A 71,350-nucleotide genomic window follows, 5' to 3' on the forward strand; every position below is an offset into this window, starting at 1 on the left:
GGAGAGGAGGGGGGTCCGTTGTTAAGTCGAGGGGGAAGGCCAGGCTGCCAGGTTTTGGAGGGGGGTCTAGCCTCAATTGCCTCATGATCTTAACTATAAAATTACTAAATCTCCACAAAAACCCCCCCTTGTGATAGTTATTTTTAATCTGAAAGATCAATTTGCACATCTGAAACAATTTTTAAAATGAATCCAGCATGATGTCACATCTAAGAAGTATTTCTAGTTTTCAACCACTTGTAAAGCTAAAGCAATTGTTGCACTTTTGAGGAATAGCAGTCTCAGATGATACTGGTCTCAACTACTCATGAAAAATCCTTTTAAGACAACCAAATATGAATATGTATGTACGTATATGGCCCTCAGGAGATGATGTGCTACTTTTTTACAGATCCGATTATTTGGTATTGATAAATTAATTATCATTATGTATGTAAACATAGATGAAAACCTAGTGAGTACAATAATAAGTAATATTTTTCTATTTCATTCATATACTTGTTGGAAAGATTTGAAAACTTTATGCTCCATAAAAATAATTTTCCGTTTTTAGTAACGTGTTCTTTTGGCTACATTTCATTTAGCGGATTGATCTAACGTCTAAACCAGATTCATTTTCGTGTTGGTTGTTTGAATCATCTCATAGATGTTTAAGATTGTAATTGATCATTCTCATATTGGCATATGTGTATCCTGTGCGGATTGTCTCAATATTGCCTTCACCCACTAGTACTATGAGTAGAAATGATGGTGGCTAGTAGTGGAATCCAGGACGTGGGTTTCATTCCATATGGGGCTCATCAGCTAGATGTACCTGAATCCCAGAGATGATGATTACTCCGTGACTCGAATCTAGTACCATTCACTTTGAACGACATCTCATCGTCCATTTAGCTATCCACTGTCTATTTGAACTCAGTAGCTAAGTATAACGAAACTCGCATCCTGGATTTCATAAATGTTTCTAAACTCATAAATCAATTGATAATTTCTTGTATAACACACATATGCTAAAGTAATTAACTTATATGGGTTAAATATTCTCTACCATACTATTTTGGCCCTCAAATGCCCTGGTACGGCCGAGATTAGGGAGAGTCCGCTCTCTCTCTCTCGAAATTCTCTCACATGGACACGCATATATAGCCTCTGCCACGGAAATCATACTCACTGCCTTCTCGTAGCATTACTGTTGTTTACGAAATTGAGAGGACGAAAAGCGTATGTCCAGCGCTTTAACCGGGTCGGTGGACACGGAAAGTCCACCTAGGGGAATTGGAACACCTTCATTCCAAACCAATGGTGCACATGAGCTCCAGTATCCTGGAGGAACAAATGGCGTATGAATCAATTGTTGGTCACCGACTACCATGGGATTGCATCTCCTTCCGATGCTCCACTGCCTTGTGGATCAGATCTTTAGGTCAAAGGCTCGAGGTGTGGCCCTCTTAGAAAACCATCTGTTTCAGTTTGGTCACCTGGGCAGTACCACATCTCTCACACAAATCAAATGAGATTTATGTGTCGCATATATATCTGGTAGCCTTTTGAAACCAATATTCATGTGTTTAAATAAATAGATCATTTACTATTTTGATATATAATACCATATTCTCAATCATAATTATTTTTACAGTATTCATTTAATATTTACAAAATAAACTACAATTAACTATTATTCAAATTTACCTCAATTTTTTTGTAGAAAAACAAAACAAAAAAACACTTTTCTTGTTTAACTATTCATTTGTGTAAAATGAATGAAAGAACAAAAAAACCATCGTCATTAAAATAAGAATAAGTTAAAAACAAAATCTATTTCAGTAAAATTTATATGCTTGATTCATTTTGTATGTTTTTACCTTATAACATCAAAAAAAAACTGTTATGAACAAAAAACACGGAAGTTGTTGTTCTTGATTACTTGTTTTTCTAAAACAATTCACTAATTTACTTTCTTTTAAATGAATACTTTTGAAATAAATGACATAAGAATTAGATTGATGCCTAAAAACTTATTCAAACTTGCATCGCTGAATACTAATAACAATATTAATAATTTAATAGTTGAATTCATGATTCAATTGAAGATAAAACACCATGGAAAACATGAAAGCAATGGACGGCTGTTTCGTTTTCATCAATGCGCATCCACAATCCCGCATCGCGAGATTCGAACCCAGAACTTATTAGTCTCGCGCTCGAACGCTTAACCTTTAGACCACTGAACCGTTATCCAATGGTGTTAATGTATAACTTCAACTAATCCACGAAGTTGCGCCACCGTTCAATGTACTAGGACAAAACGGTCGTTCAGTACTTCCAGGTTTTCCATGGTTGTCTAGCTTCGATTGACTCATGAATTCAACTATGAAATTACTAAAATCTCCACAAAACCCCCTTTTAATAATAATAATAATAATAATATTATTGTTGAAAGAATGATAATTATAAATTTATAGATCGACGTGGTATAAAAGTTATGAATAAAAGTTGATTTCTTATCTTATTAAGATATGAAATTAACGATGAAGTGATCATTGAGCAGGGACCAATGTCATATTTTTATAGTCCTCTAGTGATGATTTAGTGCTGTCATTTAAGCCGTAATGTGTCCACTAGTCTAACTGACTCGATATCACGTGCACTATGTTGAGATGTTGGATGATTGGATATTGTTGGAAGTAAACTCTGCGTTTATATTTCATGACAGTAGACACTATCTAGCAAAGCGTATCTACAATCCTGAGAAAACTGATCACCTTTCTGGAACTCAAACCCTGCTTCAGAGAATGAGACATTACCATTGAGCTATTTGGATTGCCACTGACCTTCTGCTAGTCTAAAATGAATAGTGGTCATTGTCACGTTTGTTTAGTCCTTTACCAAAAATGTAAATGCCTCTACTCTTTATTTAGAGTCAGCGTTATACCACATCACAAATTGTAATTAAATTCGTTCAACAGACACTATATCAGCTAGGATTAGTGATAATGACACTCAGTATTAAAATGTACGTCGTTTATTTACTAATTATTCGTGAAATATTCAGGATAACATTCATTACACTGAAAATTTTTATTTGCTATCTGAAGTAATAGTTGTGAGAAATCAGTGTTTCATATAATTCGCTCAGTGCATAATTGGGAACAAAATGTAAGCAACAGTTAAGTACGAGTTATCTAGATTCACTTTACCTATGAGATTATTAACTATGGCCAATTCGAAGTAGGTTCAATGTCATAGTACTAGTATATAAGTTTACACCTTATTGGAATAATAGTATGGGAAAAACTGTATGCAGTATAATATAACAGTATATTGAAACGGTAGGAGAATGTTCGTATTAGTTTTTAGGTAATAAAGTTCATTTAAATTGGTCATATCAACAAGCTTGGGTGTCTTAACATTTTCTATTAATTCTGAAGTAGACAATATCTTACTCACAGCCATTCAGAAAACTGATACATTCTATGCATATTTTACATATTAAGGCTCCAAATATTGCTAACCTGAGATATGAAAACTTAAAGGCAATAAACATGATACTGATTACCTTCATAATTTTGGTTAAAAGACATAACAGACATTTTGTGCCGTCTAGTTTTAAAGGACGTATTATCAATATTCGGCTAGGAGTTATGTAAAACGGCTCTGGAATATACTACGCATGTACGTATTCTTCAGTACACAAAAACATTGAGTAATTCTTTCTTCATTCAAGCATTTAGATGTCTTCTAGATTGCAAAGTTGTTATGATCTATCATCTTAGAGTTGTAATCTTTTACCATTCAGATAAATGTATCAAGGTGACATCAGAGAGGCTTGAAGTAACCAAATAAAAATGACGATCTTTTGATTAAGTTATCATTATGTTTTGAATAAAGATAATTTCCACCTTAGTAACTTCTGTCTCTTAGCTTACTTCTAATCTATTTTACATTTACATTTATTTTTAACCTTTGGTCAGCCATTACCGATTTCCAAATGACTGAATTTAGAAGTGTGAACTACCACATCTTGACTCAATGGTCTAAAAATATAATGTTAAACACGAGGCTTCAGAGTTGAGAGTTTTCACTACTTAGAAGTCATGAACTAAGATAAAACAGCTGTCATTAGTCCTCTTGCTAATATCATCCCATAACTAAAAGTCATTTCTATATTATTCATTGTTTACATAATAATAGTAATAGCGTTTGTAGTGTTGGGCCGACTAAACATTTTATAAACGTTTAAATCAACTTAAGTGTATGCTAATAAACTTCAGTAATTTACAATGCAATCCGCATATTGATCATTGCTGACTAACATAATCAAAAGTATCTTTATAAAAATTGTACCAGCTGCCTAAACACAGTTGTCGTGTATTACCATAAAACAGTTAACTAATATTAATTTAAATAGGTCAACTTAGAAATAAAGATAAATTGGAAAATAGAAATTTGTGTCTGTCTGATGTGTTATAAAAATAAAATTAGATTTTCACATGATGACTATTTTTGATTGCATTCTCTTTATTGCTTCAATATTGTGTAATACATCCACATTTGATTTGTTCATATGGTGTGTTGTGGATGGTAAAATGATTTTTGAATATTTTTTTCTCAAGCCTAGTTACATTCATCATTTTTAGAGAAGCATAAATAGTTGATGGAACTGAATGTTATAATTTCTGTATCAAACAGAAGAAAATATGTTAATTTGTTTCATCAGTATACAAACTTGACTTATTCAAGAAAATTTACAACTCTGACTGAGTAGAAAACTATTTATGATACGATGTTCGTTGTGACTCGATACTCCGTTATATATAATTCAAAATAGTGTTAACTTCTTCATTACTAATCTGTTTAGTAAGGAGGTTCTTTCCGATTAAAATAATTGATCAAATTTCAATATCAATAGTTTTACTACATTTACCTTTACCTCATGATGTAATCTGAATTCATATATATATATATATATATATATATATATAACTGTTGAAGCGATGTTAGCCTGTGATGAAAACTAAGTTCAAACTGAGGATTTATCATTGAAACTTCTTGTATTTTTAACGTTTTTCACTCAGACTGTATCTAAATTGATTCACATCTATTGAGTTAAAGAATGGCGGATTGTGACATAAAATTTTTCAAATGTTTTTTCGCCATTTTATTAGTAAATAAACTGCGTTAGTTACATTTTCAGTAACGTCATTACTAATCTCGTGTGAAAACATTATTTGAAAAACTATTTGATGCTCTTCATTTACCTACAGAATGGACGGAAGCTATCGGATCTATTATAAAATCACAGTCGGACAATCACAACTGTATTTAGTGATAGATTCATTGGTTTACAAGTATCTTAAATTCTACACTTATATTTTATTTCATTGATGGTATTTGAAACAATTTTCAGGTCTAAGTGAAATAAACATTCAGGTAAGTTGAACAAACCGCAATAGGTTTTTGGGATGTTTTATTAAGAGCATTATTGACAATGTATGATATACCATATTTTATGAACGTTTGTCATAGGTATTATAATGTAAACTAAATTTCTTAAGTCATTAAAACTTTCTCGTTTCTCAGGGAAACTGAAATAAACATGAACATTTGAACATGTTTTCAAGTCTGAAAGAAAGGATGAATTGTTTGTTTAAGTATCCTCATTAACTCAGTGAGCAAGAATGACATCCACAACTATGGAATTTTCGACCACAATAGTAATAATTTTTTATTCACAAAAGACGTCGTATAAAACCATCATATTCAGGGAAAACGATACGGAAACACGAAAAATTTGTTGAAAGTCGGTAGCTCATCAGACCACTTCGCATCCATGAAGGATTAACACATTGCCCTAATATTTCAGAAAATTAGGACTTTTAAATAAATCTTCTTGAATAATTATGGACAATAATGAAAATTCAATAAATAAAATAAGCATAGTTAACAAAGTTTTTCGTCGCACTTCATTAGATTAACTGAATTACATCACAGTTCACTACATTTTCAGAATTCAGTAGAAACCAATGAGCAATTATGAACTTAATTCCCATTTTTCTACTAACTTTTTAATAGTCTATGGATGTCAATTTTTTTTGCTTCAACGCTTTTTAAAGTTATTATCTGTACTACTTAGTTATTAAAAAGTAGCCAGATTCTGTAAAATTCATCTTTCTAGTGGGTTGTTGTGAATAATTAAACGTTTAATATCAGAAGGGGGTTTTGTGGATATTATTGTAATTTAATAGTTGATATCATGAGTTGATTGAAGCTAGACCACCATGGAGAACCTGGAAGCAGTGGACGGCCGTTTCATTTTATTGTGGGACTCCTTAGCAGCGCTGAAGACAATGGTGGATGTGTAGCTCAATTTTGTTGATTAGTTGAAGTTAGATATTAACACCGTTTGATACCGGATTAGTTGTCTAGAGGTTAAGCATTCGTGTACGAGACCGATAGGTTCTGGGTCTGAATCTCACGAGACGGGATCGTGGATGCGCACTGTTGAAGAGTCACACAATATGACGAAGCGGCTATCCATTACTTCCAGGTTTTCCATGGTGGTCTACCTTCAATCAACTCAAAATCTCAACTAATAAAATCAAATGTTTGCCAGAATTAAAAACGATCTATTGAATGTAATCTGTCTTTATCAGTCTAATTAAATTTTGTGAACATATGGTGTATATCAAAAGCCTGATATTCACTCCTATTGTGATCACAATTACTCTCCGTTTATCTTTCTGATCTCTTCTATTCAAACTTCTGTTGGCAGGCATTCCACATCCGATATCTTCTACATGCTAGCTATATCTGTCAGCATGTGTGATGTACACAACACATTTAGACTGTTCTTGTTTCTTCTTATTTGACTTTGAAAAAATATTTTAATTCTAAATGAAAATTTATTACATCTATTGGTTTGAATATCACCAAACGTATCTATCTCAAATATTCTTTATGGAACAGTAAAACATTAAATGGTTCTATGGCACTGATTAACGATTTTTAGAAACTGATATACTCAGAGAACTCCTCACAATTGGGTAGGCACTGTCTCTGGCATATTCGCTCAGAAGTTATTATTGCAAAGAATCAAACAAAGTATTGAAAGCAAAATACAAAGTTACAGAATATGGATTTTATAAAAAAAGGAGTACATTATTTTGAGTAAATAATCAATGTACATATGTAGTAGTTATAAACCATATGGCACAAAATCCAACTTGTACAATCAGTCAAAATGAACAAACAAAACATTAGTTGACAAAAGTAGTTAACAATATAACAATCTATGACACAAACGGATCATTAGAATGAAAAAGGATGAAGTTTGTTCTGTTCACCGCTTTTTACAGTTTACAAGAACATTTTATTCGAAATTTTAGCTCTTGTACTACAGTCGACTGTCTATAAAAATTATTGGATAGGATAGAGACGATACTTCCTTTAGTCGAAGGAGCAACTACGGTATAGCTTTAAATCAGTGTCATCAGATAAATCACAGCACAGTTATTTCTATCTTTTTACCACAATATAATTGCTCCATCATAAAACTAAAGTGTGGGATTAGAAGGGATCTACGTTCAGATGATATGACTCAATATTCGGGCCGATAGAAAGATATTTATTGTAGGTGTATTTGTAATAATGGACGGAAAAAAATTTAATGACCCACAACCAAGAATGACCTCAAGATATAGATTAATTTAGTGACCGTATAATCTCAGTTGTAAAGTGTAAACTAACTTTTGGAAGACATAAGCCTTTTGATTCGACACAAATGAACTAATGATCATTTACCATTGAACAGAATAGATCACAAAGCCACAAGCACACCAAGGGAGGTAAAGCAGAAATGGTAATGAAAGTGAACGAGCGAACACAGTGGCGAATTGAGAGTCGAATCAACTAATAAAATTCAAGCATATATATAAATATATAACAACGCCTGTAGCTCTTCTACGGCTACTGCTGGTCGCAAGCCCTGGTGAAGAAAGAGAGTAGGACGTGGTCTCGGCAACCGCATCCAGTTGAAAATAATCCTGCTAAAAAACACTAACCAGAATAAACAATTTGACCCATTTAAAATCTGCCCTAGAAGTTGAAGGAAGAATTATGACGCCTCATGTTGACAGCCGAGATTCTTCTGAAGCTACGGGGTTGATGCCCCTTCTAACAACCAGAGCAACTAGAGTCCACCTACGGGAGTTGGAAAACCCCGATTCCAAACCAATGGTACACATGGGTTCCAGTATCCTGGAGGAACAAATGGCGTATGAATCAATTGTTGGTCACCGGCTACCATGAGACTGCATCTCTTCACAATGCTCCACTGCCTTGTGGATCAGATCTTTAGGTCAAGGGCTCCGGGTGTGGCCCTCTAAGATAACCACCTGCTTCAGTTTGGGCACCTGAGTAGTATCACAGCCCTCACACAAATGAAATGAGATTTGTGTGGCGCATATATATCTGATGCCCTTTTGAACCAATATTTATGTGTTTAAATAAATAATAAATAAATAAACATTTAATGTTACTATTTATATCAATTAGATTATGCCTGTAGACTGGCATGAATTCTGTAATTTTTATTTTCAGAATACATTATATTATTATTACGATAATTGTATGCAGTTTTAATCAACGAAAAATTCTCATCATATTAAAACATATCTGAACAAAGAATATTCTTTTCAATAAGTTTTCTTCAGGCCCTACAATCATATGTCCGAATTAATAGTCCAAATATTAGCGAGATTAAAGGCGAATAAATCGTTTCAAATCATAGCATGTGAATTCAAGATTTTTCGTTATATAAAATAAATTTTTCGAAACCTTTGGAAGACTTATGATAATAATAACAATAATAATGGCATGTGAATAAGTTTAAGCTATGAAAACGCAAATAGGGCTGTATGAATATTTATAAAATTATGTCAGTATTTTATTAAAGTGTTTGTTTGCTAATTAGGCCAGAAGTTGGCCATTGTAGAAGAAGTAGCTGAACATATTTCCTCTGTATTTAAAACTTCAGCTTTCTGATCTGGACAGTTGTTGCTTCAGCCATCTGAAGGATTCATAGCCTGATGGTTTCAGGCAGATAACTTTTAACAAGATATGTTGTTGTAAATGATTGCTCCATATTGACTCTATGGCCTGTTTATATTAAATGTGATAGAATCGAGCTATTAGGGGTTTTAACCGTACCTCTTACTTAACCACTCTGAAACGTCCTCGCGAGCATGAAAATACAAATTCCCAGAACACCTGCCAATATAACCTGCTCTACACGAGGAATTTACTTAATTACAATATTCATAACCCAATCGACACAAAATCAATCAAAAAACTTATAAAATAGGAATTTTATTTAAAAATCTATGCGAAATAATTGTTTTGTACAAAATTCGTCGTGGTTTTGTTAAATTTTAAACAAAATCAATACTACTACAGTAATAATAATAGCAATAATAATAATGATCATTAAAAGACATAGAAAGTTATAAATTCAATAGCTGGTTGATTCGTCATTTCATAACTATAAGGATTAATTGATGCAAACCATTCCGAATTTTTTGTACGTACTGAGTAAACAGAGCTGTCTGAATAAATTGTCAACACAATGTTTCTTTCTGTAAACCCGATAAAGAAGATCAAATGAAATACATATAGTTTGTTGTGTATAATTTCCCTACTGCTATAAGCTAATTCAATTATGAGGTTAACAATCTCTAGTTAAACTAAATTTTCATTATTTTTTTTAAATTGGTAATAAACTAAATGACGATATACGGAAGAAGAATTTTTTTGTTATTAACCTAAACTGTTAAGAGTTCAAATCACTAGAATAACAGTGAATTCTATATGTTTTTCAGTTGGATTAGCGAATAATTTTTCAGCTGGTAAAATATTGCTAGTTTCAAGTAATACTACTTATAAGTAGCCCAATATATAGTGAAAATAATTTTATGACCTATCTCATCTACAAGTAGACAATGTCAACATCCAGATTTAGTAAACCAAGTTGTTTGAATAGAAATAAAAGAAAATGTTTAATCTCTAAAAAGTAAAAGTTTTCTAGTCAGTTTTATGATCTTTATCTTTTATAAATATAGTTATATAAGCTCATCATCCCGAATAAGATTTGTTCAAATTAAAGATTTATCATTGATGTCTTTTCATAGCCATGAACAGTTTTATCGAAAATGAATCATCGTCCGAAAAATCCGGACCCGCAAATTTGCTGGAGAGTCCTAGAGATAAAACTACGGAAGAAAAATTCTACTCGTCAATATTGATACAGAGGAATCATGAGTACAATTTCTCATATATTTTAGCATTTTCATATCACTACCTCATCAATTATAAGGCTTACTACTACTAAAGTGATTTCTTTGTAAGTTTATGATCAACAAAGTATACTCAAACAGGATCTGATTGGTTTACATTTTATGTAAGATTTATACATAAAGCATTGCAAACTTGATCCTTTTTACATTGTCATTTTTACAATATGATAATAAAAAGAATTTTTCTTAAGAATTTAAGGCGTTTCTAACACCATAAAAAATTATTTTTATATTTCATTTTATGTAATATAAAATAGTCACTCATTTTTGAATTTTATTCGATTCTGCTTCTGACTACTTTTTTCATTCACTTTACCTTTTTTGGTTAAATATCTTATAGTTAATATTTCACATTGCCCTGGTACGGCCGAGAGTGAGGAGATTCCGCTCATCCTTTCGAAATACTCCCACATGGCCACGCGTATATAGCCTCTGCCACGGAAGTCCTACTCACTGCATTCTCATGACATTACTGTTGTTTTCGAAATTGAGAGGACGAAAAGCGAATGTCTGGCGCTTTAACCATGTTGGTGGTTACGGAATTTCCACCTAGGAGAGTTGGAAAACCGTGATTCCAAACCAATGGTATACATGGGTTCCAGTATTCTGAGGAAACAAATGGTGTATAAATCAATCGTTGATCATCGGCTACCATGAGACTGCATCTCTTCACAATGCTCCACTGCCTTGTGGATCGGATCTTTAGGTCAAAGGCTCCGGGTGTGTTTCCCTAAGAAAACCGCCTGCTTCAGTTTGGGCACCTGAGCATTATCACAGCCTTCACACAAATGAAATGAGATTTGTGCGGTGCATATATATCTGGTGCCCTTTTGTACCAATATTTATGTGTTTAAATAAATAAAATAATAAAAAAGTAATTAATACATCAATCACTGATTATAACAGTCGAATAAATATACACAACTCATCTTTATTCATTAATAAATGGATCACTAATATTTATCATTATTTTCAAATCACAATATCAATGTTTACCGTTTAAAAAAGAATTTGCATTTAATAAATAAACTAAAAAAAGAAATGGGCGGAAAATTATACAAAAATTCTAGGCACCTATGAAATTTTTTTTACTAAAATAAACTTTAATAAATATCTATAATATTACTGTTGACGAATAATAAGTATGCTGAAGATTTATAAAAAGTAATTTTATTCAGCTTTAAATATTAACATTATGCCTGCTTTCTTTTTTTAATTGACATGCATATAAAATTAGGTAAGGTACGGTAATGTTAAATAAAAATGGAAGAGATGTGTTTTGTTTTGTCTTTTCAATTCTCATGTGAATTTTTAGAAATGAATACAGTCTAATTGATCGATATTGATTTTTATAAAAATAAAACAAAACAAGAATTATTTATTCTATGTGGATATTGTTTAACTGGTAATGAATAGATTTCATTTTCTCTGTAATCATATTTAAATTGACTGTTAGTAATTCAGTTCTGATTAAAAACTGTATTGATAATCATCTAATCAAAGATGAATGTAGTATCATCTTATTTATTTATTTATTTGAACACACAAATATTGGCACAAAGGGGCACCAGATATATATGCGTCACACAAATCTCATTTCATTTGTGCGAGGGGGGGGCCACACTCAGAGCCTTTGACCTAAAGATCTGATCCACAAGGCAGTGTAGCATCGTGAGGAGATGCAGTCTCATGGTAGCCGATGATCAACGATTGATTTATACACCATTTGTTTCCTCAGAATACTGGAACCCATGTATACCATTGGTTTGGAATCACGGTTTTCCAACTCTCCTAGGTGGAAATTCCGTAACCACCAACATGGTTAAAGCGCCAGACATTCGCTTTTCGTCCTCTCAATTTCGAAAACAACAGTAATGTCACGAGAATGCAGTGAGTAGGACTTCCGTGGCAGAGGCTATATACGCGTGGCCATGTGGGAGTATTTCGAAAGGATGAGCGGAATCTCCTCACTCTCGGCCGTACCAGGGCATTTGGGGGCAGTATCATCTAATAATTAGTAATTATTGTTTATAAGTCCTTTATATGGACGAACCCCCAGGAAATTATCACACGCATTTTGAATTAGTAGAAAAAGTTATAAGCATGGGTCATTATTTGTTAAGTATTGATAGTTATATAATGTGAATAAAAAAACGGTTTGAACCAGGAAATACTTTGTTATTATTTACAGTGAAATAATTTAACGACTAGCATTAATGTCCACTATGAATACTTCTAAATGGATAATAAAATTACGATATTAATTGATTCAGTGCAGTTTTTGTTTATCATGAAATAGAATCATTTTAAACCTAAATATAACCATATTCTAAAATGTTAAACAGAATTTTGTAAATATGTTTATAACATGACCTTCACTAACTAATTTACCTTAGGCAAACATCTTTTCTTTTCATGTAGTTCATTCTATAATGAGATATAACTCATCTTATAAAAATGACCTTAATATAAAGATAGTTTATCTTAAGATAGTGAAATGTAAGGTAACCAAAATGTGAAAAAACACCCTGTGGTAATTATCAGTCTACATACTCTATTAGGAATTCGGATGTTATGTTTTATTTAAAGTTTAAGATCGTTATTTGTTTCTTAATGAATAAATAAGCGGTAACTCTCAGGAATTATTTATAGACTATTATATATATATATATATATGTTACGGTTTGGTCTGCTTGTATATAAACCACGTATGTCTGAAATATATGATTCATATAATGGCGGCTGATATTTGTGTTTTAGACTGAACAGGCTGGGTCAGGCGAAAAGCTACTGTACAGAGGACCAATAAGGATTGACAGTTGGTTCAAAATTGCTCTCGCTAGTTAACGCATCATTGGTTTAGCATAGAGAAAAGTACATAGTTGGCGGTATTCTGGTTGGCGATTTTTTCACGCGATATTTGGCAGGCCAGATGACACAACAGAATTCTCATCATTTATCACCAAACGTATTTGATTTGAAGGTAATATGGTAAGATATTTATTGAGACTGTTGAGTTTTAAAATATAATCCATTTCTTAGTCATTTGGATTTTATTACAAACTCACATTGAAACAGAACCCAACAAATTAGACAGTAATGACCATTCAACTGAACGATAACTGTTAGGATGGTGGAGAGAAAATATGTTACAGAGAAACAGTTATAAGAATATAATTATTAAACTAATCAGCTAAGTACATAACCAAGGTAGATGGTTCACATTGATGATACATAAAAAATCAACATGTCTATGCACGAATTAAGTATTAGTGTCAAGTGTGGTTTTTAAAGTTGGAAAAATAAATAATATTTGGGGGTATTGTGTGTGAAGCATCTTTGAAAACTCAAGTTAAAAATGTGGAGTGGTTGTAGGAAATATTTCATACACTACAGAATTTGAATTATCACTGGTTAATTCATGACAACCATTCATTTTAAAAAATAATGAAAGGCTTACTTTAGCAGTGTCAAAAGTCGCTTATTGGTAATCTACGCTATACAGCACGTTATTTACGTTCATAAAAGTGGTTTCATGGAAAAGTTATATATATAGTCATAAATATTCAAGTCTACTTGAAATCGGAACTCCGCCTGTAGCTCCTCCAGGGGCTACTGCCGGTCCCGAGCCCGGGTAAAGGAGGAGGATTGGGCATGGGGTTAGCGACCTCATCCCGTAGAAAATCAACTCGCTAAAAAAACGCTAACTTGAAATCGGCTACTTATATGAGTTCTTTCCACTTTTTATCGAAATTCCGAATTATTTGGAAAAGCCTATCATTCCAAACATTTAAGGCAGAAAGAATGATTATTAATGAGTGAACTTCATAGTTTAGCATGGTTTGAAGCCACTCTGAGCTTTCCATAGTGAGCTACAAGGCTCAATTGCAATCCGTGTTTAGAATCCAGTTCAGTGTGATATTTAACTGACCTATGAGCAAGAGGTATGTATGTAATTAATGGAATCCCAACAAACTAACTGATCAAATACGTCATTTTAACTCAATGTAAATTGAGCTATCTGAATGGAAAGTGTAAGCAATTAATTATTAATTCAATATTATTATAGAATGATTTTTTGCACAAGGCTGTTGTCAAAAGTTGCCTAAACTAGAACCACTAATGTCCATATTAAAATGCTAAGTCATTTTTTATTTGATGTTAAACTTCAATTTATTTAGAAAAAACGAATTTCGTACCCAAACTAAAATAATCATACATCTTTGAAGTATATCACGTAATTTATATATGGAAAAAACCTATTGAAAGAACTATATGAATCCGCCCACTTACTATAACGACGACATTCTGTGTTATCTCTTATAAAATTAAAAAGCTAATACTATAGACAAAAAACATCTTAATTTTTTACGCATTTCATGAGTGTACTTCATTGAATCCATATGGCTAGGATAAAACGGAATGAAAAAAATTACCATTCTTGTCAACATAATCCGACTCCAAATAAAATGAATCTTTCAAATTCAAGTCAGTTTCATTTGACTTTTGTTTGGTGTTCATCATCATATGGTTAATAAGCATGTCAACCATATTGTATGGTTATATTATTTCTATGTCATAAAATGTAAAAATTAACAGTACGTATTTCATTGAGAATTTTTCTATCCCATAGATAGAATCACTTGAGAAAATATGTATCAGATTGTTTTTTAAGTGTTTAGGTTTTTAGTTTGCATCGATTAGGTAACAGTGAACTCTCAACCCTTGTGATACATTCGAAAGGATAGAATTTCTTAATAAATACTAATCAGCTAAATTTAAAAGAAATTATAAACCTATGTTTAATTTTGTGTTCATGATTAGAAACTTATCGTTCTAACTAACTAGATATTAAAACTGTACCTAGTTAAAATTGAATCTGGAATGAAGGAAAAATTGGTAACGTTTTAATGAGCGATGAATTGGTGCGGGAAATCGATAATCATATCTAAGCCTCTTCGTTGTGATTTACAGCTAATTCTATTTAAAGCTATTGACATACGTCAATTTCTCGACTACCCTCAAACACTTCTGAATAAATATCGATAGGAAAAAAATATAATTATTTGCATAATATTTACTGGTTAAAACAAATTGGTAAGAAGTTCTTAACTTGAATTTCATGCTTGTTTACACTCATCAGCACGACGTGTATCTATAATATTTTCGAATTTGTTACTATTCATAAAATTCAAACAATTATCACTAAGTATTACAGTCAAAGAAATTAACTCTGAGGTATTCAGGTTATAGATGATCTCCAACAAATATGTTTCATATATTGTGTGCTATATTGAATGATTTGTTTAATCACTGATTACTATTTGTAAAAAAATAGATTAAAGTTGATTCAAATCAAATAAGACAGTAGAAAAAAAAAGAAGATAAAACTTTAAAGTGCATAAATAGATGGACTTTTATATAGAAACAATAAAGTACTTCTAGGTATCATTACCAAATTTTGATTTGATAATTTTGAGTAGAAAAAAAAAATTAGATTCTCTGACATTTCGTGATTCAGTGTAAACCTTTTCTTAATTTTTTTATTTTATTTTTTTAGAAAAAAAATATGACTAATGAAATACTTTTAGTAAATAATTTACATAGTAAATAATATTAAAGTATAAATTTATTCAAATCTGTTTAGTCATTAATATAAAATAAAATAACACATGAGATTTAATTGTCAACAATAGAAAAGTAATGAAAGAAATTTACTTAATATAAATAATAATAAGCTTTCTATTAAATAATAATAATTGTGATGGATATATTTATTGGTACCTTTTTTCTTTGTTGAAACCTATCAATCACTTATTATATATAGAAAAGTGAAGTTGTCAGTTCTATTTCTATTTCTTATTTATTTCATATCTTATTATTTAATATCTAAGATGAAATTACATATTTTTAACTATTCTGGTGGTACAACTCTTGATGTTAATGATATAATGATTAGTCTCTATAAATAGGAAAACTGTACTAATAATGAGTTGATTTTTGTGACATATTCAGTATGGAACTAATCAGTTAAATAGCTTGTAAAAAAAGAATGTATTTTTTATAGAATATAAGGTTAAATGTTCCCAAAACCCAACAACAGAAAAATATGTTGGAATTAACTGAGAACCAGTATTATGTACAAATAAGAAGCAAACTACAGCCCATAGGGGATTTTTCAGTGAGATATGGTAGGTTAACTACTGTTGTAAATAGATACTTTTGCACTTATAAAATGCAAATAAGTACTGTTTACAAAATTAAATTAATTACCTCGTTAGCTTAATCGTCTGACCATTGCTTATGAATGTATTAAGAATAAAAGAATTGAACTAGATGGGCATGATATTGGTTACCGCTCAGTGATCAATGTTAGTATTTCAGTGTTGGAGGATGAATGTCATTATCACAGTGGCTCAGCAGTAACGTCCAAGATTGTGAAGGTTGGTGGAGCGCATCTGAATTCTAGGAAAATCGTCAGTTCCCTAATGAGATCAGACATATCCTTCTGATGAGTGTCGACTATCGCGAAGCCTATGCCCAGAGTTTCTTGTACACTTATTCTAGCAATCTAATATCAAAACATAGTGACAGCTTACTTAAACAAGTATCCACATTATAAATGGATCAGTAGGATTCAATTAGTACCAATGAACTGAACAGACATGATATTATTTATTATTCAGTGATAAATCAGTGCAAAGAATTAATCATTTGATGAGTGTTCGTCGTCACCTACTATCTATTAAAAATCATTGAAATTAATGAATACTGGAGGGGTGCTTTGTTCTATTTTTAAATCCTCGAAGAATGTTTTTTGCGGGATGAAACCCGCTTTTAAATTTGCATCAATTCATCAAACTAATAACTTGTGAGTTTGCCTTTGTTAATCATCTACATGCTTAATTACTGATTTAAGTGATTAATTGAAAATTTTTGTCAGTTCGATGTCGACAGTCAAAGCTAGACAACTTTGAGTCGCATATACTGGTAGAAACAAAACACTCAAAGTATCCATTTAATATCTCATATTTTGAATAAGCGTACAAATAATGATTACCTATTGTTTGTTATTACATTTTTATCAGGACAAAGGACATATTTATTATAAACTAAATTGGCAAATACGCGCTGTATAAACTCTTCTGAACTTAAACATTATGTAATACATTTACTATTCGTTGGAAAAACCAACGAAACTAAGAAATTATTGAAAATTGTGTAAAATAAGAAACATTACCTAAAAGAAAAGTAATATCTGCTAGGCTCTCCGAATTGATACTGATCTTGACCTGCTATATTTTTGCGGTGATGTACATCGACACACATTCTGACAAGAATATTCATGATTTAATAAAGCAGCGGCTTTATCTTTTTGTGATGCTGCATATATTGGATTACGTGTGCAAGCTTCTCCTTTCACTAAAATACATACTTTAACTGGTTTACATCTATTAGTTTTACTCACATTTGTTGATTGAAATCGCTGTTGAATTTCAGTAGGTCTTTGACTATATAAAATTAAACATGGCCAAATATAATGGTGAACTTGACCAGCAGATGGGTCTGAATCATAACTTCTTCGATAACTTAAAAATAAAATAATGAAGACAAAATACAAATTTTGGATCAAGTAATAAATATATTACGATTCTTATTGTATGATTGTTTACTAAAACAATATGAACAGACTGCGTACCACTCGTCATTGTATGGATCCCCAGGTTTGGCAGCTTTGTCCACATCTGCATACCAAGTAGATTGAATTCCATTTGATTCAATGTCTAATTCTGAATCCTTTTTTCCAACCAGTAGGTGCCAAGCAAGACAACAAACTTCCCTTAGGAGGTTATCTAGAGCAGTCAGTTCCTGAGATGTCACAGGCAGTCTTATGGAAATAGGCCGTTTAACACTTGTGCCATTTATCGAAGTAATTGTAGTATGACATGCACATTCTGGTGGAGCATGACGTGAAAGACGCCTGAATGTTGCGGCTACAAGTTTATCTAACTGATCACTATTGAGCGATATGTCTGAAGCCGAGAATTGTCGCTCACCAACATTTCTTGACATATAATTCTCTTTTTGCGTACCAGTGGGAAGACGGTGGATTACATGGCTGGTGACAGTGAAACCAGCCTAAAAGTAAATAATAAAGTTATAAAAATAGTTTTATAGTTGATAGCAGAGTTCATAGATGACAAATGATGAAAAGTTTCGTGATAATATGACAATTTATTTACAAATTACGTAGAACATGAAAGCCAATAGAATGTGAATTATGAAGAGCCTAGTAAACTACCGAATCGAGCAAGAGGTAAAGTTGTTGACTTGCAAATTCAAAACGAAATCAGCATTTACAAACCATCTACTGGTGGTAGCACATCAAATATTGAGGTCCTCAAACCAAGTTTTTTACCTAGTTTAGAATATGAGCTACTGTTGTAGAGTTTTCATATGATGTATTCACTATTTGTCTCACCTACCAAACCTTGATGTTTTCAACATTGTTACTATAACGACATATTCCTTATGCTATAATGCCACCAGGGACTCCCAGTCGAAATAATGTTAATTTAATATACGACTAATAAGCTTCATTTAACATACATTCATTAGGGTTGTATAAAAAATGTGATGATGGTTTTAAAAAGCAAAATGAGTGCTTAGATTTTAGTGACAATGAAATCATAACTCCATAAAATTGAAACATGTTCATCACCAGCACTGCACTTTAGTGTAAATATATTGCTCCAAAGGAATGACGTTATGCCATGCGAGACACATCAAAAGCTTTGAATAGTATTTTAAGTGAATTAAAATATCTCAGTTAACTTTTATTATCTAACCAGTGTATGAAATAATACCGACTTTGATGAATTTGAATAATAAAAAAATATTGTTTGGTGGTTCAGATATGAATCTGTTATTCACTAATGAAAAACCATAAAACGTTTGCTATTTTCTTAAGTTGTAAAATTAAGATGTCAATGTAGTAACACTTAAAAAGGACAATTCTACATTATCTTAACTATACGATAGTCAATCATCAGATATATTTCAGTAAACATTGATATTTTAGTCGTTATTTTACCGGGCCCTATATGAGGAAGAATATTAAGTAATAATAGTCCTAGAGTTTGATAAACATCTCTCAGAGCTTATTTGGAGTATACTTACAACAATGTCATTCATACCGTTTCGTTGTCAAAGCTAACCAGTCGCTTCCAGTAATTAATCTTATAGAAAAAAGGGTTGAGTGTAATTTATATTTCCCATGTAATAAATATAGGTTTGATATTAATGGTTGTTACAAAAAGCATTTGTTTTTTTCATACTGCTTTTTTAGTGATTAATATTAAGTGCAAACCTATAAGGGATTAAGAAGCAAATGAACAGTCAGTATTACATAATCACTCCTTAGAAACATTCAGTCGAAATAAACACTAGGGTGACATTATTCCAAAAATAACATATTTACATGAGAAATGTGTGGTATATGAGCATCACTAAACGTAACTGATATACCACAATACTTATTCTCTATCGATTTGGTCGGTTACTTTCTTACAAATTATTTTTTCCTCATCAAATAATTATTACCTGAACTTGTTTGTTGTACTACAAATTACTAACGTATCTATGCGAACGCCTAGCGAAAAGATAGGTGTGTCCTATACTAGACTCTTTTAAGGTGAATCTTAGTTACACTATCTATTATACATAAAGAGTTACGACAGACAAAAAGGTCCTATTAGATCAAAAAACAATACATCATGTGACCATTCGATTATTTCAAATGTTTATCCTCAATTTTCAAATAGAAAAAATCAAAATGCCATCTGTATTCCACACCCATAAACTTCAATTCAACTGTTGTATCGTTATATAATCGAAATTGAGTTTTGTGAATCAGTGATTTTTCAATCAGTCAAAAGATTCCAATGCATAAATTAAATGTAAAATATTCTATTGATTTTTTCTTTATCAAGACAATGAAGTATTTTATGATAAACGAGACACTTCCAATAATTCCATCCAATGTATAAACATAGATTAGAGTAATCAGATAAACATACAGAGATGAAGGGTTTTATGTTCACCTTACTTTAAATAGGCTTATTGAATTTATCAATAGATACATTTATTTCATTTGGTTTTCATGGATGGTGTTATTTCAATGAAAAGCTTAGATAACCTATTCGTTAAGAACTCAGAGAAATATAATACAATCTGCAAATTTTTGTCGTTTTCTTCTTATTAACACAGAACATCTTTCACTATCATATGAAGTTATATTGAGGCTACTTGGTTTAATGGTGTAAAACTTTGAAATATATATCATAAATGTTCTGACTCTTTACGAACAATTTCTGAAGAATTCATCTAACTTTGGGAATAATATAGGTGTATATCGTTTAAGTTTGCTACAAAAATTGGATACTCTTCAGGTTATTACGATACTACATTAGAAAAATGTACTTAGCAATCAATTAGAATAACTTTCAAGTAATTTATTTAATAACAAAATCATTACCATTATTAATTACTTAACCATTTTAAGAACATTAATTCGTGGAAATTTGATTGTTTGCCTACACAACATCAGCACACAATTCAAAAGACTTATTTACTACTAAATGAGAGAAAATTGCTAGTGAATTAAATTGTTTGGGAACTCCAAATGCAACCATATGATCAAAGAAAGATTAAATTGAAAGACATACTGTTGAAACTATCAAATTTGTCAAGCAATAGTAGGAAATTAAGAGCATGACTTATAAAAGTACATGTAATAATCACACTTCAAAAAAGTAGGAGATAAATTTTCTTATGACAAAATGATTTTTTGTATACTATACTGTGCAAAATTTTTTAATTAGTAATTTTCTGGCATTTTTCTGACATCGATCTGAAATACCAGAATTTGGTACAATGTTTCTATCAACACTACTTTATATTAAGACAGTTATGTTATTTCCGTATAGTTCCTTACAAGTAACTTTACCTATTTTGATTTCCAATAACATCCCAGATGAAGCTAGGGGCAGAACTAGTTTTTTTTCACTAACGAGTTCTATAATTTACTTCGCAGACTGATATCAGTTAAGCGATAAATAAATACCAGAAAACTCTGGATAGCTGTTTTGTTCTAGATAAAAAATCTTCGGAAGTACTTGGCTATTACCATATCGAGGATAAAATCCAGAATTATCAGTCCTTAACGATCTAAGCAAACCCCTTATATTAACAGTAATCTTTTGCTAGCTAGTATCTAACTTCGAGACATAACTGCCGTAGTTGCGTTAAGAAGCTGTGACCAGTAGATTTCAATTATATCGGATGTGAGGCAGTTGCCCGACGAAGTCTATAGAAGATGGTAAGTTGATCTCGAGAACTGAATGAAGTTGTACATGCAAAGCAATCAACGTGGGCTCGTTGGATTAAATATGAAGCGTTCGTCATGTGAACTGAAGGACGTAGATTCGATCGACAAAGAAGCAGTGGTTGCGCGCTTCTAACAAGCACAATACTAAGACAAAACAGCTGTCAAGTACTTCCTAATATATAAAAGTCATGAGACCCAGGTCAGCCTGAGATGTAGTCTATCGTACATAAATAAATGAAAATTTAGTGATTCCCACAAGCTTCAATCCCAGATTCTATTAAAGGCCAATCTGAAATTGGACGTAAAGCTCGAGGGTTTATCCATTGATGACAAACAACTCTTAATACAAATTTTATGAAAAAAGACAAGCTTATAAAAAGTTGATAGGTCTCTAGCATTTAATAGTTTAATCGCTGTAATATAAAGATAGTAAATGATTAAGACGATAACATTTATAACTTTCTCATTTATCCAGTGATAACTCACTTGAACTGCATGAAAAATCAAGCGCTGATTTCTTGCACAATCTGACTGACCTAATGATTGTAGATTATCCATACACGACACACGTAAATTCGTGAATAGATCATTATATCGGCTAACCAAAGGAGAAAGCCAACCTTGAAGAAAGCTTATAACATTTTTATCTTCAACAAATTTTACCAGATGATCATTAGAAATGAAAGAATTATCACTGTCCTGAGGATAAACATTATCATCACTAAAATTGTTAAATTGAAATTTGAAAATCTTTTATTTATGTAGGAAATTATTTTATAAACATTTACTTAATTTGATGATATTATATAAAAATACATCAATGTTTACTGAATATTCATAATACTTATCTAATCTAAGAGCAATTTCTTTATTAAATGACTACCTTGAAAGTAAGTTTTTTCAATAAGTTGTCTGTTAATAGTTGTTTTCTGCTAGAAAAAGATCCATTTTTAAAAAAATAAGAATACCATGAAATCAGTCTTTGTAAAAGATACTGATATATGCATATAAAGATAAAATGTTAGAAAAAGAAAGAAATTTTGTGCTAACGTTATTATCACAACTTTAATATCATCAGAAAAGTGGATAATGAAGAAGTAAATATATATTAAGTGTTTATTATCAGTCTATTTACCGTTAAATTGGCACGTACTTATTCATCTGGATTTATATTTAGTGCATCAGATAGTAGATAATTTTGCTGAAATCTATTTGTATAACGGTATTAAACAATAGTTGAATTAAATTTCAAGTCACCATCAAATAAGCCTACACAATTTTTTACTTCATTGTCTTAATAAATAGGTAGATGATATTATTAGACGGAAAATCTTACAAATGTAGATTTTACTTTATTTTACTACTTTTGACTTAAACCTAATGATTCAAAAACATGACACAATGGTGATGATACATAAATTTTTAAGTCGGTGTTGTTCTCTGTATAATTTAGCTTTACAATACTAACGATGCTGTTATCCTGTCGATTATTTCATCCTCTCTCTCTTTCACTGTGTTGATGAAACATTTAGAGAAACCTGCCCCAGTGATATACTTGTGCTAAGTCCTACACTATTTATAACTGGTCAACTATTGCTATACGACTGAAGGATAATGAAATAGATTTAAATTTTCTGCTTAAATTATTTTTAAGTTTTATCTAACTGTTACTGTTAACATGTTTTCATCCCTCCATTATGCGGACATATTTTGCAATAGATTTTTTTTTCTTTGTTTTTAATCCATCGGTCATTCATATTTGTTTTGTATTTAATTATTCAAATTACAAACAAAATCTTCCAGACTGAGAAAATATCGTCACAAAATAACTCACAAGATTTGTGGTATTTAACTGTAAAAATACGCCGAGAAAATAATTCGGACAATAAGGGAAGTACTTGAAATGATAGGCGATAAGCATTCTCATTGGTCTACTGACATGAACAGTATTTCGAAAAAACAATGTTTAATATGATGATCTAAAATGTTGATTTCACAACATAAGAGTGCTCATTTTGGGAGCTGTCTAATAATTCAACTGTACATTTAATTTACCTCGAGTCTTCTTGTATCATCTAAACAATCATTTGTCACTGACAACATTCCCAATCGCCAAATTGAAAGACACAACACGACCGATGACACCAAGGCCCTAAAATCATCTTCCATCACGACATGTATTTTTACACTTTTTGAGTGGTTAGTTTACACATTGTAACTTCAATTTCCAACTGAAAAAAAGTGTTTTTATAACTAGAATGATCCACCTCCTACGGTAATTACAAATTCAGACGTTTGGTCTTCTTACATGTCATAATCACAACTAGTAGGCCACTTTTATAAAACACAAAAAATGTAAGTTTAACTTCTTAGAGCATATTCATAAAGAATAGGACAAGGTTTTTCTTACCATTGTTCATTTACTTGTTTAGTAAGATTATATTCAGATACAGGAGAAGCCACTATACTTTCAGCATCTGCCATAGCTCTGGGTCGCTTTTGAGTGGAGTAAATTGATTTATTTTCTATGTTAGGTTGAATAAATTCCATACTTTGAGCTTTTAGTTGATTAGCTAATCTATCACATTGAATTTGACTTTGTATTAAGCTTTACATTTCATCGCAAAACAAAAAATTTAATCATACTATTAAATACAAAATAAATTAGCTGAAATATATGCATATTATTTTCAAAACATAATAAGAAGAAATAGCCGAACAAACTTTGTACACATAAATTAAATTATTTAAATATATCAGAATAACTCACCGTTCTAAAATCTCATTTTCCAAACTTGGCGAGCCTTTCGAATAATCCAATTTATTACTATAATCTTTTGTCGTTGTATGTATGTTGGCATATGGATGTAAGTTCCTCTGATTTTGAGAGGAGTTATTTTTTGCAACCATTACCGGTGAGCGATAAGACTTTTTAATTGTTTCCTCAACAGAGGTTTCAGGGAATACTTTGTTACTTTCTGTACAAAGGCTACCTAAACATTTTATAATAAATACGTATTGATGTAAGATGTTTTGATGAGATATTTTGTTCAGTCACTATTAATATATCAAGATTGTTATTTTAGTTGCTTCTTTAGCAAAACCAACGAGTAATCAAGTTGCGATACTTAATAAATATTGTTCAAAATAGCCAGGTCTCTGTTGAATGGTTTCGATTAGGCTTACAACCATAAAAAATTCTTCAAGATAAATAGCTTTCTACATATTCAAAATGGGTGCTGACCCTTTTGGTTTTAAAAGACAATGATGGCTGAAGACGGTCATTAATTAATTGTGGTCACACACCATCGCAACCTATATAGGACACTTTCTTTCCTAAAGAATAAGTCTATCAATCTCACATCAACCCATTATTGTATTCGCTCAAATATGTCGTTCCTCCCAGCTCTTGTCAGTCAGTCAGCTACAAAGTAGGACCAGGTACATATATGCATCAGTCCAAGTTGTCATACCTCATTGGTGACTTCAAACACTGATGCCACCTTTTGCTTTGCTCCCCCCCCCCTAACTTTCTTCCAACCATTCCCAATACTAGTCAGTATTGCGCCCCAGCCCTTGTCGTCTACTTTGTTATTCCTCAAGTTATGGTAGTTGAGGTGTTTTAGTACTAGAATTTCCAAGTTTTACTGTATCTAGAGTTTCTTCGAAATTGCACTTTCACACGCCGTAGCCATCTCTAAGTATATACTTACGACACTGTTATAATACCTCGTTTTACTTGGTTGCGCCTATAATATTATTATTTCACCATCCAGTTTTTGTCGTTAATCTGTTTGATATCCAACACCTATTAAACCAGGCAACAAATCAATGAAAAACCTGGTTCTCTTAATTTCACGTGTTATAAAGTAAGTTTGAAGAGCATAACTGCCTAAAATCAGATTATTAGCAAACATTAAGGAAGTAGAAATAGGAATAAACCCAATCATACATCACTAGTTATCATGTATGTTATAACAAACATTCCCAAGGTAATCATTTGACTTGTGAAGATTTCCCCAACTAGCAACTAATAATTTTAATAACGTTGTCTCCCATCTCAGGACACATACTATGAATCATTTTGAGCTACCCATTTTTAAACACACTGCTTCAATTTCCATTGTTAGTTAAATTTAAAAATCCATCCCTCACCCAGACAGAAAACAGTGAGCTAAAGAGTAATTCAAAAAGGCCTCAACTAAGTTTATTCTGGGAAACATAAAGCTGCCATGTAACAGTAGACTACCTTATCTTAATTCATTCTCCTTATAATATGGAAAGACTAGAGGTGATGTCATCATAGAGTTTGAGTTGCCTATAGTAATTTTTGTGCTTTGGCCACATCTTTCTTGTTTTCAAATGAAGACTTTATAAAGGCACTTTCAAACCGTTTTCAACCCGAAATCAAGTACTTGTCATCGAACTACCAAATCATCAACTAGTGAAACTTCTTACCTCAAAAAAAGCTTAAACCTCTATTTGTCGACGCATTCGGACGAAATCTATATAACATTGGAGGTGCGTATCACTAAACTCAACTCATTTCATCCAGTTTATTGTTCTTCTCGAAATAAAATCGTATTAAAGTGGCTCAAAGCATTTCAGAATTCCGAAGAATAACCAAGCTTAAGAATGCATGATTTGGAAGTTAAAGAGCATCTTGTTGAAATATATAACGGTAACGACCTGTGAAGAGTGTTTAGAAATGTTTAGTTATACCTTTGAAACTTCAGAGCATTCTGATCATGGGAACCCACTTGCATTTGCTGACATTTTAGATTAGTTTCGAAAAATTCAAATACGTCACTGAAATTTCATCATGAATGAAGGCAAACATCGGTGCACAAATGATGCTGAATTCTCAGTAATGTGCCAAAAGCCTTCAATGAAATTTATCATACTATCCAACATGTGAATTAAAATATTTATAATATATAATTTCATGGTTATACAGAAGTTTGACTGGTCTTAGAACTGGCACTTATACCAGAAATTACAATACTCAGGAGTTGTCTGAACCCTTGATGTGTGTCACTTATGTAGAATATCCAGGTACAACATGTATTACACTGACTTCATAAAATATAATTAAAAAGAGTATAAAAATCAAACAGTTGGATAAGGTATTCATCCATGTTGCTCACTAGTTATAATGCAGGAAAAACAAGCTAACCTTGTGTCACGAACAATCTTAAAATTTTGAACAATTCATGCTGCAAACTAGCATTAGCTTCAATGAGCTCACAACAGACCGTAGTATTATCAGTAAGACTATTCATCTGTCGCAGTATATTAGAAGAGTTAAAAATTACTTTAGATTCTTTTTCCCAACTTTTAAATCTCTCGAAAATGCGAAAAGACGGCTCTATTTGAGCGCATATCAATTCATGAGCAATCATAGTCGAAAACCAATATGTTTAATCGAAACATTCATGAATGAATTTCGCCTTCAGATTACTGCGTATAAACAACCTATTTAATTCCAATGTCTAATATGTATTTTTGGTGAGTGTACGTGAACAAGATGAATAATTCTCCTTTTTCATTTCTTACACAGTAACGGTTTGAAGGCACTGATAACACATAGTAGATGAATCTAGTTACTAGAGTCTTATGGGATTCAGCAGATAATATATTTGTATTCCAACTTAAGGTTAGGCCAATGTCACCCGAACGCACTGTAGTCACTGATATTAGCTTCTTTCGTGACACCCAATATTTATTCTCTAGTGGCGGTAAAAAACCCCAAGATGAATAGCTCTGTAAATCTTCGACATTTGATGCTGACCACATTAGTTTTATTGGACTCACCTAGCCGAAGGCGCACGGTCTTGCATCCGCACCAGATCACTACTGCGCTATACTTCTCCTGCAATCTCTAGCCAGCTTAGATTAGTCACTTGTCGAGAAATTGATAACCTGTCAAATATATCTTCGAACCTCCTCGCTTCTGACTTTTGTGTTCATTTCAATGACTTTGAACGGTCTGATATGACGCTGTCACTCTATATTCCAATTGCTGGCTTGCATGCATTGTAGGTGCTCTCATATTTAAGTGGTCTGTTGCTGCAGAAAAATCACAAAACCATTGTAAAAGTCATTAGCTAACCTTTCTCTGTTTCGTAGTTTACACTTTGGTTCGATTGTCACTTCGCAACTTGATCTCGGATTCTGATTTCGCCGATTTTGTTTACGACTTAATAAGGTTTAGAAAACGATGTATTAAGAATATGAATAACCTGAAAGATCCAGATACTTGCGCTTTGTGTAAATCACTATTTTATGAGATTTAAATGTGTTTGTGGCGTTTCAGTGCACACTTGGTCAAAAGCGTAAACCACAGGGTTTAGCAGTGAATCGAAAACCGAGAGAACTTATAAAGGAGATACAAGCGCTCGCGAGTGAAACTGCCGAACATTTGTGATATACCGGTTTCCTTGCCGTCTCATGCTTCTGACACGCATAAGAAGACGAACACTTACAGGAAGGCTCATTCAATTACAAAGTGTAAAACACATAGTTAGTCATACTCTTGGACAATTAAGTCAATAGGAGATAGCTAACACACATACCTTCCATAATAACGCAACACTTTGTTCCCCAGGCAAAGCAAAGAGTGTGTTTATGTCGAACGAAGCCAGTAGATTCGCAAACAACAGATTGTGGGTAAACATAGTGAGTGGTTGGAGGTGATAGTGGAATGAAAAGTTGACAGTTATTACCTAAGAATCATTAGTAACCGGATATGACCCCAGTTTTTCCAGCGCTTATTTTCGTGTAGTCTGATGTATGATAAAATGTGTGTCTCAGAATATAATAAAATGTATGGGTGTGACAGGAGCTGTCTAACATAAGAAGTTCTTTGTGGTTGTATTTTTAAATTATATATATATAAAATGTAAAGTGATTTTTCTGCCCCAAATGTTATTCTTCCTTTACCAGTAGTAATAATGCATCAACAAACTTCCACAATTTCGAAACTCATATTCATCCCAGTTTCGTGGGGAAGTAAACCGACAAACAACTAAAAATAACTAAATGTTTCGTTGTAAGAACTGGTAAGCACTGTATCAGTCTAGAAGCTTCGTCAAAACGTCGTGTTGTATCTATAAGTTTTTTCACTATGATAGTATATTCGGGTGAATACTAGCAAAATACGAACTTTCACAAAGCCTTCCCGCGGTCCGAGACGCCATGAACTCTTCACCTTTAGTATTTTCTTACAAAAGAATCTAAGGATTGTGTGTACTTTTCACACTTAAATTTAAATAATTCACTAAGTGAATAAAGGTTGAAGTGGTCAATACTAAACACAGTTATCATCAACCTGTGAGTTGTCCATCCACATAAGTTTCCATATGCAGAAATTCGTTAGGTTGTTCATTGCTTTAGGCTTGAATGTAAGAAGAGTTTTAGCTTTTCAATTCGATCACAGGAGCCACCTGTTGCATATCGGTAAACATATGGATGGCTGTGACAGTTTGCAGTATTTGAATTACAGCACAAACTAGCAATCCCAGAAACAATGCAATTCAATCAAGTATTAGATGAGCACGAACGAAAATATTGTATCTGGAATTCAAATTCAAAACAGTCATCAATACGAAGAATTCATTGGTTCATATGAACACCACGTTCGCCCCAGCTTAAATCGGAGTGTGAGTGTCTGTAATTGATTGTACGTCTTCTACTTAAGTTCATCTTACATCTGTACGACAATGTACTGGATGTAGACTCTGTATTATTAAGAATGCACTCGTTTGTATTAGAATTAACAACCGAAATTGGAACAGGCTCACCTGATTCTTGAAATTGTACACAATCATCATGTCAGTTGTGCGGTGAAACCACTGATATCTAGCATTTGAATCATAAGCTTTCCAAAACTATCCTCTCCCACAAAATAATGTTGGGTCCTTAAGTCTCAATGTTATAACCAATTTGACGTTCCTAATTTGCATTATCTTCTTATATCTCACACTTCGATTACTGTATGTGAGTATATGGGGATACACACTGATGTATAATCTGAAGTATTCCATCATATGACTTTGACTTGCATAAAAATTATGATACATATCCTTTTTGTTATTTATATTACAATACACAGATAAATATGCATTGATATGTGTGATTAACAGATGTGATACATCCAGGCTTGATTCACCGGAGAAACAATCCAATGGAAAACATGCATCTGCCTCATACTCATTAGGATAACCTTGGACATGATTTGGATTCTCTGCCTGTGCAAACTCCATATCCGGGCAAACTTGTTCTCTGATTGCTTCAAGAAAACTTGCTATTCCATCTTAATCATACCACTGACTAGAGATTCTACTCAACAAAAAATGTTCGTCAGAATATCCAACATCTGATACAATAACATCAGAAATATGACTAGAATTCGATTCATTCGGAACACATTTGTCACATTCATTAGGAGTATCATTAGAGACAAATTCATTGTGAGGACCACTGACACTTGCTATGATGTCAGAATTTGATTTTTTTTAATATTTCCCTCAAATTTATTAGGAGTTTTATTAGAGAATAAAAGAATCATTGGAAAAATCAGCATCTACCAAAACTGAATCTGGTTTTCGATCATGATTTAACTCATCCAACATTTTATTCTCAGGGTTGTAAGGAATTTCATCAGGAATGTGTGGATTATCACGACAAACCATATCAGGTACAATAACACATGAGAAATCCGATAAGAAGTTGGTTGATTAAAAACTTTTGTCTCACAATGATTCTGGATTTCATTCAACTCTGGAATGCTATGTGACGTTATATCGCTTCTCGAAGTTTTGGATAAAGATAAGTGATCGTTAGAAACATTCAACTTAGTGGAATCACAAATTTTAGCATTAGTTTCGGCGAAACGAACCATGGTATTACAAACTGACTGAATGTGTCCAGTTTTACTACATTTAAAGAATTTAGAATTACGAAATACATATGAATTATATGGGTGAAAATTTCAACAGAATAAGCATTTGCCAAACTTGTGCTTATCTCCGTGAACTGTTTCACAATTTAGTGGATTGTTATCTGAATAACCTTGATTACGTAGCGGACTACAACAACTTAGTAAAGTAGTGGAATTCCTGATGTTCTGGCGAGTCGTTTCATCAAATTGTTCTCCCTTACCGCATTTGGAATTTGTATACTTTACATGGTCCAGTAGTATTTGCTTGAGAGTTGCATAAGGGAGTGAAATCGGCTTGTCTGGAAGGCCAAAGTCTTTATTAAGCTGTATGTTTCTATTCCGATGAATGTAAGGAAATGGCCACGATATTAAAATCCTCAATATCATCCTTGGTCATAGCCCAGATTTCGAACCCCTCCATGTAATTCTCAAAAGCATTAAAATCTAAATTTGTACTCAACCGTTCAATCACAGACTTCATTGTGACGTCAATGTGATTATTCGAGGTATTTGAATTATAGTATAAAGTAGTAATCCCAGAAATAACGCAATTTAACCAAGAATTATTAGATGAGCACTAACGAATGTATTTTGTGTAGAATTCGAAATCAGGTAGTCATCAATACAAGGAAATCATTGATTCATATAGACACCACAGGCACTCAACGTTCAATATTGCCTATAAAATTTTTCTTCTTCAGATTAGTTACATACTAATATGTAGGTTCCGTCAAAAACGATGATACTAACAATTGTTAGATTTGTTTATGTTTGTATATTGGGAACCTATGTAATATCCAAAAATAGTCTGACAAAGAATTGCCTCAACCTGCATTTCCTAAACAACTACCAGAAATACTTGTTCATCAATATCCTCTAGGATGTTAAATCAAATGTTTAAGGTTTTTAGAGCTCATTTTCGTCTAAAAAATCTGACAACAGTCTCTCTCTCTCACTGATCTCATAAATCCTGCATCTCACCTGCTTGAGTTCAGATTGATACAAATAACCACATTGAAGTTGACCTAACATTCATTCAGGTAGTGAACAGCAACTACGTCAAAGTACTTATAAACTGAAATAAAAGCTATGTAACAAGCACAAACACTACAAAAACTGACATATGATGGCAAAATACCTATTTACATCTGATAAATCAAAACATCCAAAATACTCGGTAGCATGCGATATGTGCTCAAGAACCCATAGCTTAACTTATTTTTCATGCCCTCATTTATCACCAAGATAAATTAGTTTTTGGGCTTTTTATTGAGTTAAGTTTCTATGGGGACATTCGGAAGTAATCTTTCGCCATTAATAACACTCAAAGATTAATTCTTTTACATGAGGACTCAGCTTGTAGCAGCCGATGTTTTCTGGTCAAAAGTATACTGATTAGCTGTTTATCGATTCAAACGCTACTATACAAGTTAAGTGCTGTGTACTGTGTTATTTTATTCAAACAATAGTTTATATTTCTTCTGTTTTATGATGACATTTTTGTGTACTTAACTCCTAATGACCAGTTCTACATGTTATTCAAGCTTTGTGATAAACGTTGCTACCGAACGATTATAACTTTCCCTTGACCTTGGTGTTTAGCGAGCGAATAAAAGAATATGTTGAGGTAGTTAGCTAGCGAATGCTAACCCTCAAACACAATGCACTTATGAAAGCCATTTCAAATTAAGCTTGAATTATCATTAAATGGTATCTTTCCCGAAACAGCAAGTCCAGTCTTCACTAGCGAGAACAAGTTGGTTTTCTCCAATTCAATGTATGTGCAGTAATATTAGATGGATATACCGAAGTCAAAATGTGATGTTTACTCATGCGTGGTGATTTTCAGTGCCACTGTGCTCGCCAGTCTTATATTTAATGTCGAACAGTGCCTTAATGATTTCGTAAGGACAAGCCGTTAATGAAGGTATCAGGGTTGTAGTCTCGTATTTCCTAGTCAGATAACCCATGGGATTTAGTACAGTAAAATTAGCCCAGTATGTACATTGAGTAATAAGCGTAGGACGCTACTCTGGTTCCTTTGTAAATAAATCACTCAAAAAATATTTACCCCTCCAAATTTGGCCACTTTGAAATCCGCTTATAGAAGAAATTCATCTTTAGGAAAATTGAGTCAGTAGGATGTCACCTAAGAGTAGAAAACTAAAAAGCACTTACAGCAACACATGAGCAAATTTCTGTGGTGAGATTCTTTTTCCGGTGAATGTCACATACGGAAGGAACGTTAATGACAGCCGGTAATTTTTCAAAGGAGTTATAAGATTCTGAATTTGATTCACCAGTGATAATATAAGTTTTTATCCTCGAACTCGCTTATTAATACCAGTTGATATTTATTCTGACGGGTGAAAGGACAAAAAGTTTATCATTCTCTTCCTTGTTCAGGAACCAACTCTGATAATCTGATCGAATAGAGCTAACAACAGACTATTTGTGCTGAAAAATGTTTTGAAATGGATTCTCTGGACTTTTATATCTTCATTGTGAATGACGATCAGAAAAGTGGTTTTTTATATCATTATTAGGTATAAAGGAGAGTAGACGGAATATGACATCGCTTTGCTATATGGATTAATTTTTCCATCACATTTATGACCGTGGTAGGTATCTTTTAATCTCTCATGAGTACGTGAATTATTTAGATGATAGTTATTATTTTTTTATTCACTACATCGTGATGTTACTTTCTGTGTATTCATGTTTGAGACATTTCCCGTTAAAATAGTTGCCCAAGTGAAAGTTCAACACTATTATTGGCGTAAATAGCACCACTAACATGTCACGACATTATCACACTGTACTAGTGCATTGACTGATCTAAAATGTCATTGTAATTTAACCAGTTTGTTTAAAACAAGCTACGCAGCCTAATATTGAACTTAACAACCAGTGAGTGGGCACTTTTACGTTATGACCAACAATTTAATCATATAATCCAAATATAGGTTGTACTAATGAAAACTTCGAAAACGCTGATATATGACTGTTAAATAATGACAAGTCTCCTACAGACATGATGCAGTAGTGTTTCACCTACCCTAAAGCTGACAACGGTTCATATCATTATCATAAGCAATAGTTGGGAGTTACATTCCCCTTAGTTACAACCTATGCTCTTCTTGGCAATCATCTTAACCGTACGTTCTACGTCTCCATCCTATCTACCAGCTTTTCTTCAACTCTTATCTATCTTTACGTTTTCCTAATGACCTAATATATTTTGTTTAAAATCTAATGCTCATCCCATTGTTCGATTTCATGGCAGCTTTCAATAATATATTTATGTACAACTAACAGTCTAGAACTTTAAGACATCTGATTTGCATACATCATGGTGCTTGTGAAGGTGAAAAGTTTTAACGGATGATATAGCACGGAGCTTTGAGTGGAACACAACATTCATTCAAACGGTAAATCTGATTAAGTCCAACAACAAAACAAAAGGAAAGATGACGCTATTTATCAGCCATCGGTTAGTGAAGTGTTCAGTCAAATCAACATGGTCAGCATCAACGTGGAGTCCCTAACAAGATCTTTACTTTTAGGACGCGAACCGCCACAACATTCACAGTTCATAATCCGCAGATCAGATGGTATAGTATTAGAAGTCCTCAGAAAAACAAGAAACTGTAGTGCCGTGCTTCAATAATAGTTCACTTCGATAACCGTTATTATACCAATCTTAACGGTGTATAAAATCAGAAGGCGAAAGGAAGAGGCAACTACATTTTTACTGATGAATGATGCAGACCAGAAAGTTGTAAGCACATGAGCAAGTGTAAGCAAGCGAAGCAAAGATGATGCATAGTGGAGATGACTGGGAAGCCAACTCGCTATGAGCAAGCATTACTCAATATTTATAATCAGACAAAAATGAATGACAGACATATGATGAATAAGATACGAAGTGTGCACACATATACTCTCATATAAAAAGTAGTCAAGGTTAATAAGCGAATAATGAACAAGATCAAAATATGACTCATAATGTATAGGTGAATTAGCTGGGCCAGTAACTAGAATGAAGTATCTGGGCTTAACATAACAACCGATACTACAAAACAGACTTCCCCTGACACATGTAATACGCACAATTCTTCTATCCGAAGAAGACGTTTGAACAGTAAGAAACATCCTTTCTCCAGCTCTCTTGTACCTTGTTAATTACATTTTTCTATTCTTTCAGCCTATTCACTTCAGGCAAATTCATCCAGTATATTTTTGTAATAGTGTTTCATTGATACTGTGAGGGGATCTGTTAGTAATGTGATAAGATGTGCATATTACCTATTGATTGCCTTTAACCGACGAAGTATTTAACATAAAACTGTGCGGCTAATCAACTTAGGTATACTTGGGTGTAAGTCCCATAATCAACTGCCTCATCAGAACTGCGCAATCAGGCACCAGTGCTCCTCAGTCCATGATGAAGAAAGACGTCGAACTTTCCATGTAAAATCACATTTTATGACATGGAGATCTTTGAGCTTGACAAATGGAGAAAAACAAATAATTATGTGAACATTATTAAGTAATTAGGATGTGTATAACGAACTGCGTTCCCTAACTGTCTTTAAAAACCAATTTATATTAAGCAAATCATTAAGATTTAAAAGTCAATGGATAATACTAGTTGTTATTAATTTTTTATTGAGATCGTGAACTAATCAATGCTAGACCATCACCGAAAACCCAGGGGCACTGGATCACCGTTTCTTCGGTCATCATCCGTTGTCTTCGGTGGGTAAGTGTTTCGCTCGCGATACGGTTGAACTCCACTGGTCAAGTGAGAAGCCATGGCCAGGGGAGTTCAACCTTGGCAAATGTTAGACAGTGGCCTACCGAAAACAAAAAGAAGATGGTCACGCAATATGGTAGATTGGTTGAAGTTATATATTGACATTGTTGAGTCCTGGCTCAGTGGTCAAAAGGTTGGGGGTTCGTGCGAAAGACTAGAGGTCCTGATTTCGAAACCTGCAGGATTGTAGGTGCGCACTTCTGAGGAGTCCATATTAGTACGAAACAGCCTTCCAATGCTTCCAGGTTTATAGTAATGATCTACCACTGATCAGTTCATGATCCCAATGAAAACTCAATAATCTCCACAACCCTATACTAATAATTCATTTTTTGTTCACCCTTATTTATTCAGTATTGTCTAGTCTACTAAGCTAATCAATAAACATTCTTTATATTTCTGTTTTAGTAAGAAACAATTTATAATTATTAACCAAATGAAATAGCAGTAAAAATAATCATGTAAACAATGAATCATCCGTTATTTACGTACTTATTCTCTTTATCCTCTCCTTACTTGTTTTATTACTGTTTTCAAATGTCTAGTTTCATTATGTTGAGGAATTTCCTATCTATCTGTTGTTGTTTATGATGATGATGTTGATGATGATAAAAATAAAGGTCTGTTTATTAGCCTTTACTTTGCCAAATTAACATTTGAATACATTAACTCGTAAATACGATAACGATCATTAGACAAAAGACTCAGTATAAGTGAACGATAAGACACTTGGTTTGTTTTTAGTAATATATATACATAAACAAATAATATGGTATGATATAATTCGATGAGAGTGTCTTATCATTTTAAGATGGTATTTTATACATGTATATAGAAGAGGTAAAATAAACCAGATTATTTATTCACGTGGCAAAATAAAATTAGAACAACGTTTAATTTCAGTAATACAAATCATCTAAAATAGTTTCATGATCATTGCATGAGACAAAGAAACCCTGAAGTCTGGTTGTTATCCCTTCAGTTTAGTGTATTCTTAACTATCTTTCTGTTATGTTGTGTCTTACGTTTACTTGTTTTATGAAGTTTGAGAGGCTTAGTAAATTTAACTGTAAATTTTTATTTACATCGTAAGCCCGATTTTTCTTTCCAACATAAGGATGATCTGACTCAATAAAATTGTCAAGCAACGCAACGGGGAGAAGAAGTACGTGTTAAAGTGAGCAATTAGTATTTATATAATAATTATACATAGTCTTCAATCATCCATTTGCATCTTGCAGTGTGTTCTGCAATCCGAACAGTCTTTTCGTCTGGTCTCCAAGTTTTCTGCCTAATCCGTGCTTGAATGCACTGAAACTCTTCTCTCCGTCTGATGACTGCGATACTTAAGACTCCACGTTTCACTACAAACTACTTATAAACAATTACAACAATTTCGGTAAAGTGTTCTTTGAGCTGAATTATTCACTTGTATAGTTTTTATTGTACTTCAAGACTAAATTATTTGGGGCAATTTTAGAATGAGCTATTAGAATCCTTTGTCAAAATGACTTACATTTGTCCAGTCGACAGTCAATCAAGTCTCGTTCTCAGCTTTTCAATGAGTCAGAGTTCTGCCAGACTAGTGTACTAAATCAAAAAATTTCGAATTCATTTGTCAGCCTGAGTATTATTGTTATAGCAGTTCGCTTCCAACTTATGTCATAAAATGTCATGTAAAAGTTTACTGGAACTTAAAATGATAAATTTCGTTGAACATATTCCAACTTGAATCTCCTATTTTATGAAACCTATTCCCATAATTATGTAATGCATTTTTGTTTGTACTAAGAACAGAAATGAAATTTGAGTTCTTCCCATGTTAACAATATAAAGTTATACAGATGAATTTTCTTCAAAATTAACCTGTTTTATTCATTTTTTTATGTGCTTTATGCTCAAAGTCAATTTCCTAATTAAAATGATATATTTCATGACTTGTAAAACCTTCAACTTAATTAGTGCTTAACCCATAGTGAAACAAGTCTCATGGATCTATTGAAAAAACACCGTATATATATATATATATATATATATATATATATATATATATATATTTATATAGTATTCTTAGGAAAAATGTGTTTCCGAATAGAAAGCTATCTTTGGTATAACAAGAATGGAAAATGATTAAAGAATTACTCTGGCGTTGATGTAAGAGATATCCACATGGACAGAACAAAGTCTAATAAGATAGTAAAGATTAGTACACAATATTTAGGAAACTAGTTGGTAAAATAAAAATTTACTTCTCAAAATGATGAAAACCAGTGTTATAAGTTTTAAAGAGAACATGACCTTCATAGTTAATCCTATAAATGTAGCCGAAGATCACCATGGATTATCTAAAGTGGCCATAGGATTCCGCTTGTAAAATAAGAATTGACTGGATTTCAATTAAAAATTAATCTATTTTTGGCAGTATTTATTGATAGTTTAATGAAAACCAGTTGAAATCTAGTAACCGGAGCTTATAAAATCACACGTTAACATCTATTTGTGGAAATGATTAACTGCACGAATAAAACATTCCCGCAATCATAAACTGATTATAATATTGAAATTACTACTATTTCACCTCAGATTAATTTGAATAAATATATGATATTAACAATACATCAATTTAGTTTTTCTGCAAAAATTTCACATTTAATTTTATATAGTTGAGATCATGAATCAACTGAAGCTAGATCAGCGTGGAAAACCTGGAAGCACTGGACGGCCGTTTCATGTTTCACGTAAAGTGAACCATGAAGAATTCACATAAAAAGAATATGTAATATTTAATGGACAAAAAAATAGGGACCAGTGGAGTTGAAACAGGTGTGTTGTGAGATAGTAACTCACTGAATACGTTGGTGAATGGTTGCTCAATTTCGTGAATTGGTTGAAGTTAGACATTAACACCGTTGGATGCTGGTTCAATAGTCTATCGATTAAGTGCTGGCGCGCGAGATTGATGGGTCCTGTGTTCGAATCTCGCGAGGCGGGATCGTGCGTACGCACTACTGAGGAGTCCCACAATAGGACGAAATGGTCGTCCAGGGCTTTCATGTTTTCCATGGTGGTTTAGCTTCAACTGACTAATGAATTCAAATATTAAATTAGTATAATTTACACAAAACCCCTTACTGATAAAATATTTCAATATATTATTTATCACTTCTATTATTATTTTTTAACAAGTTCAAATTATCATTTACACTTTATTTTTCTCTCTAAAATTAATTCATTGTGTTAATAAACAACAACAAAAATGAACACATTTCCATCTAGCTTTCTTTTTTTCTTTTAAAGAAGTAGTTTACACTAAATTGAGAAACATTAGAAAGAACAAAAAAAATTTTTCTCGTTCATTAACATATCACAACTTATATTATTTATTCGATTATTTACTCCCCCCCCCAAATTAATGTATTTAACAAAAAAAGAAAAACAAAAAATAAATTTTTTTGTTGCTTTTTCTTTTTTTTATATTTAGGGAATTTAATGTTGGTTTATTCAATATTATATATAATTATTTTTTTAAAAATTAATTTACACCTTTTTTTCTAACTAAAATATTCAGTGTAAATTTTATTAATTTATATTTACACTAATTTTTTATTTAACCTAATGTGATAAATAGATTAATATTATGGGAAATAAATTGTATATAAACTGATTGAAAGTGAATAGAGTCAGTAGTATCTTATCTCTTTGTATACAATTTATTTATGCTCTTTTCTTTCTCTTTTTTTTCTTACCGAAAACAAAACAAAAAAAGAAAAGAAAAGAGCACAATAAATCAGTTTTATATTGTTGGTTTTGTGTGATGACATTGAAATGACTATGCCATTAATATTTACGAAAAAAAAAGTAAACTAATCGGTGATTAAAAAAATCCGTTTAGTTGAAAAAAAAATTAAAACAAATTAATAAATATTAATTTCAATGATCATTAGACAAAACCATCTATAACTGATTAAAGCATCTGATGAAATATCATTTTTCTATCTAAAAGGTAAGTTTATTATGATGATAAATGAAATACTTTAACAATTAAAGTTTAATTCTATATTATTCATTTTAATTTAAATTATTTAGTAGAATGTTGAAAAGTAAACAATATTCAGCTTCAAGGGTCGTATATGTGCATAGCTGAGAAGTCCCACTTACTTACTTATTTACGCCTGTTACTCCCAATGAAGTATATATCACCGACCAGCATTCTCTAACCCACTCCGTTCTAGGCTTTCCTTTCTAGTTCTATCCAGTTTTTGTCCACTCTTCTCATGTCTGTTTACATTTCTCGGCGTAATGTCTTCTTTGGTCTTCCTCTTTTCCTGTGACCTTCAGGATTCCATATGAGGACTTGTCTTGTGACGCAGTTGGGTGCTTTCCTCATTATGTGTCCTATCCACTTCCAGTGCTTCTTCCTCCCCTGGAATCTGGTTTGTTCTTTCCCACAGTAAGTTGTTGCCAATTGTGTCTGGCCAACGGATCCGAAGTATTTTGCGTAAACAACTGTTAATAAATACCTGCATCTTCTGGATGATGGCTTTCGTAGTTCTCCAGGTTTCCGCCCCATACAGTAGAACTTTCTTGACATTTGTATTGAAAATTCTCATCTTGGTGTTGGTTGACAATTGTTGTGAGTTCCAAATGTTCTTCAGTTGTAAATTTGCTTTGCCGATCCGAGGAAGAAGTCTCACACTGGGACGAAATGTCATTCAGCCCTTACAAGTATTTAATGGTTGTCTAACTTTGATTGACTCCTAGTTTAAATGAAATTCAACAGTTTTCACAACCCTATACTGATAAATTAATAAAGTTTGACAAATTCAAAATATAGAATTTGAGATGTTACACTATTTTCTTTCCAAGAAACCTAATCACAGATACTCTGTACGATATTGTGTGAGTTGTGCTCTCTGAGATAGATGGTTTATTCGTAGTTCTTATTAGTTTCTTTTTTTCAAAAATATAATAATGATGACATCTTGGGGGAGAGTAATAGCTCCACGACTAAACAATCCAGTGGAGAAAACGTAAAATTTCTAAAATTCTCTTTTTAAGCTATAGACATTAACTATTTCACTGTTTGTTTCAGTATCCCCAATATGTCATTTATTATATTTTGAGCGAATAATAATCTAATAATAATGATAACATGTATGATCATGTTATGTTATGTTCGGAAGTATAATGAATAATGAATTTTTCATTCTTTCTATTCGTGACGTCTACCACTTGAAGATATATTTAATATCACAGGTTACGCTTGAATAATTAATACTGGACAATTTTTTTTTGGACTTTTGATACTAATTTACAGGTCTGCTTTGGGTTTTTTTATTGTAAAAGGAATTAAAATCCTCAAATTATTATTCTTTGTGAAGCATTTAATCATGAAATATTATGAAATAGTTTTCCTTTCATTCTCCCATCAGTCACCATTTCTTATATTTTATAGTTGGTAAATGTTCACATTCAATATCGAACAAACTGAAAAACAACCGATAAACAGTAAACTTAAGTAATTGAATCCCTTTCAATGTATAGATAATATAAAGTCTGAATGTTATTATTAGAAAGAACTAATATTTGACTGAATACTTTTAGCATCATGTCAACAAACTACTTTTTATATAAATTGAAGGATAATCTTGATCAGTGGTAAGTGTATTACTTCTCTATCACTACGTTAGTAGTCACTTTCAAGTATTTTCTTAAAAATCACTTAGTATCTTATTCTATATCGGTTGTCATATATTCTTAGCTTTATGTAGCAACTACGAATTTTGCTTGAATCAGGTATTTTGAGGAGAAAGTCATATACTTAGACGACATACTTACTTATGAATTGTTGAATGGCTGTTTAATTATGGTTTGAACCATCTCAGTTAACCATCCTCGAACTCTAATATAAGATTACATTTAGTACCCATAGATATCGTGGCATTTATATTCAACATTGACTGAAGCTCCTGTTGATATACCGTTTCTTATATACATTTCCAACTGATCTATTCTAATACAGTTTACTAAAACTAGATAACTCGCTTGTGTTTAAAAAGGATTTGCTTCGAAGGTTTACAATGAAAAATTCCTCTTAACATGTTTTTATTATTTTGTCATAAGTAATAAATCTACTTAAAAATGTCTGTCAGCATTTATTGTTCCTAAATGTTTACCAAAACTATTTTATTTTGAACTTCAAGTGTTTTTTGTTGCTTATAAGTTAAAACACAGATGTTTTAATGAATAATAAACAGTTTGATACAACTTAAATATAAGAAATAAACATAATACCTTTTTGAGATGGTGGAGAAGATTTGTAGCTCAAGTGGGTGATTTTGATGGAGTTTTGTTCTCTGAGCTGGATGGTTTGGTCGTAGAGCTTTCATCGTCCTTCTGAAAGACATTATCAGCACAAACTTCTTCCTTCCTTCTACCTGAAGTTTGTGCTGATGATGTCGTTCAGAAGGACGATGAAAGCTCCACGACCAAACTATCCAGCTCAGAGAACAAAAATCCATCAAAATAACACCTTTTTATTACACCATATAAATAGATACAATGTATGTTTCTATTCATTTTGTTAAGAATCTAAATCCAAATTTGTTGACGAACAGTTACGTCAGATCTAGTCAGTTGAAACAATGACTTAATAGAAATGGGGTGCATGCTACGTATCTAGACACAAGTATTATATAACACCAATCATTATTGGAATATTTGGCAGCACAAGGTTGGAGAGATGGAATCTAAAAGAACGGGAACAGACAGTAATTTTTATTGGAAATGAACCGGCGACGAAGTTTGAGACAATTGATGGAGGATTTGCAAATGAAGTATTGAACGTATGGTTTATACATTTTACAAAAGAATATACATTGGTTGTCCCCATCTGTGTTGTCGTTCACAACAGGAATACTTATAGTATTTCATTAATCACTAACATAGAAAAAATATCAAATTAATTTTGTTCTTATTAATTCTATTATTATCAGAAAAGGGAAAGTAGTTTCATACAATTGTGATACACGTTGTATCTTGTATTAAATTTGTAGAGTTTAATTACCATCTAGTTCTAGCTATTGTTAAAACAGAAGGGAAACAAACATGTAAATCAGTTCATTGATTGATTAACTAATAGACTATTTAGTGTATGAAAGTTCAAGCCTCTACGTTTAAATTCATGTGACAAATGTGAACAATTGGTTAAGACTGTAAATTAAATTTCTGATCACTATTGTTACTTTTCATATTTTGTGTTTTAATATTATTCCTTACATTCTATTGTTTTTTAGATACTTAATTCACCCTTTTCTAAATACGGATTGTGTAGTTAATTTTGTTAATACTTAAATCCATGAGTCGATGTAAGCTAGAACACCATTGAAAACCTGGAAGCAGTGGACAGCCGCTCCGTCCTAGTATAGGACTCCTCAGCAGTGAGCGTCCACGAGGGATCCGAACCCAAGACCTTCGGTCTCGTGCGCGAACGCTAAACCTCTGAACCACTGAGCCTGTATCCAACAGTGTTAATGTGTAACTTCAATCGGCTGAGCAACCATCCATCCATTGTCTGAGGTAGATACTTATCTCTGCTAGACACAGATTGAACTCCACTGGTCATGGCTTCCCACTAGAACTCTAGGAAATCCGTTTTGGAGCTAGGCACTAGTGAACACATGATTATTATCAGAATGGGGATTTGTGGAGATTGTAGTAATTTTAACAGTTGAATTCATGAGTCGAGTCTCATACCAGGACAAAACTGCAGTCCAGTGCATACTCGTTTTTGATGGTTGTCTAGCTTACAACGATTAATGAATTCAGCACTACGGTCTCCACAAATCCCAATTCTGATAAAAAAAATATATTTACCATTAGCCTTTCACCAAATGCTCAATTTGTTTGTAACAATCGAGTCCAAACTTGGCACTGACACTCTAATTGTTGTTAAGATTCTTTCATTATTCAGATATACCTACATAGTTTTAAACTGAACTGTTTGTTAGACTATTTATAATTGAAAAGTAACATAATACTATTTTTCTCACATGACAGTAGTGTAAAAACAAGTAACAAACGCATCCTTCTTCCTTCACTTCCCTAGTAATCTAAAATTACGTCATATCCTTTGTTATTCTTTGACTAGCTTATAAAAAACTGATAAGTAATTATAAGTAGATTAAATGTAAATATCCTTTCTCATACTATCTTTTATTGTAATTGTTCACTTGAACACTTTACCTCACTCTCAGTACCTAGCAAATATATATACGGTGAGTGATAAACATAAAGTGTGAAACAGCACACAAAGAGAATGAAAGCATTATAAAGGTGATAGAACAAAGCATGTTATTAATGAAAAAGAAATAATAGACGAAAGAAAAACTCAAAACAGCAACAAACAATGATAATAAGTTTAAAAATAATCCATACTACTTATATTATTCACTAATAAATAAAAATTTTAAACTAGTTATAAGGACAACAAATAAGAAAGGAAGTTATCCATGCATAATACTAAATGAATTTATAAAATAAGAAAGTAGAAAAAGAAACCAGTAAACAAAATGAATCAGTTAAATAGAGCGAAATAAAGAAAGGATAGACAGTATGCATGAGAACAAGAGGTAGAGAATTGAAGATGAAAAAAACACTATAGTTTTTTTATCCCAGCTTAAATAATAATGTTTTGAGATATACAGAAATTGTAAAATAAGGAATTAGGGCTAGATCGATAGAGAGTTAAGAACACGGAAATAATGAAGAAGTGAGATTAAATTTTCAATATTACTTGCTACCATAAATGACATGATAAAATAATAATAAAGATTTTTTTAAAATAGTGAATTGGTTAGGTGTAAGTCTGTCTAAAATAACAACTACATATTATGGGACTCCTCAGGAGTGAGCATCCATGACCTCGCCTCGTGAGATTCAAATCCAGAACCTACTAGTCTCACGCCAGAGCATTTAACAGACAGAGCACTGAGCCGGCATCCGATGGTGTTTATGTCTAACTTCAACCAATCCATGAAGTTGAGCAACCGTTCACCAATTGTCTTCAGTGAGTTGATATCTCACAACAGACGTGGTTTGAACTCAACTGGTCACTGCCTCTCACTAGAACTCCAGGAAGTATCTCTTGAAGTCAGTCACTAGTGAGCATATGATCATTATTATGCGCGCTGCCGAGGAGTCCCACAATAGGACGAAACGGCCGTCCAGTGCTTTCAGGTTTTCCATGGTGGTTTAGCTTCAATTGACTAACGCTTTCAACTATGAAAATACTAAATCTCCACAAAACCTCTTCTGATAATAACAACATATTAATAGACCTGTAGAATTGTAAGCACTATAGATAGAGGAACAAATTATGTATGAAACTGGAACATGTATGAAAATTAATCACAATGATCCTTGTCATTAATTTAAAAGTGTTGATCAAATTTCAAAAATAACCTACATCAATGTTGAATTTGAACCAGAAATCTTTAGGGTAATGGCTTATCACATCTTTAGTAGTTGAATAGCATAACTCAACTGTCATTCATGACTAAGGATTTTGTTAGAAGAATTAGATTGTGGCAAGCCCATTCAACTACTGTATTTTTTGTATGCTCTCTGTAATCTTAACATTAATCCACTTTGTAAATTTATGTGTGAGTCTGATTGAGCGCATGTCTGCACATCAATCCTTAATCTGTTCTCTCATTGGGTGTAAACAAAGACAATCAATAATTTATCCACAATCCATTAACACTCAAAAATATATATGGATTTTTAACACTCACACACACACACACACTCACTTGTTTTCCCGGTGTGCTTGCTATCTGTACGCTTGTGGATTTTTACCGAGCTTCAACAATAAACTATCTCTACAACTAGTGTTCAGGCTTTTGAATAATCTCGAGTAAACCCGTAATTCTACTAGGAGATTTAGCCTGCAGTAAATAATCAGTTAGCGGGATATTATTTATTTATTGGAGTCAGATATAGAGGAATTAATCCTCTACAAGATATCTTGCACAGAAATTATGTTAGATTCTTTGAAAATACGATTTTACTAACAGTACTTTAGAAAAAATCTACATAGATGTACAATATATTTGAACCATTACAAATTCATCACTCCACTGACCACTTGATGGTTGTATTCAAGGATTTTGCTTAGAAGAGATTCAGGATAACATGAGTTCATCCTACACATTTTGTACCATCAAGTACAAACATTAAGCTTATGGATATCGCACATCCATCCCATGTATGTTACTATTTATACCGACTGTCTCTTTTTACTACTGTAGCTCACCATCATCGTTTTCATTCCTTATTATGTTCAGAACTCAATATCATACATTTTCTATCGTCAGTCTAAATGGTAGGATCTGCTTACATTCAATCCATAAGGAATCGATTTGTCTTAGTTATCTAAATAGTTTGAACAGTTAGGAACTCATAACTAACAAAGTTGGTAAGTGATGAGAATAAGGGCCACCGCAAAAACTAATCATTTCTAAATTTATAGGTAGATTCACATCGATTAATATTGACGTTTCAGTTAACTATCAGTAGTTATGAAAATCAAGATAAATTTCATCGTTAAATATTCATTGATCTAACATAATAACCATATATATTTTTTCTGTACATCACGTTATACTATCATGATAAATGTTTGATGTTGCATTGGTTTTAGTATTTTATTGTTTTTTCACCACTACACTGAATGACTTTACTTAATGATAACAAGAACTGTGTTAAGGCTCTTTGAGGGCAAATATTGATTACAGAAGGTTTCATTATCACTTTGGGTGAGTGTCATTAAAACTTACTGCCTACTAATACAGTAAATAATGGTAAAGTCATTCAGTGTAGTGGTGATAGAAAATAGATCACATCAATGACTGATAGTAGCTAGACATCAAACTATCGTAATGATAATCATAAACTTAGTGACAACTGACCTCAATAAGAATTACCAATGCTCTTATCAAAGAATCAGCACTAAAGTGTGATAAATTTATCACCGATAATAGCTGGTGGTAATCACACTATATTGTCAGTTGAATAAAGTTCGAAAATGAACTAGAGGTTGCCTACTCAGTAGTTCAAAAGTAACATGCTTTGTTGAGAGGCTTAAAAGTCCCTCTTTCATCTATCAACAAAATCGTGAATGAACACTTCCAAGAATTCCTATAATCAAACAAAGTAACTATCCAATACTGTCGGATTTCCAATAACTATTCAATTAAAGTTAGTTTATAAATATAAGCTTATTTTTGGATTTTTATCCTCATTTCGAGTTGTAACATTTATTTCAGTTAATAATAAATCATCCTGTGCGGACTACCTCGATATTGCCTGAAGTCACAAACTTTATAAGCAATGATGGATAGTGGCTAGCAGTGGAATCCAGGGCGCACGTTTTGTCCCATACCATTGCACAAGCAGGTGGTTATCAGGACTCAGTAGCTGAGTGGATAACGCAATGGCGTTTGAAGCGAAAGGTACTGGGTTCGAGTCCCAGAGTGAACATCAACTCTGAGATGCAGGTACATCCGGATGACGAGTCCCGAATAGGATGAAACGTGCGTCCTGGATTCCACTGCTAGCCACTATCCATCATTTATTTTTATTTCCTAATTTATAGGATTTTTGTTTTGATTTTTCATTAAATACTTTAAAAATAAAAAAAATATCGTCCGTGATAATTTGAATAAGTTACCTACATTGTCTGTCACACCTTTTCAAAACAAAATTTTTAATAATAATTATAACAGGGATGATAAGCGGTTTTTCGGCATAAAGATCAAAAACTCACGGCGGGGGGATGGTCGGTTTGTTTTTAGGGAAAAATGGAATGTTCATAGAGAATTTCTGCAGAATTCATTCATTTCTATTGAATTTTGAATGTCAGTATGTCGTTATGTCTGATATTATATTCAGATGACAAAAATAAATAAATAAACAATGAATAATGGTAAATTATCCTAACAGAATGAAGAGAAATTATTATAATTTATACATTTAGTGAATGAGTATAAAGTCATAAGTGATTGTTTACAGCATAGTTATAATTCAGGTTCCTACTTTTATCCTAAATATATTAATCACCTATTTGATTGTTATTATTATTATAAGTGAAAAGCATCTCTGTATATTCACTTCATCAAGCTTACTTGTTAACCAGTTTGTCTCAACTCAAATGAAAGTGAGTTAGATAAAGTAAATGATGGGATGATTTGTTGTTAGTTAAATTATATACGAAAAGTATAATTCATAGGGTAAGATTAGTTGAAAATTAGATGATAACTAAAGTTAAACAAAATCATTCAACAACCTAAAATAATTTTAGTGGGCATAACACAAAAGTTATTTTGCTTTGTTATTTATTTGTTTGTCAATAATATGATTCCACTATTTTGATTATGATGAAAAGGTAAATATCAAAACCGTTATATTAGGCAAGCTATAAAACCACCGAAACCAAGAAGAATGAAGATCACGTTTAGTTACGGTTCAAAAATATTAATTTTGAGTGGTATAACGGTTTCCTGTTCTCTGTGAGAATTGAATATACCGGGTATGATCTTGTGTAGAGTTACCAGTGAATTATGCTGAAGAGTCTCAGTTATTTTTTACATTTAATTGTTCATCAGCTGGAGTTAGTTCATGACTAAAGTCATTTTCAAACTGTGATAAATTTCCACACAAACGATCACATAAAACTCTTAATGTTAACTTTTGAATCATTAATCTGTTATAAAAGTACATGAATTTATGAACACATTTTCATTAGAATGTTTCCAGCAGCTACTAACATAGAGTTTAAGTATTTCATGGAATTCATGAACTGATCTAAGTTAAACAACCGTTGAAAACCTGGAGGCATTGGATGGCCGTCTCTTCCTAGAATGGGACTCCTTAGCACTATCCATCCACGATCCCTCAATCGAGGATCGAATCCAATACCTTTGGGTCTTGCTAGCGAACTCTTAATATCTAAACCACTAAGTCGATATCTAATTATGTATATGTCTAGCTTTAATTAATCCACGACATCGTTCAGATACTGTCAGTATTTACCTGATAATTTCACGACAGATATATATCAACCGAAGTTACCTTTTTGTAATTAGTAGATACAAAGCTCATTAATATATAATAATAAGAAAATCAGTTGATATTAAAATAGGCTTGACATTGGAAGTAGCAGTTTGGTATAGATTATGTTTGCGGACAAGCTAAATATCCTACATGCTGAAAAACATGCAAGCCTGCCTAAAAAGCTTAAATTACACATCTTTCTCCAACATTTTTGTTACCTGAGAAGTCTTGATTACATGAAAAGAAATAATCAAATTTTCAATGAAATACTGTCTAAAACCTGGTAGTCATTAGAATTTAAAACTTAGGGCACCAGTTCAAATTATTTGCTTATCGAAAAGAAGAATGTGATCGTTGTTGTCGTTATATCAGATAAGACTTTTCAAAAATTATTACTAGTTATCTTAAAACTAGGTTTCTGGAATCAAACTTCAAAACATGTTTTTCTTAAATCCCTAAGGTTTTCTAAATGACTGAGTGATATTGCAATTTAAACCAAATCACTGTATGTATTGCGTCTGGTTTAACAATTAATTTCGTTTATACCTTTTAAACGCTTATAAGAACACTATCCAACTTAGCTAATATAAAAGACAAACGGATTTACGGCTGTTGATATCAAGTAGCAAACAACATTATTACGAACTGAATCTTATGAATTATGTTCCAATATGAATACGGGTCAAGGTGACTCAGCACCATGTTTTGATTTCAAGTAGCAAATTAAACCTAGGTTTTGCGCACCCGTCAACAAGGTTTATCTTCAATCTTGAAGATAAAAGTGCTTTCCTCAGAATTTGAATTCATATTACCCAATGTCACTATCAGAGACGCTACCGATAAGATGTTCAGTAGCGGCTGAGACTCTGTAAAACTCAATTACTTACACAAATCAATCACTAGCTATTAGTCACTATTGCGTTTTCTAATATTGTTACTGTTATTTCTCGAACTTAGATTCTTAGTATTTCGCCTAATACTTGAGCACTCGAACGCTGAAATCCTCCAAAGTCGCAAAATGAGAAAACAGAAGACAAGTGGAAGAAATTTTATTCCAAACAGTATCACTTATGGTACAAAACCGTCAGGTATTTATAGTTTTTAGTAGAAACGAATTCGCCATAGTTATCCGATCCGCACACTGTCCAATAGGGAAGCTACACGTTGTGATTCTAGAATATTCTTCCCAAAGCTGATTGGATGGAACATGTTCGGCTCCTTCTGAGCTTCTTAGAGCTTCCTCAACTTCACCTGTGGACCGTCCTCACAGTTACTTATTTCAATTGTTAGAGATAAGTGTTTTATCAAACGTTAGTGATTCCACCACTTAATACACTCCTTTTATTATTTATATGAAAGATTAAAATTCGTCTAAATCTCTATAGTATCTTCGTATTAAATTAATACTAAACAGTTCATATTAGAAAAATTTATAATTTATTTTACTCATTTATAAATTCAGTACACAAATCTGTGCTGATTTTGATCAGTAAATAAAATAGACTTCAGGTGGTAAGGCATTTCAGGTGAAGTCAATCAAGTCTGCAATAAGAATGTAATTTATCAATGTAATTAAATGATCACCATGCTACATCACAACATCGAATGAATGTGAATGAATGAGAAATATGAACTATTACGTCTTGATTTAATAGTCTAATTGTTTACCACTATTTACTATACCTAGAGATGATGATCTTTATCTCTCATGGTATCACAGATATACATCGGCTAAGAGATTATTATTATTATTGGCTTTATTCAATATTATATTTTTGGTACAATATAGAATTCTCAGCACAAAGTACTTCAACAAGTTTCCGTTTCTTACTTCTTCGTCCTTCCTGATGATAAATATTGAGTGATCGCCAGTTAGAAGTTAGCAGTCCAGTCAATCGACATCTGGATAATGTACATTCTTCTCGCTGCATATTGCCATCAACCACGATATCTCTGATTAGGCCTTCTGTGACCTTTACAGCGAAAGGTCTTACACTTTTCAGAAACGCACCTGAATAGGTTGTGCGATTAATAGGCATAATGATGTATTAAAACAAACGAAATTAGATAACTTGTTGAAATATCTAGATGACAGGAACAGGTAGCCCAGATGTTTAAACAGGCCGCCAATATTTTGATCTTGAATAATGGCGAGATAAACGTGCAGTAGTTATCTGGCTGATATCCGTATGTAACAGAAGCTGTATTCAAATCTTAGGAATTACTGCAAGAAAAATCAAACAAACAAACATTGGTTTATTAATAGAATTTAACAAATAAGCATTCTGTTATTGAACATTTTCAAGAATAAGAGTTTAAAATACAATTTAATCATAATTCTAGTGTATCATAAATCAGTTAACTTGTCTAGACATTCGCTAGTCTATAAAAATTAAAATCAAAGCTAATTAATAATAGAATTGATAATATTTTACAGTTGAAATCATGAGTCAATTGAAGCTAGACCACCAAGTAAAACCTAAAAGCACTGGACAGCCGTCCCGTCTTATTGTGAGACTCCTCAGTAGTGCGCATCCACGATCTCGCCTCACGAGATTCGAACCCAGGACCTGCTGAGGAGTCCCACAATAGGACGAAACGGCCGTCAAGCAGTGCTTCCAGGCTTTCCATGGTGATCTAGCTTCAATTGACTAATGATTTCAACGATATGAAATTACTAAAATATTCACAAAACCCCCTTCTGAGAATTAATAATACTTTTATCTTTGTAGCGTGATTTTTTATAACGGATAAAAATGTCATTACTTTTCAAAATATCTGCAATTTTTTTGCTAAATACACTTTGTCTATCGTTTAAATTAAATGATCAAAAACAAAAGGTAAAAATATAAAACAGAGAAAAATAAAATAACTAGTTGCAGGGTAACATATTTACTGTAGTTTCATTTGTTCACCTCACTTCTTTTTTTAAATGTTGCTTTCCAATCTTCTAAACAAACTTTTGAGATGAAATCAGACAGTTAGTGAATTTAAGCCAACAATGTTTGTATATAGATTGTTCCAGTCTGATAAAACAGTTATTCGAATAATATTCAATTTTAAGGAGAATAGAAGTCTATCTATGTTCGTTTATTTTTTGCGTCTTTAATCAATCTGAATGAATGATTATTTATCTGATCAAATTAAGATATAATGGCATGCTATGAAACCAACTATTCACTGTCAATATGAACCAACCAAAAGACTAAAATCAAAATGCCAAATAGTATATTTTAGTAATAACATATTGAAACAAAAAGAATGATCGGTAAAATATTAAGTAAACTGATGTATTTTAAGAACAGACTGCAGTTTTGAAATAATCACTGATCGCTAAGTTTTGTAGAAAATCATCTCATGAGAAAGTTTTCCAAAAGATGTTGGAAAGTTGATAACGAAAACAAACCTTTATGTACTATCAGACAAGTAGAGATTTAAAATATATGGTCAGTTCTGTTTAATAATTCTATTTCAATGATCTTAATAAGTAAAGGGAAAATAGTTATACAGTGGAAATGTTTTTGAAATGATGTTATGAATATATAAAACCTATTGTAATATATATATGTTAGTGCTTGTCACAAGACAAGCCCCCACACATGGAATCCTGAAGGCCAAAGGAGAAGAGGAAGACCAAAGAACACATTATGCCGAGAAATGGAAACAGACATGAGAAGAATGAACAAAAACTGGATAGAACTAGAAAGGAAGGCCCAGGACAGAGTGGGTTGGAGAATGCTGGTCGGCGGCCTATGCTCCATTGGGAGTAACAGGCGTAAGTAAATAAGTAATAAAAACATTTGAGTAGATTTATAAGCATTAGAAATATTACAGGGAAATCTATGCTATTGAGAATTATCTGATAGGCTTAAATGATATAATACTAAAAAGCTCACACATTTCAAAGTCTTTTTCTGAGGTTGATATTCAAAATGTATAAGGAAGATTTTACTCAAAGTTTTTATTGGCATTTTAATTCTGTTAATCAATACAATGAAGTATAAATAATTATGACCTCATTCATAAAGTAGAAAGACAACACGAGTTGATCATCTAGACCAAATATTTTCTATCCCACAAAGCTAAATCACGGTGAGGAGTTTGTCAAACTCTACGATTAGTTTTAACAGTAATGAATTATTCTTGATTTGATAGTTACTTAGATGATATCTACAAGATAGAATTAAGTGAATGAGCCCTGGTGCATACTTGTTATGAAATAGTTATAATCCCGTATTCGGGGATTGTAACATTGATTTAGTTCAAGGAAACGATAAAAAAGTCGCATTTATTGAAGAATATAGTCTGTTCATCTAAATCTCACAATATAATGTTTGAGCGTTGACCTAGTTTTTTGTGGTTGAACTAATGATAAAAAACAACCTCAGAACAATCACTTCAGATTCTGTACTAACTGTTAACAAAGTGACATTATTCTTATATATATAAAGTTAACAAGCCTGGTTTGTATCTGTACGACGGAGATCTGTTATTGGTAGTGAGTATTTTAAACTGTCCTTTAGGTATCAGTATAGGGTTATGAAGATTGTTGAATTTGAATTGAGATCACGAACCGACTAATGTTCGCCCAAAAGACTGAAGGTCCTGGGTTGAAGTCATGTGTGCGGAATCGTGGGTGTGCACTTCTGAGGAGTCCTGTCCTTTAGGTGCTTAAAAGCTTCAGTTACTCCATTAATCAAGAATAATTACTATTGCATAGCTTAGGGCCTCCTGGCATATTTTATGTTTCAGATCGGAGATAGAGCTAACTATATCATCATTTTACATCAACTACGTTTGTTAATCTTTTTTATGTCTAGAATAGTCCTTTCTATTAATTTAAGCAACAATAAATAACAAAATTAACCCAATCACTCCTCCTTAATTCGGAAAACTGATGATTTTTACGTGATTTCAGCTACGGATTGACCTTATTTATGGTGTTAATCAAGACTAGAAACCAGTGAACCCTTTAACAATGCTTATGCATGACCCTAATTGGAATATAGCCTACGATCTGCAAGTCTAACCATTAAGCCACTTGGTTAAAATGGAGCGTTGTACCTTTCCAACGTGAGAATTTATGTCTAACTCAGGATAAACGTCACTTTTAATCACTGACTTCATGCATGATAGCACAAGAAATGTGTTTAATCTCTTTTAGTACTGAAGTACAGACCATAAAACACAAAAGTACCATTTGTTTATTTACATTTTTATAATGGTAACTCACGTGTAAATATATAGTACACTAATGAGTATCAGAAACTCCGCCTGTATCTCTTCTAAGGTTACTGCCGGTCTCAAGCTCCGGTAACTGAGGAGAGTTGTGCAGTGGATCAGCAACCTCGCCACGTGAAAAACAACCTTGCTAAGAATAAATACTAACCAGTAGTGAGTGTCACTATTTAGTGGTTACTTCGCAAAAAAAACAGTACAAACAATCACCATATTTCACTTCATAAAATTTCACTAGATTTATGACTACGTGTCAAAACTACTTGTACCAATACACTTTTCTTACATCAATCGTATCAGATGACAAACTTTGTTTTCAATCCTTACCTCTTTAAAGAATCAAATTGCTGTTTTGTTTATTTCTTGCTTTTGTTTTTATATCATCCTTTGTACATTGTATAAAGTAAATTTTATACATACATAATGACGAACTTTTGAAGATGTATACACAGTCAGTGGATTAAATCATAAATACCTATGTAACTGATAACATGATTATTTGTTTAACTTTGTACAAACAGAAGAAAACTGTGTTTTGTTTTATTCCTACTTCAAAGTAAACTGAGTTATGTAATAACAAAATGAAAATATAAAATCATAATAGTAACAACAACAACAACTAATATGGCGTGATTTTATTTGTTTACAATGAATATGCTGAAAGATATATAAATACATACATATATATCTGATCTGTTATTTTGTTTCTTTCTATATTTGACCTATATTGGGTGGCTGATTTTCATATAATCCATTTATGTATGTCAACAGTACTACTAACCTATTATTATTATTATTATTATTATTATTATTATTACAATCATTATTTTGTTTAAATTTTCTGCATTGTTGAAATGATACTTAGAAAGTACGACTGATAAAAATATATAAACAATACAAAAGTGACATTATCATTCATAACTTAATATGATTATGATTGCTTATTAGAATTATGTAAAAAGACATACTAATCGATTTTTTCAACTAGTGTTTAAAAAAAACATGTATATAAAATTATAAGCAAAGATGGATAGTGGCCAGCAATGAAATCCAGGATGCGCGTTTCGTTCTATTTATGACTCGTCAGCCGGATGTACCTGCATCTCACAGTTGATGTTCACTGTGAGACTCGAACCTAGTACCTTTCGCTTCAAACGTCATCGCTAGCCACTATCCATCATTGCTTATAATACCTGTGGAATAAGAATATATCGAGGCAATACGCACAGGATGCACATATGTCAATAAGAGACTGACCAGTTGCAGTCCTAAACATCAATGGGAAGATTCAAACAAACAATACTAAGTGAATTTATACAAAATAATTCAATTACTGAAATGAAATTTGTTTATTATGAATCTATTAATGATTGATTGTTAGACAATGTAGACCCTTGTGTTTAAAATTTATCATCGACTTTAAATAAATTTCATTTGTTTCCTTTTTAAGCACAAAAATTCATTCGTTATGTAAATTAAATTGTTGAAAAAATAGAAAAAAAAAAAAAAATTAAAAGTGTCCTACTAAAAATTCGTAAACTGTTAGTAACAGAAAGGATTTTTAAATATATGTGTTAGAATTTTTCATCATTAACTTTTGTTTCCATTTTACTGGCATCTCCTATAATGTAATAGATAGAAACACAAAATCTTATGATAAATAGATATTTGTTATTAAGTTAGTTAAGTTTAGTAAACTATGATTAACAAAGGTTGAATAATCTTACTATAAGAAGAGGGTTTTGTGGAGATTTTAGTAATTTTATGTAGTTGAAATCATGAGTCATTTGAAGCTAGACTACCATGGAAAACCTGAAAGCACTGGACGGCCGTTTCGTCCTATTGTGGAACTCCTCGGTAGTGCGCATCTACGATCCCAACCAGGTCTCTTGTGAGATAGGAACTTACTAAAGACAATAGTGGATGGTTGCTCAATTTTGTAGATTGGTTGAAGTTAAACATTGGCGCCGTTGAATGCCGACCATCTCAGTGGTCTAGAGGTTGAGCGCTCGCGCGCGAGACTGATTGGTCCTGGGTTCGAAACTCGTGGGGCAGGATCGTGGATGCGCACTGTCGAGGAGTCCCACAATAGGACGAAACGACCGTCTAGCGCTTCCAGGTTTTCCATGGTTGTCTAGCTTCAATTGACTCATGATTTCAAGTATATATAAAATCTTACTATAAGCAAATATATATATTATTTATTCGTCATCTTGAACTACTAAAATATCATAAATCCTCCTAGCAACTGAATATAATTTCTTTCGGCTAAACCTAGGATGGTAAAATGGTTACAGCAAGAAAAGAAAGAGAAACATATTACAGTACTTGACTTTTCTTGAAAGATTTAAAGTCAAATACTTCTCTTATTTAAATAATATGTATTCATGTTCAACATAATAAAATTTAAACTATTTCTTTCGATATATTCTTTAACTTAGAAGAAAATTTTGCTGTCAATCTATCTGTGATAAATCAACATATGGAATTTTAACTTAACCCATATTGAATAAACATCTGTAAAAGAAAAACAACAGGACAGAAACAATTCAAATGATAAAATGTATTAAGTCAAACCATATGCTGTTGAAGTATTTAATTTTATTGAAACAAAAATATTTGAATTTTGATTCATATAAATTCTAATTGTAATTTATTAAATATTCAAAATCGTATGTATCATGTTGTCGGATTCCAGTAAGTTACATCATTCTGTTGAAAACTTAGGAAGATTCTTCAGTAAAGTATTCAGATGTTAGGAAAAGGCTGAAAAATCCATCATCTAATCAGCATTTAACTCCTATGTAAATATGACTCCCAGAGAGTTTTAGTGTCATATCCTGTTCAAAAAATTGTCAGTCTTCCTGTGAAATGTTGGATGCTTCCAGAAACTTCTGGAATACGAAGGTCACTAATAAACCGATAAACTTCATTATGCTTCAAACGTAAACAAACCTTGGAAGTAAATTTTAAATTCATACTTCCCACCTTTTATCTTCCATTCCGAGTACAGTCGTAATAGATTCTGTGAGATTAGTTAACGGTTCAGGCGGTCAAGTGTCAGACGCATGGCAATCTCATAGACAAATGAGAATCTAATGAAAATCGTCAAGGATGTTTTATAAATTCTCAGTTTTCTTATATTACGTAATCAATTTGATGTTATACAAATCTATTTTTATTATTATTCATATTACTAAACACCTTTTCATTCCTTTCAATTTTTACTATTTTCAAAAAGCTTCAAAACTTCATTGGTACAAATTTTATATTTTACTTCATTTGTTATAAAAAAAACCCATTTTGTCTTTCAAGAATATTCTATAAATTACTACACTATCATCAAACATATTTTGTATAATTTCCTAGGGGCTTTATTTATCTGCTCTTAACTCCCATGCCTTAATTTTGATTTCTTTTGACAGACTATTACTCTTTAATCTTTATTTTAAAGAATGAAGAGAATATAAAAAAGAAATAATTAATGTATATCAACCTACAACAATGACAAGAAATATATATATATATATGCTACTTCTAAGTGCTCTTCATTTATTTATCTGACAATTTATCTATTTGTCTATCTCTTAGACTTCCTTCTCTCTCTAATTCCTACTTCATCAGGTAATCATTGTTAAATAAATAAGTAAACATTTAGTAACTTCCTGTAACTAAATATGTGGCCAGTATTTGCGTCAATTTATGTTCATTAAATATCAAGTTTTATTCTATATTATTACCGTCTTTCCAAGTTTCATCGTTGGAATTAGTGTTGAAGAGGTGGATATGTCAGTTGCCTCTTTGTCAAGTTTTCTATAGATTCCGTTCCTATTACAATGATCTCGACCATTCCTATTAAGCACCTACCTCAGGCCGAACCAAAATAATCGTAAGATACAACGAGAACTTAAGTTATTTGAAAATTCTAATTAAATATTTCTACATTTAACTCATAACCAGTCGATAGGATCTACATAGAGTTGAATAAGAACTTCCCATAAATCAATTCTAGGTAATATTTTGACTATTATCAAAGTTGATTAGAATAATAAATTTTCTAAAGTTCATAAAGTGGCCATTTATTTTTAACATTTACGAACTGCTTTACCAGAAACAGTTTAACAATTAAATTGAATGATCAGTTAAAAAGTATATACTTCAGGAAATTCACGGATTTCTGAAGATTTTGTAAAATGACTATGAAACTTCAGAAGCGACTAAGTTTCATCAATTGATCATTAGAATACAAATAAATTCATTTAAACCACTAATTCTAACCAATTTATCTGATAAATTCTAAATACAAATTGTCAAAACAATTAATAGATTGAAGTGCTTATATCAATTGACTACTGAAATTCATTTAAATAGTACATTTTACTGAGTTAGCACTTACTAACTTTAATTTAGTTACATTTCAGCAATTCTCCATTATATCTAAAATATTGTTGAAATTACTAGCCGAATTTTCATCTGAATCTATTGTATTATTATTTAGTTTAAAGATATAAGAATTTGAACAACACTGATTCGATGAATAAATGAAAACGTGCCACTGTCCACTCCGCCATATCATAGATGGTTGCTTATGAAATACAATAAAACCATTTTTTACTTTTAATTCATCCTCCAATATTGTTAATTAGTAAAATAGTTGAATTCATAAGTTGATTTATGTTAAACTACCATTGAAAACCTGGAAGCACTCAACAGACATTTCGTCTATTACAATCTCCACAAATCCACATTCTCATAATTAATAAAATACCAAGTTTCCTGAATTAGTTTCTTTTTTTAATTCAGTGAAAAATATAGTAATCGATTGATCTTACAATGAATGAATACTTCACTTTTATTTTATATGTACAGGAATACTGCTTTTATTATTGTTATTATTATTATTAGTAGTAGTAATAATAATAATAATAATAATGGTGGTAGTAGTAGTAGTAGCAGTAGTAGTAGTAGTGAAACGGATTCTCCTTACAGAAACAATGTTTTCCTTAGAAAATAATTAACATTCTAATCGAATATTCCTACGAAACTGTTTAAATCCAATTTAGTAAATAAAAGTATAAATTATCAGAAGAGAGTTTTATGGAGATTTTAGTAATTTTATATAGTTGAAATCACAAGTCAATTGAAGCTAGATCACCATGGAAAACCTGGAAGCACTGCTTGACGGCCGTTTCGTCCTATTGTGGGACTCCTCAGCAGTGCAGTTTATGTTGTAATACATCAGTTATTTTATAATCTATTTTACAGTAGTTTATAATTAAAATATAAACTATAAATGGCCGTCCAGTGCTTCCAGGTTTTCCATAGTGGTCTAGCTTCAAATGACTAATGATCTCAACTATATAAAAAGTATAAATTGTTATTAATCAATGTAAAGATAATTACTTTTTTTAAATTAAACATTAGTAATTAACTCTGTTTATTAAATAATAATGTTTTTTCTACGATTGAATAACAAATCGTTTGTCTATTTGAAAAATTCTTTTTATTTCATTCACACGTTTTACTTTATAAGCCAAAACAAAGTGAAAATACCACTTATTTAGCAAAGTTGGATAGTAGTTAGCAGTAGAATGGAAGATGTACTTTTGGGTCTCATCAATTAGATGTACCGCCATCCCTAAATTGCTATTTACACAGAGACTTGAACACTGTACTATTTGTTTCAGATGTCAACATGTCTAGAAATCTAAAAAGTTCAGATAACTACTGGCTTATGTCACAAGATGAATTTTATTTAAAAGAGTTTTTATCTTCCGGTTTTTTGATGATAAGGACCGTAATCAATCAGTCTCTTCTGGTATATGTGGATTCTCAGTGGATTCCCTTGATATTTCCATATGGTTACAAGTGTTAGTGAAGTTGGAACTAGATATGAATATTGAGGAAATTAGCTCAGGATATAAATATGCTTAAGGAGATTAATCAAATTCGGTTATTAACATCAACAACAGAAAAATATAAACCCGCTCAAGTAAGGTCAGGATAACAAAGGTCTTTTCATTATAGTGATGAAATTGTCCAAATTTTTCGATGTTTAGTTAGTTATAATAAAGCAGAAATAAATAAATGTTAACGTATGTAGGTTTTATTTACCACAGATTGATCTCGATTGGTGTATTACTAAAAACTAGCGATTACTTTACAGCTCTCTTGTCTTATTGTGAAACGTCTCAACAGTGAACATGAACAATCTCGGTAAATAACGAACCCAAGACCTTGAAGTCTTATGCTAAACTTTTAACCACTGGATAGACATCCGATAATACAATCATGACTTCACTCAATTTACAATATAATGAGATTATTATCTACTGACCTTAGTAACAACTGTTTACCTTTCGATAAGTTCGAACTCTAACACTTGCAACTTCTCACTAAAACTCCACGAAAATTTCCCGAAATCAGTCACTTGTTAGCTGACTAGTTAGCATAGTTGGCGGTCTGTTTAAACATCTGGGCTACCTGTTCCTGTCATCTAGATATTTCAACAAGTTATCTAATTTCGTTTGTTTTAATACATCATTATGCCTATTAATCGCACAACCTATTCAGGTGCGTTTCTGAAAAGTGTAAGACCTTTCGCCGTAAAGGTCACAGAAGGCCTAATCAGAGATATCGTGGTTGATGGCAATATGCAGCGAGAAGAATGTATATTATCCAGATGTCGACTGACTGGAATGCTAACTTCTAACTGGCGATCACTCAATATTTATCATCAGGAAGGACGAAGAAGTAAGAAACGGAAACTTGTTGAAATACATTGTGCTGAGAATTCTATATTGTACCAAAAATATAATATTGAATAAAGCTAATAATAATAATACTAGTTGGTATTTTGTGGAGATTGGCGTGATCTGTAATTGTTATTCATCATAAATCAATCTATCCACCATAACATGCATTGACTGAAATTTGAAATACAAGCTTTTGGATACCAACCCACCGGTCCAATAGCTTGGTACTCACTATGAGACTTGAAGGTCATGGGATTTATTGTCGAAGATATATGATTGTGCATTATTGGAGAGTCCCAGATTGAGACGAAACAGTTATTTTTAATTCTCCGATTCTCAATGGTACCTTAATTGACTTTAAACTGTGACAAAGACCAACTACAGATAAACGTAGTGCTAACAAAATCTTTTTAACTGAATATTAAAAAGATTTAATACTGTACAATTCATGAAAAAAAGGTATCATAAACAAATACTTAAAAATAGTCCAGGAGTTACAGGTATATAATAATAAATATTATTATTATCATTAGCTTTATCCAATATCACATTTTTATAAAAATATAGAATTCCCAGCACAATGTATTTCAACAAATTTCCGTTTCTTACTTCTTCGTCCTTCCTGATGATAAATATTGAGTGATCGCCAGTTAGAAGTTAGCATTCCAGTCAATCGACATCTGGATAATATACATTCTTTTCGCTGCATATTGCCAGCAACCACGATATCTCTGATTAGGCCTTCTGTGACCTTTACAGCTAAAGGTTGTAGAATTTTCAGAGACGCACCTGGATAGGTTGCGCAAATAATGGCCATTATGATTTATTAAAACAAACAAAATTAGATAAATTGTTGAAAATCTAAATAGCAGGAATAGGTAACTCAGATGTTCAAGCAGGTCACCTTCAGGATAAATAAACTACGAACCATATAGATTTACAATTCATGACTCAGGTATTTAATAATGCACTAAAACGAACACATATAAATTATTATTAAACTAGTTTTGGAACTGAATTCATTCATATTATCTTAAAACAAAACCATTGTAAAAATTTAAATGAACTCAATTAGTTGTATTTTGGTAAATGTATTAAAAAAACTGTTGTTTACTTTTGAATTAGCTAGTAATCATACATTCCTTGTGAATATAGTTCATATTACTATGTAAATGAATTCAAAACTGTTCATAGATGTAGATATATATATTTACCAATCATTAAAAAAAGCATAGAATTGATCCGGATACTATGAATACATTCATTTTATAGATATTGTAATTTCAATAATGGTTTACCAGTTTATTAGTTCATTGATCCTGTTATATCTAGAGCTTTAAATTCTTGCTATGTCGCTTGCTACTAGACTACTTGAACGATCTAACCTGCAACGTTGCAAGAGAGAAGACAAAAGATTAGTAAGTAAGAATGTTATCCCCAACACAAATTGAAATATAGTACAAGAATTTCATGTATTTATAGTTTTTGGCTGAAAGTAAATCATCGTTTCGGACAGCCAATAGTACATAGGGGACCCTTCCTATTCATCCAATAGGGAAGCTACACGTCGACACTCTAGAACGTTCCTCTAGCGTTGACTGGATGGAATGTCTTCGGCTCTTTCTGGGCTTCTTGAGGCTTCCTTGAGTTTGCCAACGAGCCATCCTTACAGATCCTTAATTATATTCATTCACATTAATAAGTTTAACTATGTACTTGAGCTAATGAAATAATAAGTAAATTTTTATAATATTCTTTTTATTAATCCATTTCTTCTTTAAATGGAACATGTTTTTTTTCATTTAAAGCAAATTATATAAACAAGCATTAAAACGGATGATACTATTCAATAAGTACAATCTCTTGTTTTTATTCTTGCAATTAATTTTATCACTCCAATCTAAATTGACATGTTTTACATCCAGATTTCATTGTGATCTATAACATTTATTTAGTAAGATTACAATATATTACTATTATGATAACTAAAAACATTATTATAAAGAAAATATATCATAGTAGGTTGACAGTTTATTATTATATATAGTTGAAATCATGAGTCAATCGAAGCTAGACAACCATGGAAAACCTAGAAACACTGGACGACCGTTTCGTCCTATTGTGGGACTCCTCAGTAGTGCGAATCCACGATCATGCCTCACGAGATTCGAACTCAGGATCTATCAGTTTCGCACGCGAGCGCTTAACCACTGGACCACCGAGATGGCCAGCATCCAACGGTGTTAATGTCTAACTTATTACTTATATAAAATTCACTAATTTATTAAATTAGTAGAATTGACTTCGATAAATGAAATTATTTCAACTAAATAATGAAATTCTTTAACATTAGAATCGTAAAAATTAATTAATCAATAACATCACTTTCAGTTTAACTTATATAATTCTCACTATTACTTCCTAAATATTTATTATAACTAACATTTTCAGTCATTTCATATCTAGAATAGGATATATAGTCGGTCTCTATAATGATCATTGTAATATCAAGATATAAGTTTCATCATTGAAATCATTGGTTCTTGATATAAATTATCAATCTACACACATACACACACACAATCTTCACAAACCCTTTCACCCAAAAATTATGCTTATCATTGTGAACTGATGCTACTTATGCCACTTCTGTTTGCCGATATAAGTAGTATGTAACACAAGTCTGAAGTGAAATGTCTGCAATTAGAAGATCGAGAAGATTGAAGTGAAGAAATAAGAGAAGGAAACTGAAGGCAATCATCATAATAAGATGAGTTTTGTAAGAAACGATTCAAAGAAGATGTGTAAACAACGTATTTGATGTATGATTTTCACATTTTAATGAACTATTGTATTTATGCACTAAACAATAGATTGATTTTTCCACCTGGATGTTAGTTAGTTCACTACAATAACATTCAAAGAATTATCGAAAACTATGAAGAATTACAAACCTATCTGATATTCTAATTTAAACTTTTATAACACTTCTCACTCATATTACTGAATTCAATGTAGTAAACTTCGTCAAACCACGTCTGTTGTGAGATAGGAACTCACTGAAGACAATTGGTGAACGGTCGCTCAACTTCGTGGATTGCTTGGAGTTAGACATAAACACCATCGGCTCAGTACTGGTAGGTCCTGGGTTCGAGTCTCGTGAGGATGCGCACTGCTGAGGAGTCCCACAATAGGATGAAACGGCCGTCCAGTGCTTCCAGGTTTTCCCTGATGGCCTAGCTTCAATTGACTCACGCTTTCAACTATGAAAAAATTTACATATTTTCAGCATTTTGTAATGTTTCATGTTTCTTCAATTTATGTATGATACAAAAAAATTGGTTATAAAACAAAAGAGTGAGAGTTTTTATTGTTTATAAAACATGAAATTATTCTTATCTCAGAAAACTTAAAGTATGAACAATTTAAATAAACACGAGTATTTATTTCCGGTTTAAGGAAAACAAACAAACAAAAAAATCATTCTTATCAACAATAATACAAATTCATGTTCTACGTAAAGTGAACCATGAACAATCCACATGAAAAGAATATGTAATATTTGATGAACAAAAAAAGTGACCAGTGGAGTTGAACCAGGTCTGTTGTAGAGATAGTAACTCACTGAAGACAATGGTGGATGTGTCGCTCAATTTCGTGGATCGGTTAAAGTTAGACACTAACACCGTTGGATGCTGGCCATCTCGGTGGTCCAGTGGTTAAGCGCTCGCGTGCGAAACTGATAGATCCTGAGTTCGAATCTCGTGAGGCATGATCGTGGATTCGCACTACTGAGGAGTCCCACAATAGGACGAAACGGTCGTCCAGTGTTTCTAGGTTTTCCATGGTTGTCTAGCTTCGATTGATTCATGATCTCAACTATTAAAATTACTATAATATCCACCAAACCCCTTCGTAAAAAATAAAATCAATAATAATAAAGCATATATTGTTTGAATAAATCAAAATTACCTACTACATAATGAACGAGTAAACATTTAATAAAATGTGATGAATCAAAATGAAATATAAAAGATATGGTTGTTGATAAAAACAAGAAAAAAACATAATCAGCATCCTATTCTTGAATGGTCTTGAAGAATAAAGTATAGTTTTCTGTCAAGTATTATTCATAGATAATAATAATTATTATTATTATTATTCACTTAGTATTGTCTGTTTGAATCTTCCCATTGATGCTTAGGACTGTAATTGATCAGTCTCTTATTGGCATATGTGCATAATGTGCGTATTGCCTTGATTTTGCCTTAATTCACAAGCATTATAAGCAAAGACCGATAATGGCTAGCGATGACGTTTGAAGCGAAAGGTACTGGGTTCGAGTCACAGAGTGAACATCAACTCTGAGATGCAGGTACATCCAACTGACGAGTCCCAAATAGGATGAACGCGTGTCCTGGATTCCACTGTTAGCCAGTATCCATCTTTGCTTACAATATTATCATTATTATATTAACCACTGAATTATTTTATGTAAATAAAAATTTGAATAATCAATGATTGACATTAGCTAATTAATTGTACCTACAAAACAAACAACTAATTTGATTAACTATTAAACCGTTTATGTAACAACTTCCAATCAGTATGCATCATTTCTTAAACAATAATACTGAAAATAATTCCAATGATTGATATTTTTCCTCAATGAAACCAATCTGTATGATGGAATAAACTGTTATCTTATTACTGTTAAATGTGAAGATAGTTATCATCAAAAACTGATATTAATTGAATCTCTATTAAACACTGGGTTATAGGCAAGCTAAATTAAACTACTTCCTTATCAGTGCCCAGTGAATATTACATATGGAATAAAACTTACAAGATTTAGATCTCACTCTGAGTATATTACTTTTAAATTGTTCATTTTGAATCCAATGCTACACATGTTTAAAATCAGTTAATTCTTAATTAATTTCAATAGTTGAGATCATGAATCAATCGAAGCTAGACCACCATGGAAAACCTGGAAACACTGGAAGGCCGTTTCGTCTATTGTGGGACTCCTCAGCAGTGTGAATCCACGATCACAACTCACGAGATTCGAGATTCTTAATTATCCAATATCATTGACGAGTTACTATTTCATTGCAGACTAATTTGATACCATTGATAATGGCTTGCCACCGTAATTTCTATAACCTAAGCAAAGTCTATTAAGTAGTAATAACATTGTTATTTTTCTGTCACAAGATTTATTTCAAAAATACCTTTTACCACTAATTCACTTCATCCTTCAAATGAACATTTAAAGATTCATTTGTATGAGCTTGTAAAACTTCTATTTATAGTATAGTCAAAAGAATTCTGATTCTAATGGGAACAGATATTTTTTAATATTATCTACTTTATGAATTCCATCAAGTTTATTCAAATATTATCAATCATTTCTATCAAGATCAATTTCATAAACAATATCTATGTATTTGAATGAAATAGTAGTATCTTATCATTTTGTTTATCGAAATGATGAATGATGCATGTTTATCCTTACCGCTTCTCTTAAATTGTTATTTTCAGAATAACAATAAAATGTTATTTGTATGATATTTTGATATTTTTGAGTATTTGAATAATTTATTTTTTTAATTACTTTAAAACAATGATACTACATTCAACAATAAGACACCATACTTACTTAATTTCTTAGGCCTGTTACTCCCATTGGAGCATAAGCCGCCGACCAGCATTCTCCAACCCACTCTGTCCTGGGCCTTCCTTTCTAGTTCTATCCAGTTTTTGTTCATTCTTCTCATGTCTGTTTCCATTTCTCGGCATAATGTGTTCTTTGGTCTTCCTCTTTACCTTTGGCCTTCAGGATTCCATGTGAGGGCTTGTCTTGTGACGCAGTTGGATTACATTAAGTTGAAAATTTTGCCAGGATTGCATAAAACATATTATTTATTCTAATCCAAGCTATGGATTTAAACATAACCAAATCTATACAATTATGATTTTCCAGGAAAGAGTAAGATCCTGAAATACAACACGGAGAACACCAAACCAATCACACTTAAAGGAGAAACTCTGGAAGAGATAGAAAGTTTCACGTACCTGGACAACAAAGATGAACAAGCAGGATCTGATGCAGATGTCAAGGCAAAGATTAGAAAATCAAGGTTAACATTCCTACAGTTAAAAAACATATAGAACTCAAACAACTGTCTCCAAGCCAAGATCAATGTCAGAATCATCAATACGAACGTCAAGACAGTTATACTGTACGGAAATGAAACTTGGAGAACTACTACAACCATCAACAAAAAACTGCAAGTATTTCTAAATGATTGTCTACACAATATACCGAATATCTGTTGGTCGGATTTCACCAGCAACAACCTAGTGTGAAAGAGAACAAAGCAGTTTCCAGTTGAAAAGGAAATTAGGAGAGGACGTTGGAAGTGTATAGAACACACATTGAGGAAATCATCAAACTGCATCACGAGGCAATTTCTCACTTTGAATCCTGAAGGCAAAAGGAAACGAGGTAGACCAAATGACAAATTGTGCCGAGAATTGAAGACGGACATCAAAGAATGAATAACAATTGTAGACAACTGGAAAGGATTGCTCAGTTGTAGTTTGAGTATCAAAAGAATAACATTAAACTCTGAACCTAAGAACAAGCAAGAAAGAGACAGAAAACTTCTTTAGAATAATATAACTTGCCTAAATATTATTGACTGTTACGCAAACTGATTTTAGTTTATTATTAGTTTAATACAAAATTGTTTTTATTTGTTTGATTTTTAAGCTGGAAAGGATTACACAAAAATATTTTAGATTTCCATTTTAAGCATCGTTACTAGTGTTTACTTCAAAAATAATCACAGAACACGGGACCACAAAATATATTATTTTCAAAATTAATTCTAGTTCATCAGACATTAAACAGAATAGTTATTTTCTCAATGTTGAACTGCTGTCCTACGATGATTAAAAAAAGACCTCTAGGCATTGTAAGATGCGTAGTTTACTTCAACTTTTCTTCCGTGCTTGAAGTTGTTATGACTGAAAAGTCTTTCGTTAAATAAACTCAACACAGAATGAGCATAATACATGTAACATTCTCATCTCAATTCATCTGGTGAAATTGCCTTGCTCATTTTAATCTATTGGTTAAGAATTAGCAACAGATGTGCCACAACATCAGCAATAAATATATTAGTATTGATATTTTTTCGGGTTACATTAATAAAACAAATTACCTAGTGTTTAATCAGTAGTAATTTCCAATAACGACTTCATAAGACTCTTAATATTTACAATTATATATGTATAACTTGCATAAATAAATAAGCATCACCACCGAAACAATCTTGTCTCCATGCTAAACATAAAATAATTTTCCGAAAATGATCCTTTAAGATATTATGTACATATTGTCATTCAAGATATCACTGAACAAAGCATTATAGATGACTGGACTGTTAATAGGATAAAGTGGCTTAATTTTGTTAACATTTTAAACTGTTAAACGATAAGATAGATACTATTCAACTCACAACTCAAATTCATCCTACATGGTCTGAACAATCTTATGAAATAGTTTAATCGGTAGCATTAATCATTCAACTATTTCTTCCAACTTTCATTAGATTTCAACTGAAAATGTGTGTATTTTTATTAAACATTAATTCTGGTTGAGATTAACTGAGACACTCACTAAATGTTTCTTACCCAGGATTTAAGGTCACTGAGTGAATTCCGAATACTGAGGCGTGATTTTCACCATACATTTCATTTCAAACCTCAGACTCTTACTATATTTATGTTTCCCATCTAGCATATCAAATCATATTATGGTGAACGAACACTCAAGTGGAGAGACCGATTTATTGTTAAATGCCAAATTACACAGTGCTTTCATAAAACATGAAAACTATACATTAAATACATAATTTATACATCTTCCATCAGTTGTTCTTTACATATTTCATGATTTTTCCAATTCTGTTGTCATTACAATTACCCTCTGTTTACATTGCTGTTCTCTTCCATTCGATCTTTTCAATCTTCTCCATCCAGGTTTTCCAATTCGGATTGGTGTTACATACTACTTATATCCATAAACATAATTAGTATGCACCACAATTCCACACTGGATATGTACATAAAGTACAGTCCCCGATATCCCCAGTTATAGCTTGTCTTAATCACAAAACGAAGGTTGTTATCTGATATTTCTATAGTTTAATCTAGTATTCGTTACTGTGTTTTGTTGATTGATCAATTACATTGCTTAATACGCTATTACCTTACTACATAAATCAGATATTCTGTTATTTACATTAAATACCCAACGAATTGTAACAGATTGTTAATCTTTGAAAATATACATGATCTTATTAAGCTTGTTACATATAATTTGCCATCTAAACTTGATTAATTTATTTTCAATATTCATTAAAATTATATAGTTGTGGATGCGCGCTGCTAAGGAGTCCCACAATAAGACGAAACGGCCGTCCAGTGCTTCCAGGTTTTCCATGGTTGTCTAACTTCAATTGACTAACGCTTTCAACTATGAAAATACCGAATCTCCACAAAAACCCATTCATTAAAATTTATCTGCCGATAGACAGAATTTGTTTCTTTCTTTTTTCTTATCATAAAATATGTATATAAATTATTTAGTATCTGCTTAGTCACAGTAACTATTTTATTTAGGAATAAATGAGAAAAAAAAAGAGTTTTGTATTGTTGTTTCATTAAAGTGATAAATATCATCTAATATCAAAATAAATTAGGCTAAATGAGAGAAAAGAAATTTGTTTTTCTGATAAGATACATAGTTAAAATGTTTAGTGAATTGGCATTGGATTTTGTATAATAAAAAAATACAACTATTAATATTTAGTTAATTCATTGAAAAGCTATTTGATGAAGTAACTATTGACGTAAACAAGAAAAACAAAATTCAGTAGCATCATTTCATCTTGTTTTTGTTTCCTTTTAATCGACTCATATTATATTCATATAAAAAAGTAGAAAGTGAATTGAAGCTTACTTTTTATCTCAAAGTGTTATTAGTTTAGGGAACTATTAAAACTAATAGTGATTGTATACAACCTAAGAGTTTCATACTTAAACAAAACTAGTACCCAATGCTTTCTTGTTTTCAATAGTTCAATAGTTACAATCAATCCATAATAACACCGTTGGATGCCGGCTAGCTCAGTGGTCTAGAGGTTAAGTGCTCTGGCGCGAGACTGGTAGGTCCTGTGTTCGAACCTCGTGAGGCGGGATCGTGGATGTGCACTACTGAGGAGCCCCACAATAGGACGAAACAGTCGTCCAGTGTTTCCAGGTTTTCCATGGTTGTCTAGCTTCAATTGATTCATGATCTCAACTATATAAAATAAAAAAGGAGACAAAATACCTCAAGATAACTTATTTTATTCAATTACAAAGTATTATTTATTTGCATGCAATCATAATTTGTATAACTGAATCTCTAAGTTGAAATGAATTATAGCAACTATCCTACACCCAAATTTGACAATAGTTAATTTTTGTTAAGCCCTTTTATCAACTTACTTAACAGACATTGTCACTAGGATAGTAACAATTCGCATATATCTTTATACTGTTATGATCACTAGAGTACATGACAGACTCTAGCCAAAATATTGATTGCTTAAATGTCATTCGATGACATCCTCCTCCCTAAATATGTACGCACTCAAATCCTATTATTAGCTTTTGCTTTTTCTTTCTGCGCCCTTATACAATTTGACTGTAAATTTGCCTATGTAATTGCTCGAGCTTGCTCGCTGATACTTACTCATGAGCTTGTAGCTTTGTGGCCTGTGTCATTTGATAACAAACTGTGGTTGCAGCTTCTCTTCGCCTTCTGATTTTATGCACCGTTAAGATTTGTATTATAACGGTTATCGAGGTGAAAGATTAGCGAAGCATTGCATTACAGATTAATGTATTTAAGGTTTTGAAGGAATAATATGTTCATAAAGAAAATATTGAAAAGAAAAATCGTTTCCAAAAAGTTCACGTTTTACCATAAATTGATTTCTATTTCTGAGGTTATATATGTTAATTACTGCAAAATTGCTTCAAAGTGACATGATACATTCTTTGCATTTTGGTTTCCAATATCTCTAATATCACTCTACAACATTTACATTGATCAATTTAAAAAAAACTAAGTTTCCATTTATAGGTCAAAGGTGAAAAAGCACAAATATATCTAAATTTATTTTTAATTGGTAAAATTTAAATAAAACAGAGTTTATCTTCTGTGAAAAATCATTTATCTTTGAATTAATTAAGCATCTTATAGTAATCATATTATCGTTAAGTTTCTGAGAAAGTGGTGTGTATGTAAGTTGATACGTCTAACTTCCATGTATATATGTAATATTGTATTGCTGTGTAATTCTTGGAAATAAAAATGCCATCGTCATTACTCTCCTGTGAAAAAAAAACTTTCTATGCTGATGAATACTACTTTATCACAAGAGGGTTTTGTGGAGATTTTAGTAATTTTATATGGTTAAGATCATGAGTCAATTGAAGCTAGACCACCAGGGAAAACCTGGAATCACTGGATGGCCGTTTCGTCCTATTGTGGGACTCCTCGGCAGTGCGAATCCACCGGTTCAGTGGTCTATCGGTTAAGTGCTTTGGCGCGAGACTGGTAGGTCCTGGGTTCGAATCCCGCGGGGCGGGATCGTGAATGCGCACTACTGAGGATCCCACAAT

The 71,350-nt window shown here is 32.1% G+C and overlaps 1 protein-coding gene across 1 annotated transcript; it reads right to left on the bottom strand.

Annotated features, from left to right (window-relative positions):
• Positions 1 to 17,446: 17,446 nt before the first annotated feature.
• Positions 17,447 to 27,140, bottom strand: Smp_145360.1 (hypothetical protein; the record flags this gene model as incomplete). The annotated part of the gene is made up of 7 exons (XM_018796850.1): positions 17,447 to 17,938; positions 18,049 to 18,488; positions 22,225 to 22,459; positions 24,149 to 24,346; positions 24,509 to 24,731; positions 26,915 to 27,020; positions 27,054 to 27,140. The coding sequence occupies 7 exons, from the start codon at positions 27,138 to 27,140 to the stop codon at positions 17,611 to 17,613; spliced, it is 1,617 nt and encodes a 538-aa protein (XP_018651950.1). The 3' UTR covers positions 17,447 to 17,610.
• Between the last annotated feature and the right edge of the window lie 44,210 nt (positions 27,141 to 71,350).

Source organism: Schistosoma mansoni, chromosome 4, assembly GCF_000237925.1.
Source record: "Schistosoma mansoni strain Puerto Rico chromosome 4, complete genome".
NCBI lineage: Eukaryota > Metazoa > Platyhelminthes > Trematoda > Strigeidida > Schistosomatidae > Schistosoma > Schistosoma mansoni.